The following is a 72,089-nucleotide window of genomic DNA, read 5'->3' on the forward strand; positions in this document are numbered from 1 at the left end:
AATGGTTTAGGTCAGGTGGCTAGGAGACATGTTGTCTTACAACCAAATTCAATGCCTGCATTTGACATGTAGAACTCTTAAATGAGCCTTACAATCCTTCGAGTACCAAATATATATATATAGTACCAAAAAAAAAAAAAAATATATATATATATATATATATATATATATATATATATATATATATATATCATTTGAAATATAAAGATTACTCATAAATTAAAACAAAAAACAAAAGACTATAACAACATAATCATCACCAAAACGAAAACAAGAAAACATTCATTATGCCCTTTTTCCTGGACTTTTGAACAAGCCCAACTACTTTACACATTGAACAGACCATTGTAAGTATCGAAAAAACACTCTGCTAGGGTGTAGTCGGCATCCTACCAGGTGAAGGAACCCCAAAAGATTGTTTTACATTAGCTTAATTCTCCTGCTGCCACTTATTTAAAATTTAGACACACCTATTTTAGACTACCACCTTCGATAGTAGCTCAAGACCTCCAAAAATTTGCAGCATTTTCGCCAACACCCAACCAGCAAATTCAAGTTGACATTAAATAGGCTAAAGTAATTAGCAACACCTAATTTCCTTGGTTATTGGACCCAAATAAGAGGATATTCGAACAATTGGCTACAGTATTTTCTCATAATATGCTAATTGCAGCAACTGCTTCAATCTCTGACAAATCTCTACAATTAAATTTTGAGATTAAAATTTGTAGAATTTCCTTGAAACTTCTGCACTGCTGTAGTGAACAATTCTGAAACTAAATTGTAACACCAAGACAGAATTTCTCTACTCTTTTGCAGCGGAATAGAACAAAATTAAAAACACATATACAATACAATAACACAGAATTTTATAGGGAACCCAACTGGGAAAACCCTCTGTTTGTTTGAGAATTTTATTGATAGAAATTTGAGCAAAAAATCTTTTACAGTACAACTGTTTCAATCAAAAAACAATCTTGTTCTCCCTCTGCTTGTCCTAAGCTTGAAACACTTTGCAAGAACCCTGATCTGCTTCCTAAATCCTTGCGCATAGGGAGCTCCTATTATCTAGGAATTAAATCCTAAATCCTAGTGCAAATCCCAGGGAAGTATCTTCTATCAATCTGTGCACAAGCTTCTCCTTGGTACGCCCTTCCCACACACAAGCTCCTGCACAAAATCGTGCTCTCTAATGTCTTGTCTCACCAGCTCGTGCTCACAAAATAATGAATCAATTATGTGCCTTTGTCCTCCTTATAAGCTTTTCGCTCATGCTAAATCTGGCAATTGTATTTTTGGAACTTGGTCTTGTGATTGACTAGTTAACTGAGTCTAATTGACTCATGTAACTCATCCTAGCCACAAATAACCATTGAGACTTCTAACTCGTGCTAGGAGACAAACAACTGAGCTTCCAAATAAGCGCAAGAGTTAAACTGCTTCATGCACTCATTCTAATTTTTAAGAACTTGTCCTAACTTTTGGGAACTTGTGCATGCTGAGGACAGGACTGCTTGTGGTCTCTTTGACTAAGGTACAAGTCAAATAAGGCCTTCACTCCCTACTTTTCAACAAAATTTGTTAATGGAAATTGCTGAATCCTTCCAATGCCAATAAGATCATTGGATCTTTCTCAAGTGATTTCAATCCTAACAATGTAGACCAAAATAATAATCTGCTAAAAGTTTGTGGCCGCCGCAAAAAAAGCCCAAAATTATTTTAAAAAACCAGCCAAAATGGATCGTCGGCCAAAACTAATGCTGTACGGGGGAGAATGTAGGTGTAACATAAATGGTAGCCCCCTCGAAAGCTTTTATGCTTGATTTTTGGAGAAGCTAAAATATGTACTCTATGCTAATCGATTTTTAAAGAATCTCTAATAAGCCTAAACAATCTCTGAGCTGTAGAGTAAAATAGAACAATTAAATCTCCCCCACTAAAAGAACCAAAAAAAGAGAGAGAGTACATCACGATTTTTCCATGATAGATTTGTTTGTCATATTTATAAACTACAAATAATCTAATACAATCAAAAAATTAACACCCCCTGCGAGACAACCTGTCATGCTGAACAAAGCTCAACAAAGTTTGGCATGTGCTTTAATGAAGAATGTTTTCGAGCAATGAGATCTCTCTATCCAACAGCAAAAAGTTTGATATGACTAGAAAGCACACCAAAACAGTTCAGCTTAGTTGCTAATACATTAGACAGCTTCCAAAGCCTGTAAGACATCACTTTCTATGTCGTCGAAGGCTTCAACTCCACAGCTAAATCGAACTAAGTTGTCCTTGATACCAAGACGAGCTCTCTCTTCAGAGCTCTGATCCCTGTTCAATGAATTTACCAAAATTAGCAATCTAAAGAAAACAACACACAATTAGGTGACAACCTTTAAATGTGACTGGTTAGGCAGCTTCTTTTCGAGAAGACTGGGAAATGTGTGTCAGCCATAACAGAGAATTACATTTTTTCAAGCCAATCAGATAAATAATCCACCATGAGTGAAAAACAGAACAAAGCAGAATAAATATCATAAAGAACATGATAATCCATGTCGCATTATGGTTGTGCAAACAATCTCAAACAGAACAATTGTGTTCACTGTTAAGGCAAACGAACATACCAGTAGGAAATAATGGTAGGCTGCTCAACAAGGCTTTCACAACCTCCTAGAGAGGGGGCAATGTAAGGAATTTTTAATGAATCAATAAAACGGGACGTAGCCTGCAAGTCTCCAGCGATCTGTCAGACAATAATCAACAATAATCAGTGAAAGCCCTCCAAAAGAGCAAGTGAGCATTTACATCGTATATCCAAACATGACAGAAAAAAGTATTTTACCTCAAAACTGACCACACCACCATATCCCCTCATTTGTCGCTGGGCAATGTGATGCTCTGGATGACTTTCAAGGCCAGGATAATGGACACGAGAAACCTAGCAACACAGAAAGCAAATTGCAGTAAACTACATTTTATGCAAGTGCTGATTTGTTTGTCAGAATCCTGAGATTACTAAGCAATCATGCTGAAAATCAATATTGTATATTGCAACACAGAAAGCAAATTGCAGTTAACTACATTTTCTGCAAGTGCTAATTTGTTTGTCAGAATCCTGAGATTACTAAGCAATCATGCTGAAAATCAATATTGTATATTGCAAAACAGAAAGCAAATTGCAGTAAACTACATTTTCTGCAAGTGCTAATTTGTTTGTCAAAATCCTGAGATTACTAAGCAATCATGCTGAAAATCAATATTGTATATTGCATGTTGGGATTCAAAATAAACTTGAAAGTGTATCCATAAGTACTATTGGCCTTGTTAGAGGCAAAACTACTAGTTCATAAGACAATGGGAAAGAATATCAGAAGTTTGTGGTAAAGTGTGCCTGGAACACTCCCTGATTCAGAAAACCTGGTCAGAGGTAACCTTTACAGAAAATACAAGTCTTCAACATACCTAAAGAGGCACCTCAGTAGTCATTTACCACTTGGTCCTTTAACCAAGTAGATAAGATAAGATTTTTTTATTAATTTCCAACGAATGACCACAAAAGTAAGTCAATGGGACTAAAGGATACATCTAGTACGAGTACAATGTTTGAGTGCAAATGCAACTCCTAGAAAATGCCAAAGCGAAATCTAGGAAAAAATGAAGTAAAGAAGGATACAACAATAGGACAGCCTCATAAACATGTATATAACCAGATCAAAGGCCCTAGTGATGTAGAAGACTAAGTGAATAAGTCCAGTGTTGGAGGTCAATGATGTCAAGAATGCCGAGTCTAATAGCCGACAACAAGGGGGGCAATAGTGGCGCAGCCTTGCTATCAGAGTCCTCTAAATCCAACATGGTGTCTGGCTGCATGATGCTGGGGGGATGTAGGAGTGAGGGATACTGCTAGCATCAAAGGCCGAAGGAAAGTAGCTCTGGATAAGTCTTTGGCTGCTCTGTCGGGGTTGGGGAGGAGTCCATCAAGGATTGGTGGGGAGGGGCACCCTGCTCGAGAACCGTCTAGAACTAATCCCTCTGATGCTTTGGGTGTGAATGAGCTGATGTGAAGTTCGGCACCTCCGCAATGGTCTCGAGGATACTAGTTGGCCTGTGAAAGTGATAACGCCCTTAAGATCTCAAACATTGTTCTCATCCCCGCCAGAGAATGCCCTTGCAATCATCAACTTTCCCTTCATCCCCACCAAACAGATAAATATTTAAAAGCAAATACTCCCAAGGACGCTAGGGACACCTTGACCAATCTGTGAGGAGGGTCCACTGTACACAAATCATCCAGTTGAGCTATCAGTTAGGGTGACTAAAGTCTCAAAGATATGCCTAGGTGATCTAGATGTTGAGCATCTCCAAAGATTGATTGACTTCTGATATCAACTGGAAGAAGATGGTGATATTGTCGAGGGCAAAGAGACGGTAATGGCAACCATCATCTGGATGCCACAAGAAGGACCTTCCAACTTTGGTCCATTCATTACCAGTTTGTGCACACAATGACATCTGTGGACCATCTTCAATGACTTCAAAGGATTACTTCTGCAGAAAGAGGGATTAAGGAACTCATGCACCAGCAGAGGAGATTTTTTTGGAGCATATGCAATAAAACATGACAGCAAGGCACCCATGCAAACAAAGTCAAGAGCACAGGATCCAGCAGTAGAATGGACAGCAGAAAAAGAATGTCAAATGCTACAAATATCAGAAGTATATGGCAAGGAGCAATCCAGTAATACTGCCGAAAACATTGAGGAGCATGTGTATGTTGCTGCCCTACTTGCCTCTAATGATCAAGATTCTTCATGTATAAACAGTGCAGCTACTAGGCACATGACTGTATGCAGGAAGCCATTTTCATACTTAAAGAATCAAGTGGCAATCCAGTGATCTTGGCTAACAAAAATGTGTTGCCCATGTTTAGAAACGGTCACATCCCTGTTATTTTTCATGATGGTAAGAGAAGATTGACCGGTCCAGTTCTCTGTACCAACAATGGGTAAGAATTTGCTTTCTATGGATCAAATTTCATTTGTAAATGTAATGTCCCTGACCACTTAGGCAGCATATGACAAAGTCTGCTAGCCTAACATGGTTCTCATAGGTTAAGGCAGGTAAAATTTAATAAGGGGCCAAGTGAAAAGTCACTTTAATTTTATGAAGTGAAAATATTATAAAGTGACTTCATAAAAAAATTAAAAGGGTAAAAATGGCGGCAAAAGTGGCAACAAGTTTAATAAAGTGAGGAGTCTCTCCTCATTCTTTCACTTGCATTTTGAAAAAAAGAGCTCTTGGAAAGATTTGGAGAAGATGCTTAGGATTTGGAAACCCTAGCCACCATAGCTAGCTTCGGTGTTGAAACTAGACACCCTAGTTGGTTCAAGAAAGTGAGATCACTCAAATTTCACCATTGTGCTTCAATTGAGTAAAGGATTTGCAGAAGTTACTGAGGTAAAGAGGTCTTATCAGTTGATTTTATCTATACTGATAATGTGTTTTCTATATATTTTTTCTCACATGTAACAACCGTAGCCAAATTTTGAGATTCATAATGTTGGAAGAGTTCCCATGAACAAGGACGAGTTTCCTCATCTAATTGCTGGTGGGTTCATGTAGCAAATGGGTCCAGTGCATTGTTCTTGAAGTTGGTTGAGTTCCCTATTCATTTGGGACGAGTTTTCTCTTACCAGAAGTTGTTCTTATTGCTGGTCGTGGGTCATCTATTCAACTGGACGTATTCTGTGCACAAAGACAGCATCTTTCCTTGCTGAAGTTGAGTTCCTAAGATACATGCAGGGGTGACAGTATTTATCAGATTGAAGAAAGTGTTTTAGAGAGTCACTCCAGACTTGAGGAGGGCCGAGTTTACAGTTCTTTGGTTGGCCAAGTATCATCCTTTCCCTCGGGCTGAGTTGTCTTCATCCTATTGAATGAGAATGTGGTGGGTGGAGGTCGAGAGCCCTTGGTAGCTAAGCAAATCGAAAGTTGGGATAATGGTCTATAAAGGTTGTGTGTATATGCTTGCAGTGTTAGTTTTTGTAGCATCAGATGTGTTGGTGGAAAAGCTAGAATGCAAAAATCGTTTCTAGAAATTCCACCTAGAAATGACTTAATTAGATTATTAACCTATTTTTTTTATGTTTCCTAAGTCTAAACTGAGGAAAATAGGGTAATTAATCAGAATTAATTAAGTCAAGGTGAGAATAGTCTAGAAACTCACACAGATCGACTTCAAGATGATTCTAGCCCTTGATTCATTGGTCGTTGGTTCTCCAACAAAGGATTATAAGAACAACTCGATGGGCAGTTGAAAAATACGCCAGAGACTCTTGGAGAATTAGATTTTCCAGAGCGGCAGCAGTCAGTTGCCGGAGAGTGTGCATATGCTTGCAGTGTTAGTTTTTGTAGCATCAAATGTGTTGGTGGAGAAGCTAGAATGCATGAGATCTCCAAAACCCAAAAATCGTTTCTAGAAATTCCACCTAGAGATGACATAATTAGATTGTTAACCTATTTTTTTTATGTTTCCTAGGACTAAACTTAAGAAAACAGGCTAATTAATCAGAATTAATTAATTCAAAGTGAGAATAGTCTAGAAACTCACACGGATCGACTTCAAGATGATTCTAGCCCTTGATTAAGTTTTAATCTTGGTCGTTGGTGCTCCAACAGAGGATTATAAGAAGTAGTCGATGGGCACTTGGAGAATACACCAGAGACTCTTGGAGAATTAGATTTTCCAGAGTAGCAGCAGTCAATTGCCGGAGAGTTCAAGCATCAGTGAGGAAGCAGAGTCAGTGAGGGGCAGAGACAGTGATATGGAGGAAGTTTTCCAGATACAAAGAAGCAATAGCAAGAGGCCAAGTTATTCTCAGTGAGGCAACACAGAGGACTACGCAGTTGCTTCAGAAGAGCAATTCGATTTAGTTGAAGGAAAATTCGATTCAGCATACAGAGGCCAGGAAAGTCTTCCAGAGGGTCGGAGAATCAGTTTTTTCAGTAGAAACAAGCAGAACGACTTCATCAGAGGCAGTTTCGTGCTAGACGTCCATGTGTTTGTGCAAGTATTGGGCAAAAACTGACGCAGAAGGTCCAGGAGGATGAGTTTTCCGAGGTAGAGTTGTGTCGGGATTGCTTGTGGAGGAAGGGAAACTCTTAGATAATTTTGGCCAAATTTTCCTGTTTTTTGGATTGCCAATTGGGCATCCATAGGTTGTACTTAGATTTCACTGTTGCATAATAATAAAACCCTCAACTGTTGCACCGATTTTCCCAAGTTGGGTTTTTCCGGGGACATTTGTCCAAAAATAACAATCATATTTTTATGTGTGCTATATATTTTCTCAGTTTCTAGCGTTATTTTCTGTAGCAGACAACAAATAAATTGTTAAATAAATTAATAATTAGAAAAATAATTTTCAATTGTTGTGATAGAATGAAATTTTCACATGGTACCAAAGAGTGAGTGATCAGTCGGGAAGCTCAAAAGCAGAGAAGGGAATTTCATTATTCAGTGGGAACAACAGGCCGAAATTCCTAGAGTCTGCGCAGTTCATTGACGGGCAGGCGAATTGTTGGGGCATAAATTTGATTTTCAATTGCAAGTTGGCAAAAAAGTTGAGTTGCCCGGGATAGTGATTCCAACAATCACTATCCCGGAGTAGCAACAGCTCAGTTTTTCGCTAAGCAAATTCCTTGGTTGGACGCAACAGGTTTTGCAGCAGTAGAATCAACGTCGTGTGGAAGAAAAATTCCACACACAGAGGAAGATTTCTCTCAAAGGGTTTCTAGCTAAGAAAACTGATTTTCCGAGTTGCAGGTGGCAGTAGTAGCTAGCAGATCCTACGCATTCCAGGAAGAAGTGTCAGTAGCAGAGCAGCAGTCGGGCAGAGGAAGAGGGAGTTTACAGCTCAGATTTAGATATGGCCACAACGATGGAGCTTCCAACTACATCATCTGGAAGGATAGAATGTTCTTCCTTCTAGATGAATATGGCCTGAAAGCCTACATAGATAATGTGGTGGCAGTTCCTTAGGATGCGAATCAACTCAAAGAATACGAGAAGAAGATGGCGAGGGCAAAGCGGTTGTGATCTTGGATGGAGTCTGAGATCATATAGTCTCACATGTGGCCGACAAAGGTATAGCCAGAGAGATTTGGGAAACTCTCTCCACACTATATCAGAGTACTTCTGAGCAGAGGAAGGTATTCCTAGAAGAAAAGCTCAAATGCATCAAGATGCAGAAGGGAGAAGGCATAGATCCCTTCCTCACCAAGATTCAAGAGGTTCGAGATCAACTTGCAGTTGTTGGGGCAGCACCTCATAGCTAGTACGGTTGGCACTAAACATTGTTTCGAAGGATTGGCAAGCCTTCGTCCAAATTATATTGGGCAGAGACACGCTACCTAGATGGGATAAGATGTGGGCCAATTTGTAGCAAGAGGAAGTGGGGCAAGCTTTGCTTAAGAGCTCCATCAGTGGAAACAGTGGATTGAAACATGTTAAGGAGGAGAATGTGGCCCTAGCATCTAAGGGTCCCAGTCAAGGGTAGGGGGAGCAGAAGAAGAAGAAGAAAGACCTATCAAAGGTCAAGTGCTTCAAGTGTGGCGAGTCTGGCCACTACAGTACCCAATGTCCTCTCAGAAAGAAGGCCAAGTAGGAGAAGCAGGACCAGCAGGCAGCATCCGCAAAAATAGACAATCTTTCCTCTAGGCTAGACAAAGATTTTGTTATGTTCACAAATATACCTCCTGGAGTGAGGTGGGGTAATTTTTTGTTGTAGCCCCAAAAAGCTAAAGAGAGTGGGCAGGGTCCTTGAGGAGTCCACCTCGTGGATCATTACCTGGCTACGAGGGCCCACAATATTCAGTAGCGGGATGGATCTGTGGTAGTTGATGCAGTCAGTACCAAAGTGATAGTTGCAAACTAGTAGTAGTCAGAGGATGAGAAGCGTAGAGCAGTGTTGATAGCAAAGGAGTTGGCTCAGTGTAGAGTTGGCAGCAGCGCAGAGTCTTTAGTGATATAGTGCAAATGCTAGTAGCAGCCAGGACTCGGAAGACAGATGCATCACACTAAACACAGTTGATGTAGTATTTTGGAAGCTTCTCAGTTGCAGTGGTTGCATTTGCAGCAGTAATAGATGAAAGAGAGTTGTAGTGCAGATGTGTAGAGTTGGTAGCAGTACAATAGTGTCAGCAGCAGCACAAATGCAGCATCAAAGTTGCGCAGTGGTTGGTGGGCAACAGTGGACAGACATCAACAACGTGACAAAGGATGATACAGAGACAAAGTGTTGTAGCAGGTTGTGTAGCACTACAACACAATCCTTGCTAAGAGGGGGTGTTAGTTTTTGTAGCATCGGATGTGTTTTAGCCACGAAATTTGGTGGAGAGGCTAAAATGCATGAGATCTCCAAAACCCAGAAATCCTTTCTAGAAATTTCCCCTGGAGATGACTTAATTAGATTATTAACCTTTTTCTTAATGTTTCCTAAGTCTAAACTTAGGAAAACAGGTTAATTAATCATAATTAATTAAGTCAAGGTGAGAATAGGCTAAAAACTCACACAGATTGATTGCAAGATGATCCTAGCCCTTGATTAAGTTTTAATCTTGGTTGTTGGTGCTCCAACAAAAAATTATAAGAAGAAGTTGATGGGCACTTGGAAAATACACCAGTGAAACTTGGAGAATTCGATTTTTCAAAGTAGCAACAATCAGTGGCCGGTGAGTTTGAGCTTCCGTGAGGCAGCAGAGGCAGTGATCTGGAGGAAGTTCTTAGTTTTCCAGATCCGACAAGGCAGCAGCAAGAGGCCGAGTAGTTCCTAGTGAGGCACCGCAGAGGACTGCGCAGTAGCTTCAGAAGAGCAATTTGATTTCGCTGGAGGAAAATTCAATTCAACTTCCAGAGGGCTGGAGACTCAGTTTCCTTTGTAGAGACAAGCAGAACGACTTCATCAGAGGCAGTCTCGAGCCAGACGTCCAAGGTTTTGTGCAAGCACTTCACAGAAACTGACACAGAGGGTCCAGGAGGACGAGTTTTCTGAAGCAGAGTTATGCCGGGATTGCTTGTGGAGGAAGGGCAATTTTGGTCATATTTTCTTGTTGTTTGGATTGCCAGTTGGGCATCCATAGATTGTACTCAGAATTCACGATGTCATATTTTTATGTGTCTGCTAGATTTTCTCAGTTTCCAGCGCTATTTTCTTCTACAGTTTATTTGTAGAAATCAGTGTGAATTATTTGATATTTTTCATAGCAGACAACAGATAAATTGTTAAATAAATTAACAATTAGAAAAATAATTTCCAGTTGTTGTGATAGAATGAAATTTTCACAAACAGAGGTCAATTTATGAGAGCTGGAGCACACTGAATGCATGCCCATTATACTTGCTAGGTGTAGATGGGGATGAATTTATACATGTTGCTGAGCCAAATCCTGGAGTCTACACTGCTGGAAATGACTGATAAAGACTGATATATATAGCTGTGTTCTCTTGGAAGAAAACTGATACTCAGAGAGTTGTTTTGCAGGAGAAAACATACCAGGTTCCCTTGTTCTTATTACTCAGTGTGTGTATTCCTGTTAAGTGATTTATAAAACTTCCTATGCTCAGATTTATTGTCCCTAATATTTATATCAGCACTGTATATTTTCTTGAGTTCATTGTACAATGTATATCAGTCGAGAGTGTTTTTGAAACTTTCTTATGGCTTGCAATAGTCACTGTCTATGCATTTGAATTAAACTATAAAAATTTACACCTACAGTAGCACTTCTTCAAACTATTTGACAAAAAGACTCCACTGGAAATTTGTACACATTCTGAAAAATACAGTCGTCATTTTCGGAGAATTTCTAAGTGGGAATTTTACATTAAACCACCATATTGTACAATGCAAAGATGGAAAATGTCTCATGAAAAATAAGAATGATGATGTCATTTCAATAGGCAACAGGCATAATGGGCTATACAAACTTCCCCTAATGTCATTCTGCAAATGTATCTGAGATCATTCATAGGTTAAAGATATTGCTTAAATGAATGGGGCATTTGGGTTATGACTGTCTAGAGATGTTCCATAGGTTAGTTGTTAGGCTACCTTATTTTACATCTGATAACTTCACTTGTAAAACATGTGTCTAGACTCTATAGTAAACAACATAAACAGAAATTTGATAAAATCCCAGCACAGTGAGCACAAGGACTTCCAGACATTGTACATTCAGATATACGTAACCCAATGATGGTACAGTGGCTTGGGGCAGCTCAGTACTTTATCACATTCACTAATCATTATACAAGGAAGGTTTGGCTGTACTTCCTAAAATGAGAGTCTCAGGCCTTGGAGACTTTCAAAACATTCAACATTGGAATAGAGATAATGTGGTAGGCAGAGAAAAGCATCAAGGACAGACACTGAAGGATACAGTTGCAATGAGTTTACAGAATTCTGCAAGCAGAATGGATTTTGGAGAGTTATTGCACCTTATACTCCAGAACAGAATTCTGTTGCAGCACGGAAAAACAGAACATGACTGAAAAGGCTAAGCAAAGGATGAACTCAAAGGACTTCCTTGACTTTTTATGCATTGAAGGAGTTCCCACAGTTGATTTTCTTGTCAACAGAAGTCACACTGTGGCAGTGGCAGGAAAGAAACCAAAGAATGTTTGAACAGGGGAGAAGCCCAGCATGGCACAAACCAAAGTGTTTGCTTCGACTTGCTATTCCTTAATCCCTAAATGGAGACAAAATTTTGATGATAAAAGTGCAAGGACAACCTTTCCTAGTTATTTTCTCGAAACCACTGCTTACAAATCTATCATCCAGCCACCAAGAAAGTTGAGGTTACCCAGAATGTAATCTTAAACGATGGTAGGACAATCTTAACTTGGGTAAGATATTGGAGGATGTTGAGCTTTGACTTGAATGCAGATATGGGGACTTCTCAATCCTCTTCCCCACCTTCCCACTCAGATGTGTTATTAAGCCTGTATATACTGACTGATGATGACAATGATGATGGAAAGGAATCATACTTGGGAACTGGTGTACTTAACTAAGGATAAGTTAGCCATTGGGTGTAGATGGGCCTTCAGGATTGAGTTTTGACCTGATAGTACAATGGACAGATACAAGGCCACGTTTGTAGCCAAAGGCTATGTGCAGCAGTATGGGATAAACTATGAGGAGACCTTTTCACCTGTGGCAAACATGAATTCTATCTGGGTGGTGTTTGCATTGGCTATTCAACATATTTGGGACATTAATCAATTGGATATCAAATCAGCATTCCTCAACAGTACATTAGCCAAGGAAGTTTTGCTGAGACTAAAGAGGACTTGGTATGTGGGCTAAGGAAGGCCCTGTGCAATTTGCAGCATGGCTTGTGATATCTCCTTCAGAGAGGAACCTTTATGTAAAGGCCCATGATTCCCAATATGCTATTGTTGTTTCGTATATCGATGGTATAAATGTTACTGGGAGCCATCTACAGAATGTCGACAACTTGAAGGCATACATAAAGAAGACATTCAAGATAACTGGTATGGGTTTTTATTATTTTCTTGGTGTTGAGGTCAAACAGAAACAAGCCAGTGTACTTCCCAAAGTAAGCATGCTGGAGAAATTCTACCGTGCTTTCAAATGCAGGATTGCAAACCATACTCAAGGGGTTTTGAACCAGGTCTCCGTATTAATACAAGCCCCACTCATGTGCTAGTCCAGGGTGATTTTGACAGCACAGATACACCCCTCATAGTGCAATGGCTTGGGCAAAGGGACGGTTGTAAGTTTCTATTAGCAGTATTTCCCAAAAAAGAATATCAGCCTATAGAAACGAGGATCCCATTAATCCTAATTTATACAGGTAGCTGATAAGTAGTCTCACTTATGCAAGGACTACTCCCAGACATTTCCTTTACCATTGGGCTATGTTACAGATTCATCCCTTACCCACAACAGTCACAGCAGAAGAGTGCCATGGGATTGTGAGGTACCTAAAGGAGACCATCTACATGCTATCCTAAGATGACCTTAACCGCTGTCTATTAGCAGCTCATAGAAACCTCGTTGCAATATCCTTAATTGTTGTCATGATGCCACATTGCTGTAGATGACAGCATGGCCTAATTAATGACAGTTTGTGCATATTTGAGTGGGCTTAAGATGACTGTCATCTTCCCCTAACCAGACCTTAAATTGCAGTGCTAGGTCGAAGGTTGAAAGAAGTTTATGCATCCTGTGGGAGCAAGTGAAGACAAGCTACAGTCTTGGGTATAGGATCTAGGTGACTAATGCAGTCATAGATGGAGCAGAGATTCTACAAGTTACAGCTAGCTGCTTTGCTAGGCTGCAAGCCATAGCAAGCAGCTAAGGCTGTTCCATGACAGTGGTGATAGTTGCAGCATATTAGATGCAGTATATTGGGTGCAGCATAATATAAAGAAGTGCAGCACAGTGACAGTGGTGCAGCATAATGATGTGATAGGTGACAGACTACAGCATGATGTGGGCAGCATGGTGCAGTATGGTGCAGTACATATAAAGAAGTGCAGCACAATGGATGCAGCATGATGCAGCACAGTAACAATGGCACAGCATGGTGCACCACAGTGATGATGGGCATGGATGTATAGCAGCAGCATGATGACGATGTATTGCAGTGCAATGATGAAGTACAGCTTAGTGATGAGAGCAGCTCAGTGATTGAGCGCAGCACAGTGATGGGTGCAGAATGGTGATGGAGTTACCTTGTAGGATCAGTTCAAGCAGTATGTCTTCACTGGAATTCAGATCAGCTGCCTCGTGTTATCTTCATAGAAAAGATCTCTGCTCTTATTTTGATAAGTCAAAATGTTGACTTCTGATGTATATGTACTCTCTCTATCTGCTGAACTATTGAAGAACATAAGAATTGATCAAGGGTTTCCCCACATTGGGGTTTGTCCATGGCTGCACCACATCTTGTGTCCTCGTCTTGGCTTGTTTTCTGCAATTTATGTTTATGTTCTATCTGCATTTTACTATCATGCTAAATGCGATTGCTAATCTGGAATTGATATTGAGCTAATATGGAAAATTGAAGTAAATTTGCTCTCAGCATAGAACATACCTAAAATTAACAGACATGCTATGCTTTTTCTATCTTATGTTAATGCTTAGAGGGTGATATTAATGACAAAAATCCCTATATAGATCCAGAGGTAATGACAAAAATACCTCTGGATATTAATGCTTAGAGGGTGATATTAATGACAAAGATCTTGATTTTCCAACAAGACTAAAAAATTAGACATTTCTCGTGGTGGCAAGAGGCCCAAGCATAAGCAATAGATAATAGATTTACTTGTCTTTTCTAGTTTCTAGTAGTTTTTATAACTATTGACTCTTTCATATTTATTATGATATTTCTTTAAACAATATATGACAATTTAAGTTTGAAGTTTGAAGTTGGCAATTATAACTCATTAGTAATGAATTATGAATAAGATGCATCGTGAAAGTTTAAAGTTGTTTCCTTTCATTTCATTTTATAACATTTCATTTCATGTTAGATATTATTTGTTGTAATGGTTATACTTATCTTACAAGTACAACTTCGATGATCAATGATGATAAATGTTATATATTGAATTTTGAAAGCTTGAAACTTTAAGATTGATGAATCATGAGACTCAATATGTTGTATGTTACTAACTTGTGGATGTGGTTGATGTAGATTATAACTTCTTGATGATTGTTGTTATATGGTTCAATCTATGTTTTTTATATCTAATTCATCATTCTACATGTTTTTGTTGATATATATGCATCAAAATATAAAAAAAATATATATATATATATATATTATATAAAAAATGCTCGGGATTCGCTCCCAAACCGGGAGCTTCTGAAATGTCGCTCCCGAGTCCCGCTCCCATTTTCACTCCTGCTCCCAAGTAACCATGGACTAGACAACGACAAGGGTGAAAATGTGCCTTTGTGGGATTAGAAACTTTGGCAGAGGCCTGAGAGTATAAGACGTCCACTCTTTAACAACTAACCAAGACCCCACTGGCAATAAATTTTATTATATTCTGTGGTGTATAGTATTGTGATATATTTATTTAGCGTTATGCTATATAAAATACATTATGTTATTGAATATATTATAAAATATACATTATGTTATTGAATACATTATAAAATATTGATTTTTATTTTTCAAGGGTGAAAACCCAAATTTGAGGGTAAAACTCATGGCCCTGTTGATTTTGTAGCTTTGGAAGGTCTTCTGCTTAGGCTTATGTCTAGCATGCAGGAGAGAAGTCCTCTTTAGGTGGGTTGTTTGAGAAGTCCTCTTTAGGTGGTTGTTTAAGAGGAGCAACTAATACGACCTCCTACCTAAGTTTTAACTTGGGAAAAAATACATTAATTAATAATTTAATTAATGTTGACTTTGGGCTGATGTTTATCTAAGAATAATTAATTAATTAAGTGACTTAGATCTAATCTACACCATTGATCAAAACAAGCTAAAAAATTATCCTAACCCTCAATCACTTCGGAGATCTGGGATTTGGCCCATGGAGAAATTACAAAGAGAGCCTATGGGGGCACGGATGAAAACACATTATATTGCTATTTTTGAGCGAGTGATTGTTCAAGGAGTGACAGACTCCAGGACTAAACAGAAGGGAAAAGGATGGCAGCAACGGAATTTCAGGAACGGAATTTCAGGAACAAATTTTAGGGAGACCAAGTCTAGGAGAGAGAGGCCAAATCACTGAAGAGGAGGACTGATTTCTGAAGGGAGACTGAATTATCCAAGGGCCGATTTTGGTCTAGTGCACTTGGGCTGTATGAAGGGAGAAAGAGGGGCCAAGTTAACTAGCAGAGAAGGCTGATTTTCCAGGGCCTAAATCTTCAAGAGGGCTGAGTTCCAGACGGGCCAAATTCCTTGAGGTCAATTTTCCTGGAGGGGCCGATTTCCAGCTTCCAGCAGTTGTATTTTTTCTTTGTAGTTTCTGTGGGTCTAGGCCCTAATTTCCCCGAGTAATATAAAGTGATGGAAGATTGTTTTGGGAAAAATGTTCTGCTGTAGTGTGATTGACTTTCCTAGTTGATTTCTGCTGCAACTTTAATTTCTGAAAGTTAAAATACCAGTGATTTTATTTTCCAGCAGTTTTCAGATTTTATTTAGTAAATAATTTCAGGGTATAAAATATTTGTTGAGATGTAAATAAATCAAATCTGGTATTAGAGATTTAACAGGCCCCCTCCCCAACACTCATGAAGTATAAATAGCATTGTACTTTTATCTATGATTGTGTTAAAAGAAAAGATGAAGCCATCAAAATAAATTGAAATGGAAATGCAAATGCATTGCCTGCATGCTCTGAAATCTGCATACGCAATCAGAAATAGGCCTTTATCCGAAGGAAATAAATTATGAAAACGACAATACTGGTGAAGTTTTAATATAATGCACCAAAAATAGTACAGTTCCAAAAGAAACAGTTAGCAACAATGAATGATAATAAGCAAAATCTCTGGCAACTGGTTTCATCTATGGAGCATCTGCTGCTTTCAAAAACTTTAAAAAGTAATGATTGCCCAATAAAATCTTAGCGACTAACCATCTAAACAAGAATTCATTAAATGTGAGCCATGTCACTTTCCTGCATAAAGAAGATTCAAGTTGAACAGATCTCAACACTTGCAACAAACAGATTTTCTAATATCCACCGCTTTGTGTTTTTCTTCTTTCATTAGATTATTATATGTCCCCCCCCATACAATCCAGTAATAATGGAAATATCAAGAAGATGATATATTCCAAAGAATAAAAATGCCAATCTCATTGGAAAGACAAGCAAGTAAATAAAATAAAAAATGTCAGGCTGGCCCTACATTAAAGTTTAAACAGCTGAAACCAACACTAGTTTGTTGTGAAACTCTCTCCATGCAAGCCAAAATAATATTTATGGGAACATACTCATACATTGAGCTTCATTGAGCTTTTATGAGAAGGATAGGGATGGAAAGAAGGTAAAGGTAAACATTCACACTGAATCCGGCCCTATTAATACAAACTAAGTTATGCATCTTTAGGAACTGCCATCCTTACATTCACAAGTGAAAGTTTCAAGGATTACTCGTACCTTTGGATGTGCCTCTAAAGTGCGGGCAATCCTTAAAGCTGTTGAATTTTGTTGCTGTACACGAAGGTGCAGGGTCTTTATGCCGCGAAGAATCAAGTACGCTGCATTCTGCTTAAATTTTCAGATTAGCTAACCAAAAGTAGCATGAAAATTTTCCACTTCAAGTAAAACATCTATCCAATTTGATTGTTTCGGAAGAAAGGCAGATTACTCTATCCCTAGATTCACTGAACAATGAATCAAAACATGATGTCATTATAGATACTTCCTACTTAATTAACTTGAATTTTTATGTGTCTAACTATTGCTTGCTTTTTGCATTGGTTTCTTTAACATCACTTTGTCAATATTCTTCAATATGGGAAAAGAACAACCAATGTTTCTTTTTACTGTCATAGTGAGGATTCGATAACTTACTGGACTTAATACACCTCCCAAGACATTGTGCAAAGCACGTACTGTGCCAATAACCTTGTTTGAACCACTCAAACTGCCTGCAAGAACCTGCAACAAAACTGAGGATCAGAGACTTGGAAAGAGGCATTCCATAAAAATAAAAATAAAATGAACATGATAGCTCTAGATCATAACAAACCTCAAAAACTTACATCATTATGACCTGCAATATATTTAGTTACCGAATGCAATACAATATCTGCGCCAAGTGCTAACGCTTTCTGGTTAACAGGCGTTGCAAAAGTACCATCTATACAAACCAATACACCCTTTTTATGACAAATCTTGGAGACCAGCTCAATATCAATACATCGAAGATAAGGGTTTGTGGGAGACTCAGAGAAGAACAGAGAAACCTGCAGGGTAAAACTGGCAGTTAGCTGAAAATGTGAATGGCTTAGATGAAGATAATGGAAAACAAAAAGGCAACGACATTTCGGCGTGTGAAGAATGAAATATTTGGACAACCTTAAGAACCTACATTTTTTTGCTCCAAAACCATTTCAAGAGAATCTATGTCAGCAGGGTCAATCACTGTGGCCTGCATTTCAAAACAGAAAGGAATGTAACTTCTACAAAACCTAAACCTGCTGAGAGGGCAAAATGACATAAATGCATAACAAAAATGTAAGCCAGCAAAGAGCTGTAAGATAATAATGTTAGGAATACCTAGGCTCAGATACATCTGAGCTAATGCTAAAACCTATGCAGTATGTGGGCCAATGAAAACTTTATTTTTTGGTTATAATCTGTGTTACCAGATCCACCACCCCAGTGTGTAGGATCTGTGAATTGAATCCGGATTAGTGAGGGTCTGCCCAGGTTCTGTCGTAGAAGTGGGCCCACTAGAGAAAGAAATGAATCCCACGGAAAATGAATTGGATTATGAAACTTTGAAATAGATACTGAAACTTTCAGTGCTTTTTGATTCAAGAATAGACTGTTTTCATTAGATATATACATTCATACCCGTAAGTTCTAATTAACCCCCTTTCCAGTGTTTTACCAGTCGTCTAATAAACTAAGTTAATATTATGTATTGAACAAACCACGTTGATAATCATACACCATGCTCTGACTTGGAATTTAAATATTGCCAGCAACGACCATGTCTGATATACTTACCACACTTTTCAGTGATTGTGCCAAAAGAAATACATCTCTAACAGCACTTGAATGTTCAAGCAATATATACATGAATAAGGAACCAATAAACATGGGAATAGTAAACAATAAAGGGGGAAACGATATTAGAAATGTGAAATGATAACTTGTCTTGTTAATTTCAAACAGATTTGTAGCAACATGAGAAAGAAAAAGCATTCACATACTGTGATTCCCATTTTTGGCAGTACTGTTTGGATGAACTGCCTGGTTCGCCGATAGCAATCAGTGGTAGTAATTATGTGCCCCCCTGCCGGAACCAATGCCAGCATCATGGTTGTGGTAGCACACATACCTGAGGCCAGTAATAAGGTTGTCTCAGCCCGTTCAAGAGCACTGTACCAAAGCAAATATTAGCTAGTTAATTTTAAAAAGATGTATTGTACATATTTTATATGACCATTTAATGAATCTGTGAACACATTAATCAGTTACGTAAATACAACTTTCAAACAAATATATCAAATAAGTAACCTGCCTGATTTTTTCCTCGGCAACCTGTGTGGTAGGGTTGCCATAGCGTCCATATTCATAACTTGTGTATCTGCCCTCCTAATGATATGCAACAATAGAGAAAATATAAGTGAAATGAGTCAAACGTGATCTTCTGATCCCATAAGCTGTAAAGATGATATTATTCATATCAGGGGTGCAAATACAAAAATTAGCCTTTGCAGGCAGTTACAAGGATGGGAGCACATGAGATGAGCTATAGTAAACAGACAACAGGCAGGACACTGATTGTTAACCACTGTCATTAAATACCTTGGAAGGGATAGAAAATAAGTGACAGATGATTGAAACAGCATACACCAGAAAAGAAAGCAATTTATGAAGGAAATACCTGGAATGCAATTAATTCGGCAGTATTTTTGAAAGTGTAGGTAGATGTCTGAACAATTGGAGTAGCAATTGCATCAGTGACTATAACACGTCCTGTCTTTTCACCTTCATAATCATAAAAAAAATTGTCAGAACAACATTAATAGTTCAAACCAATATTCTCCTTTGCACAAGAAAGCCATCCAGTATCACACACTGTCACTTACTGTTCGTAAGCATCTCATCAACCAACTATTTTTCTCAAACACAGTTCCTCTTATCACAATTGAAGCTGATGTGCCCCTGTGGGGGATCCCTTAGCACACTTAAATTCAGTCACTATTTGGCTAAGCAACCATGAGTTGGGGAAATGTATTTCGACAAAATGACCCAAGACTTGCACCTGGGCCCACCCATTGTTGTGTGTACTAGCACGCATCTAGAAGCACTAGCATGACACTGGCAGCAAAGGAACCCTGGTGGGGAATATGTTAGGTACCCACTTTCACCAACCATGCAAGACACACTTGACCCATCAACCAACTTTAAAGACCACCCTGCATTTATTTTGTGGTATTAATGCATCGTCATGTAGAGTAATTATATATTTCTTTGATATCATCTTTGGGAATATTTAAACCCATAAAAATCAAAATTCCAACCAGTCATTTCCATGCATTGATTAAAACAAGTTACAACACATAATTCTATCCAGGAAGAGGAACGGACTTAAGAAATTACAACTAATTGTTCAAATTTGTAACTAGTGTCGGTCTTCATAATTGTATTTTGGATTATAACATTATTGTAATTGTCAAAAGAAAAAGAAATTTATTTTTATATAAAAGAGGAAATTATTTATTTGAAGCATGGGTTTCATGCCCATCGTCTTTGGTCCTAGGTCCAACACCCACTGAGTGCTCTAGGGGATTTATCTTGAGTCAAAGTCAAAATCATGATGTAAAAGACCCATTGGGCACATGTAACAAGAAAGAAGAAAATTATTTCATGTCTAAAAAGTCTCTAAAGAGTCCCCAAGACCAGGTCGGCTAGTCCCTTCAAGTCGGCCTAGAAGAGGCCTTTCCAGCGTTCGAGAAGCCTATACAAAGGAGTCTTCGACCACCTCTTGTGATACACACACTTGACATGACTTATCTATGGCTAAAATGAAGAGCGAGGGTCTTGTTGCACTCAAATTCTCAAATTGTCAAAGTTTCGGGGAAGCGGAAGTACCAACTTTTTCAACAAGGATCGGATCACATATTAGCAGTCCATGTGTCATGGTCATGACTCATCCCATTCTGCAAGTTATATATTGGAAATGATCTTAGTAAACCTTGAGTCTACGTAACAACCTAGGTAAACCTATAATTTGATGATTACTTCCATCCTAGGAGGTTTTTTAACCGCACAGATTAACTGTGTTTTTCGACACGGCTAATCAGAAGAGTTTTAACGTTTTTCCCTCCAGCTTAAACCCCCAAAGCTGGGTGAAATTTATCGTCGAATTGTTAGATGAGTCCTAGTGTTTTAGTCGAGTCTGATGTAAAAGTAGTTTGGGAATAATTCAAGTTAATTGGCTAAATTATTTAATTACAAATCACTTGGTTTACTAGATCATATTGTGTCGCAAATGGGTTGTGTCTTGAGGGTCTAAGACGAACGTGTATTCCCTCTTTCAGTCTTATAAATGAAAAATAATATGTATTAGAGGGTTGGAAAAATAATTAATACCCTCATGTGTAAATTAATTAATTTTTTGGCGACATAAAATTAAATTCTAAGCCATAAAATTAATTAATTAATTAGACTCAAGTTAAATTGTCTTAGGAAAATAAGTTCTCCAAATGGAAAAATTCGTGTGTCTTGGGTCTTGAAAGAACCAATTTTTAAAGATCCTCCACCAAGGGAATATTGTCTTTTTCAAGAAAATTTGGACCCTTGGACCTTGGTGGTTAAGTCAAAGTCAAATTTTTGAGGAAATTAGCTCTAAATAATTAATTTTGAGCTACTTAAAATGGAATTAAATGATAAATTCGAAATTCTTCAAAAATAAGAAATCAAGGGCCAAGATTAAAAGATCTTGAAGTGTTTATCAAAGGCCAAGATTATTTTGACAAGGATCGAAGAAACTACCGTTATTTTTCCATTTGGAGGATTTATCTATAAATTAGAGTCATTTGAGTCTCTAATCATCTTGATCTCTAGCTAGGATTGTTGCTGAAGCATTTTGTAAACTATTGTCCCGCTAGGAACTATTTTTTCTACTATAATAAAAAACTTTCAGGTGCAACTCGAAGTGTTCTTGTTGGTGATTTATGGTATGTATTGACTACAGGCTTCCTATGTGGCACTTTATATTGTTATTTTGAAATAATACATAGTGTGTGCAGATATAAATCCTTGGTCTCCAAGTTCACAGACGGTGGGCAAGGGTTACTTTGTTTGGATCTCTAGTTTTTATATGGTGGATTGAATCTTCGCTTGGGCTATAGTGAGCATTAATTTTTCTAAAGCGTTTTCGCCATCCTTTCAAGGAAAAAATATCATAAAAATTATTTTCTCAAGATCCATTTGAAACCCATGTATATTTTATTATTTTGTAAATAAATTTGTATATTTAGTTTTATTTTTGTATATATCTATTTTCAATTTTGCACATTAGATCGAGAAACCAAGTGGGAGAAGAGTTAGATCTAGGCCCTTAAGGATAAGATCTAGTCTCTTGGAAATTTTTACAGGTTTCCCACATAAAAAATTTGGAAAAAATCAAAGGAGCTGAAGCATAAATTTTTTTGAGCAAGGGTTTCAACCTTTTCAGAACTTCTAGGCCCGGACTTGCCTTGCCCTAGGCCTCCATACCCTCTTTTTCCCAAACGCAAGCCTCATTAGGCATAATGTTGGCCCTTTAAAGCCATATTCTTCATCCTTGTGCCCCGATCTATCATCCTATCCCATTTGCCTCCCTTAATCCTGTTCTCCAATTTTTTGCCTCTTTCACCCAAAATTTGACCTGAAACCCTAAGCTGAAGTTTCAAAGCTAAATTGTTGAAGTTTACACTTGTATCTCTTAACATGTATCTTGTTTAAGATTGTATCACAACATTGTTAAGTACTCTTGCCTTAAGAAAAATTCTCAATAAGTACTTAAATAACTAACGCAATCTTAACTCAAAATAATCTCACCCATAACCTATTGCATAAGCATATTACATTTAGATTGCATTAATAATTTACCTCCTAGCATAAGTTAGGTTGATAGAGACATAGGACAACCCTTATCTAGCTTGAGGGGCCTTGGCAACTCTTCGGTGGTTAACATGGTGACATTGCTTAGAATTAGATTGCATAAATAATTTACCTCCTAGCATAAGCTAGGTTGATAGAGACATAGGACAACCCTTATCTAGCTTGAGGGGCCTTGGCAACTCTTCGGTGGTTAACATGGTGACATTGCTTAGATTTAGATTGCGTTAATAATTTACCTCCTAGCATAAGCTAGGTTGATAAAGACATAGGACAACCCTTATCTAGCTTGAGGGGCCTCGGCAACTCTTCCGTGGTTAACACAGTGACCTTGCAATCGTCAAAGCCACAATCTCTGCAGCGCCGGAGGCATCGGATGATAGGAGCCTAACAAAAGGTATCATTAATCAAGCCCTAGTCTGTTTCCTATTTACCTCCTTCCCACAACCTACCTTGGAGCCCAACTTCAAAATAGTTAAGGGAAGGTTACACTTAGACTAGGCATCTAACTAAAATTTACCAAGATCGTTGCATCTCACATAGGTTCTAGGATTTGCATATCATATAATTCAGTCAACCATTCAAGCAACGGGTGTCCATCCAGTCATTTGGTTCCAATTTATAAGAAGCAAGAATTTGTGACTCCATTAAGGCACTAGTCTCATAATAGAAAATCTAATCAATAATCTTGCTTAATTTCAACCAAGTGGCTAGGCCACTCATTCGTGTCTCCCAAACAAGTTGGTTTCCAACTTGTTTTCCTTCATCTCATTCCATAGGGACTACCCCCCATAGCCTGTTGTTGCATCTCACATAGGTTCCTAGGATTTGCATATCATATAATTCAGTCAACCATTCAAGCAACGAGTGTCCATCCAGTCATTTGGTTCCAATTTATAAGAAGCAAGAATTTGTGACTCCATTAAGGTACTAGTCTCATAATAGAAAATCTAATCTAATCTAATCAATAGTCTTGCTTAATTTCAACCAAGTGGCTAGGCCACTCATTCGTGTCTCCCAAACAAGTTGGTTTCCAACTTGTTTTCCTTCATCTCATTCCATAGGGACTACCCCCCATAGCCTGTTGTTGGGAGACAACTAGAACGGAGTGGGCGGGGATCAAAGTGACAACCCCCGTCCTGAGCATTGTCGCGGTGCCTATACAATCTGGGCGACAACAGGTCCTAGAAAAGGGCATGAAGGCAACTAAGAAAGAAGGAAGTTGGACTCTATGTTTTCCTGGAATTTCACCTTGAAGAATCCATCTCAAGCAAATTTTATGTGGCATCTAGGGTTTCTACAAGTCCAAGAAAGTGCGGGAGTTTATTGCAGACATTATTTGAAGGGCAGATCTTTTTGTCATTGGCTGACCTGGTTTCAGAGAGTTTGTTTTTGGGTCTTAGGTCTTGGAAGTCTCTTTTGAAGAAAGATTCTATAAGAAGTTCTCTAAGTTTTCCCCTCTATTGGTTTTACCCTGGCTTGGAGCCTATCTCTAGTGTTCTCTTTATTGTTTTTGTGATCTTCTTGTTTGGCATTTGTCTTGATGATGAAAAGAACACAATAATAATTATAAAGAAGTAATGTAATATCACAAGAACTTGTCAAAGAATAGAGAAATCATTTGAAATAAACCCTAACTAAAGTTTCCCTAGATTTCTCAACATGGTACTAGAGCTTGGTTTATTGGCATGAGGGCAGCTGGAAGATCAAGCAATTGATACAAGGCTTCAAAACATTGAGAAGAAGTCAAATCTCTAGGACCGAGCTCCTAGAAGGAAGAAAAAGACAATTCTGGGCATATTTATAAGCCCTTATCGCAGTGACTAAGGTTGTGATCTTTGTGCATGAAGAGCAAAGATTTTTGGAGAGCACTAAAGCTCTATTCACAAGGACTGAGAGGCTAGATCAATAGCCTATAGAAGGTCGAGCATCCTGAAGAAGAAAGCACAATTTTGGGCATAATCTATAAGGTCCGAAATCACCATTAAAGGGGTCCGAACTCTTTGTGCCACCTCAGAGATCTGAAGTATCAGTATCATATCATGTGCACTTTTGTGGATGACCAAATTTATCTCAAAACATCTTGTGAAGCCTTGATAGTCAGAGAAAGGACAGCTTGTTGATAAACCAATTCAAAGTGTGCTTGATGCATTGTAGGCCTAATAAGAAGGCATATCGTGAAGCTACAAGGAGAAGTCGAGACTCCCTCCAATTTCTGAGCATAAGTGTGTTTGGAAGGCTTGAATTGAAGCATCTATCATCTAGAAAAGGAGCCGAAAACTTGTACATAGAAAAGGACCCAAGGCCACATCTACAAGATTGGTCTATCACCTATATACAGTCACCATATTTGGAGTAAATTCGCAGAGTTGTATCTATCCTATACAGTGGTATAGAAGCCGAGAAATCTGAGGCAAATGTTGGCAGTCCTGAAACATATATATACATATATATTGCAAGCTTGAACAATCACGTTTAGAATCCGATTTTGAAGCCTCCTCAATGTTTGACAGTCAAGTTAGAATCCGATTTTGAAGCCTCCTTAATGTTTGACAGACAAGGAGTTTTCTTGAAGAAGCCCTAATTAGAGGGTCATTACAAGTTCTTATAATGGCATATGAAGTTTATCTCTCTTGGCAAATAGACATCATTGGAAAGGCAGTTAATTATCTAGAAAATCTATAGGTATTCTTATAGAAGGAGATCCTCTTGATAAGATCCTCTTGCATCATAAGCAGTAAGAAGACTTGAGTAAAGTCCCTGTCTCAAGGACAAAGCATTGCAGCAACTCGCAGTGATCATGAAGAATTAAGTTATGTGGTCCTTGTCTTCAAGGTACATATAATTGTTTTTATGAATAAATGAATACAGACTTTAGGTTTTTGATACATGTTTTAACTTTTTATGAACCTCGAATTGTTGAAAGATTTTTGAATTATAAACTCTAAATGATACCTAGAAATCCTAATTGGTGACTGAAAACACTAGATCTAATATTTTTAGATTTGGATATGAAAAAACCCTAGGTTACAATAATACTCTTGTACTTGTGTATTCTTTGTAGTACTTATCAAACAAATGTTGCAGTTACATATAGAAAAGTTGACCTTATAAAGGGGTTCCTCAAGAAGAAGCCTTAGTCTTCTCACAAAAGGGAACAGATTCAGAGGGAGTTCTGCATTTGTAAACCCTACAAGGTTTGTTGCAAGAACAACTCAAGGTATGTGTAAAGACTTATAGTAGGTCTTCATAAGAAGGTTCAATCGTTTTATCTTTAGTATTCTACCTTACTAACTCTCTCATGTCTAGGATTTGCTATAGAATCATTAAGATCTTAATGAATATAGAATCCCTTTTCAAGTATAGGATCTTAAAGAATATAGAATCCCTTTCCAAGCATAGGATCTTAATGAACATAGAATCCCTTTGAGATTATCCCTTGTGAAATAAGAAATGGTAGAGTTGCGGGACCACAAAGAAACCCAAGGGGACCCAAACAAGACCTATGGTTTCGGATGAATCTTCAAACAAAGAGCATAGGTCAAGCAAGGGGGAAGAAGGGATCAATAATAGATGAACTCCCTTTGAGTTTTCAAGCATAGGATCTTAATGAATATAGAATCCCTTTGAGATTATCCCTTTGAGTTGAAGCATGATTTTTTTTTGCATGCTAGAGGCCTTGTTGAGCTCGCTTGTTGATGTATTTTCAGTTTAGAGATGGATTTCACTCGGTGGCATTTTGGTTATGTGGGCCCTTGCATGCTATATAAATGATGACATTTACTTATTTGTGTATAAATGGTTTGGATTCATATGGATGCACATGACTATATATGTTTTTCTTTAAAATTTGAATATTTGTTTTTTTTGTTGACCAGGTTTTTGGTCCGGTTTTTTACTGGTTCCAATCTGGTTCTGACCGATTCCTAGTCCCGGGGGCCTAGCAGTTCAATGACTGGTCCAGTTCTGATAACAATGTTACTTACAGATCAGCTCATTATGAACCTCGACTACCCACAAAGTGGGCTGGCACATGGCCAAAAGTGAAAATTAGGCAACATATCTCAATAACCCTCAAGCTAAATAAGAGGCCACAAAGACAATGTTACATCCATAAATTATCATAAAAGATCACCGTATCATTCCCCCATAATGTTTTTTGAGGTCATCAAAGGCCATACGACTCACAAATAAAGCCTTATGATCAATAAGGTAATTGATTGTGCTAAAAAGGGTCTTCAATTGTGCACACTCATCTTTGCTAACCAAAGGAGGGTCGCGCAAAATAAAGGCTTGTGATGAGGGTAACTCTAACAACAAAGAAGGTCAAGCAAAAAAGTCAATGACATCGGTAACAGTGGCAATGACCTACTTAGGTAAAGATGGCAACAATGAAGTAGGAACACCACTATCATCATCATCACCATAAATATAAGAAAATGGAGGGCCTCTACCCATGCAAGCATTTATAAGGAGTCATACCAAAGACAACATCAAGAAGTGTACAGCTAATGATAAATGTTGTACAAATAACCACTTCACCCTAGAAAGAAAGTTTCAATTTCTAAGTGAAGCATATAATAGGACATCTAGATGACAACACTATTCTTCCACTCATCCACACCAGTTTATTGATTATAAGAAGTAATCTACTACAAAAAGATGCCAGGAGAGCAAAGAAACCCACAGAAGGCATTATCAATGTATTATCCTCCTATATCAAATCGAAGACTCTTGATCTTCTTATTACATTAAGCTTCAACAAGGTTTTTGAACTTCCAAAAATTGGCCAACACGTCATTCTTGGATCTAACGGTGTAGACCCATAAAAACAAAAAAAATTCATCAATAAAGGTGAGAAAGTTTGGCTCACCAAGAGAAGAACTTTCCATGTGGCCACAGATATCATTGTGTATTAACTCAAGCGGTTTAGAGGCCCATATTAAATCATCCTTTGAAAAGGACTCTTAGTGATGCTTACCACCACACATCCCTCACAAACACCACTAGGAAGGTTGATTTTGTGGAAATGCTTTGGTGAGTTGAAGACAACTCATGTACCCCAAGGATACATGGTTGGGGTGAAGACATGCCATAACCAACTTACATCATTTCTATTAGCCACCATTGGAATGAACATCATTTGTATTAGCCACCTTTTTATTGGTGTAAGTAATACAACAAATACAGAGAAGATTGGGTCCCAATATAAGAACATGGAGAACATCTTCGTAGTAAGCATTATCAACTTGAATAGTAATGCAACCAGAGACTAGAAGAGTGGAGTTGCCACTAATAATTATTGTTACCACTCAAACTAGAAGGGGTCCTAGAAGGGGATCCTATAGAGCAACTACTAGGTCAAGGGAAACAATGGAGCAATAGCCCACTATCACCTCAGTTAAGGCTCCATGCTCTTTATGGACTTTCACTGATGGGAGGAGTTCTGGTATGAGAGGAATCATAAGGATGGATGGACCAATGATAAGATATAGAGTGATTCCTAAGGCCTATTCACAAGAGAGGCTTAGTTATATAGCTTACTTGCTTAAGAAGCAAGGTGATGGGCTCTCTAAGAAGGGCCAAGGGGATACTTGAGCCTAGGTTTGGGGAATATGCCTTAACAAGGGGCTTCCTAGACTTAAGGATCCTTATAGAGGAATGGATTCTATGTAATCTTCGTGGAATTTGAGTTATGAAGTTGCGGGACTACAAAGAACCCAAGTGGACCCAAACTAGGTCAAGGGTGTGGAGTTGACCAATAATGGAGGGGCTTGACCTTGTTAGGGAGGAGAATATGATTAAAGGACTAATTTTCTTTTAAAATCCAAATGCAATGATCCTAATGAGGACACTAACCCAAAGTGACATAGCGAGGAGAACGGTCCCTGAGCTAAGGCTTGCAATATCTTGGAACCCACCATCGGATTGACCTCAAATTTGGAGGGCTCCTTGAGAAGACCCCAGCGCAGTTGCAGACCAATTTTCAAGGGTTTTGAATGGCTATAAAATATTTCGCTTGATGCCCTAGGTGACCCTCTAAGGCTAGGCCTAGATTTGGAAAAGTGAAGAAAAAATAGGGAAATTTGACCACCAAAGGGATACAAGGATCTGTTCCTTATTGCTTGGGCTTAATGAAGTCAAGATACACATAGATTGAGGATTTTCGTAAGTTGAGCCCTAATTAACCTGTGCTAGCCTATTCAAGGGTAGCAACTAGGTAATTAGAGATTTACACTTCAAAATTGCCAAAGAGATAAAGTTTTGAGGCTTAAAACCTATTAGGTGCCTCTAGGAACATTCACCCACTCTCTTCAAGTACAACACATGCATTAAATCACTTATTCAAGGTTCCCAAAAGAATTTTGCATTTACTTTAACCCATACAAGAATAATGATAACCATAACATGCAGTAAACCAGTAAAATAACAAGAATAGCATCAAAATTCGACTTACGTGAGAGTATATCCATTCATCAACTTTGCATTAGAAAGAAGCTCCAAAGACAATAGCGAAAATCCAAACATCATAGTGCATCAAGAATACTCCAAAAAGTTTACCCAACAAAAAAGTGTGAAAATCTCTCAAGAGATACTAATCCAATCCAAGTGATGATGAGAGAAATGAATCATCCTCTCATCTATTTATACAATCCAATAGGGGATTCGAATAGCCTAATTTGTCTTATTTAACCCCAAATAATAAAATAATGCTCAATAATGACATGACTTGGTGACAAGCCCACCAAGATAGCTCAATAATACACAATAAGGCCTCTCAAGAGGGAAAAATAATGAACATGATGAGTCGTTGGGCCATTGAGAAGGCCTAATGAAGTCCAAAGTGTGCCATGGTGAGAGAATGGACTCCAAACATAATGGACAAGGGGTTGGCCCCTTGTTTTTCCAAGCAAGTCATTGTGGTTCTCCTAAGTGGGTGTGGGGGCACGATGACATCCTCATGGGCCTCCAAGTGGATCGAAAATGCCTGTAAACCATCAGTAAATGCTAGGATGAGACACATAAGCCTTCCCTACGTCTCCTGCAGTGAGACACATCCTCATCTGGACCCTGGAACCTTTGCCAAGTGTGTGGTGCAAGTGTGGAGTCGACTAGGTATGGGGATCTAGGTGCATCATCCTCATCCAAAAGGTGGAACACAAGCAATCTCTAAAGGGCACTAGGGATCCATGAAGTGCTCTCTGCTATGGTGGAGGCCCGTGGCTCTCAACGCTCACCCTACAAGTGCCAATGTGGCCCTCTAGAGGGCTAGGACCCCGTATAGGGAGACCAAACCCCAAATGGAGACTCGCCTGCAATCTTGCATAAGATCCAATGCGTCCCCTTGCCCTCCAATACAACAAATCATCAGAATAATTAAGCAAAAGAGTTTACAAATCATGGATCCAAGTGGGCACTTCATGGTGGCATGCCCTTCCATAGTGGGCTTTGGCATGTACAAGTGTCTCCAAGCTTAATAAGAGGGTTAACCAAGGACCCTATTAGGTGGTTTCAACCTTTAAAGGGGGTAACATGTCCATGGTAGTCCATCAAATGGTTGTGGCATTAGGTGGTTTCAGCCTTCAAAGGGGGTAACATGTCCATGGTAGTCCATCAAATGGTGGTGGCATGTGATATAATGATGAGATGGAGTGGGGATCAAAGGAAAAACTCCAAGCCACATGTTAGGGTACAAGGGTAGCTAAAATAAGGGAAGCCCACACTTGGGTATATGAGTGTAGGAGGGAGCAATCATGGTACATAAGTTACCCCGACCTTTGTTTTTCCACCCTTCTTCATATGCCTTTTGCCTTTTATTGATTTTTCTTCATAACTGCTCGGGCTCCAGGGAATGAGAGCATGATGTGTGGTATATAACAGTAGGTACCCCCTTTTAAGGTGGGGCATATCATTGCCCACTATGGGTTGGGATAATCATGGGTTCCTTAATGTGAGGAAAAACTGCATGCCACATGTTAGGGTACAAGGGTAGCTAAAATAAGGTAAGCCCACACTTGGGTATATGAGTGTAGGAGGGAGCAATCATGGTATATAAGTTACACCGCCCTTTGTTTTTCCACCCTTCTTCATATGTCTTTTGCCTTTTATTGAGTTTTCTTCATAACTGCTCGGGGCTCCAAGGAATGAGAGCATTATGTGTGGTATATAACAGTAGGTACCCCCTTTTAAGGTGGGTCATATCATTGCCCACTATGGGTTGGGATAATCATGGGTTCCCTAATGTGGAGGGGGCTCATTTGGGGCCATAGGAACCAGGGTGATGGCCATAAATAACAGGAAGATCTTATGTTTGGTTTTTGCCCACGTGCTAAATTTGTATGTCCTAACCGTCTTTTGCATTTTATGGTACATTTCTTGTTGTCAGTGGCCAAATGATGCTTTTTCTTTTCTTTTTAGCTGCATCAACCTCTGGGGCATCATTCCAGGCCCAGGACAAGGGGAGGGGGAGGCTAACAATTTGTGGACCTAATGAACACATGTGGACCCCGATGGGAAATATGATGAATGGGGTTGTAATGAGCAAAAGGGGGTGATGTATATGGTGTCGAGAAGCGGGACCACGCAACCAAAATCAGGATTTCCCATGTAGTGTCAGCCCTGAAGCTAATAGCCAATAAAGGAGATCCCACGGGACTAGGATACAAGGCTAACCATCAAATCGGGCAGAGGAGACAAGAGTACAAACCTAGCCCACACTTTTCGTCGAATCCCCCCACCAATCCATGCCCAAAAGTGTCCATGAAATGTAAACAAAAATACTCAATTACACCAATGAAAATACATACATTTAGGGTTAGGAAGCCCACCTTCAAACATATGATCATAACAAATTATCAAGGGACCACATGGTTGGCTTAGGTGGCGAAGATAATGGGCACATCAAGCTATTTGGTGGCTGCAAGGGGCTGCCAGCTGAGGACCATCTAGGAGAAAATTTTCTCCTATGATGCCACCCACGAATGGTGGGTTAACAATTACATCCTCATGTTTATGCTAATCATTGAAATTAGAAAGGCGTCAAAGCCTCTCATCATATCTCTAGCAGCCCCTTAATTTGCAATCCATTCTTGAATGGAGGTGCATAACCATAGAGCAGTGTGCATAGCTAAGTGCGCAAAGTCTACGAACACACTAACCTTATTTTCAAAGAGACCATCAATTTCATTTGTTTGTTGAGCAATATCTTCAACCTTTTGAAGTTGAAGGCGACAACTTTTGAACAAATGACTGTCATGGCAATATGAACATATCAGCCCCTTCTTTTTGGAAAATATGAAAGTGTCCCCTGGAGACTTGTGCATACATGAGGGAGTAGCCTTAGTGTGGGCATGCTCCTACTGAGATAGTTCACTCAAGTTTCTCAAGGTGACTTGATGATGGATAAGATTACAATAAACATCATCCAAAGTAAAAAAGGGCACATGTAGTTGCATGTGTTAGTTTTAGCATATTTATCACTTTTCTAATTGTAGCTTAAATCTAAGTTCAGTTATGCACATGCATGCAAATAAGGGCCCAAATCCCTACAATGATGCATGCTCGCATGCTTCTAATCATCTCTAGTTGAGGCACTAGCCTGCATGTTCCAAATTCACTATACCTACTATTCTTCCTACTCTATAGAGAAGAAAGCAGGGATATAGGATTAATTATTTAGTTCAACATCAAGCAATGAATTAGCGTGATGTATTTTTCCTCCATTCAGAATTGACGAGAATGCAGTAGCAGGTGTTGGAAATCCATCTACTGAGTTATTGTTTTGCTTTTAACAGTTACTTAGCTAGCACCCACAAATAGGGTGAATAAGGAAGCAAACCCCTATCCACCTCTTTACAACAATCACCAACTAGATTTAACATGTGGGAGCTCAAACACCTAGGGCACATGCACGATATGGCAAAGGAGATGGTTAATGATGAAAGGTGGCTAGTACACAAGCCATTTATGGAAACAGTTGTGCATTGTATCCACCGTTAGGCCACTCCAATGTATGAAACCTTCACGACAGCTCCAGCGTTCCTTCAGCCATGTGGAATGGACAAGGGTTTGATTGTTGATGCACCTAGGTTCCTCAACTCGGTGTGGCAGGCACATGATGTTATGACTTATGGGTATGCTATGAATCTTTCTTGTCCTTGCTTTTGTAGTTAGGGGAATCGCTTGCTCTTTCCCTGTTATCCTCTTTTTTCACTTTGGGTTGCTTACTTTATGCCGTCTAAGCTTTGTAAAGGTACTTTTATCATGCCACACTGTGGAACTTCTAGCTCCATTACCAAGGCAGAGGTGGATCCCCGAGTTCCTATGATGAGAATGCAGGCCCCTACATCCGTGAAGAGCACTCTAGTGTTAATTTAGGCATGTTCTATTCTTAGAGCAATTTATTTCAATTTTCAACGTTAGCTCAATATCTTTTCCAAATTAGCAATCACATCAGCATTAAAGTAAATTGTAGATAGAACATAAACATAGATCGCAGAAGACAAGCCAAGACAAGAGGACACAAGATGTGGCGCTAGCCAAGGACAAACCCCAATGTGGGGAAACCCTTGATCAATTCTTCTTATATGTTCTTCAATAGTTCAGCAGAGAGAGAGAGAGAGAGAGAGAGAGAATACATATACAAAAGAGGTCAACATTTTGACTTATCTAAATAAAAGCATAAATCATCTCTAAGTAGATGGTACATGAGGTAGTTGAAGACAAGCTGCTTCAACTGATTCTCCCAGGTGACTCCATCACCATGTTGCACCTATCATTGTGTTGCTCCTCATCATCATGCTGCACCTCACCGTGTTGCACCATGTTGCACTCATCATCACTATGTTGGACCTCATAACCATGTTGCACACATCATATTGTTGCACCTTATGCTGCCACTGTTGTCCCATGTGTCATTGTTGCACCATGTTGCCACAGTTGTCCCATGTGCCATAGTTGCACCATGCTAGCCACTGTTGTCCCATGTGGCATACTGTTGTCCCACTGTTAGTGATATTGCCATTGCATGTTTGGCATATCGTTGTCCCATTTGGCATGTTGTACCTTGTTGTTGTCCTAATGAGTTTGTAGCACTATGCTATTGTTGTTGTCCCATTGTAGCCTTGTTGCACCATGTCATTGATTGTTGTCCTATTGCTTTCTCCACCAAGTGACCTTGTTGTCCCATGTATCTAGCTGCCAACACACCATACAAATGCTACTCCAAATATGTTTGTATACTGTTGTTCGTGGTTGTTCTGGTTAGGGCACTAGGGCAGCCCTAAACTCCTCACACAGCCCTTGAATTTATCTTGGATAATTTGGCTAAAAACTCTATTCCAATGCTACTAGTCTGGATTCCCTAGTGGCATGCCAACAGCATTGATCATTATATACAGTTTTGCTATTTAGAAATCAATGACAAGTTAGGTTACCCAAAAAAAAAAGTTACTTAACAAGTATGTTGTAATTATGTTTTCCTGCTTAATAATAGTGATGTGAATTAGGATTAACTTGTGAGTTTTAATTCTATATTTTCTACAATATTAGCAAATTCTAGCATTCCTAGAACAATATTTTTGAGTGGCTTTAAAGGTTCATCTATCTAGTAGGGTATGGATTCTTTGAGTACAAAGCCCCTTTAACATGGTTTAAGAAAATTCAATGTGGCATCACAACGAAGTTGTTAAAATCTTCCAGATTCCATGCATTTTTGGGGTGGAGAGTTGTTAGTGGGTTTTGTTGAAAAGTGTAACTAGGTTCGGTCTTCATAATGACATGTGTAATTGTGATTTTATGTAATTGATGAAAAGAAGAAAAATAAAATTATTATTGTAATGTTTGTCTCATGGGTTTCATGAGCAAGGAATTTTATTTTTAGTGATGGCTCCCATTGAGAGCCTTTAGGATTTGTCATAAAAGTCAATTTGAGTCTATGTCATGTATGAAGGACCCTTCTTGGGCATACTACATTTTATATGAGTCATTAGATAAGTATAAATAGCCCTCCAAGACCAAGCAAAGTATCCTCCTCATGTTGGCTTCAAAAAGAATAATGTAAATTCCCCAAAGGACATGTCGGCTCACATACACTCATGTTGGCTCATATACAGAGGCAAACAACTATTTATAGGCAGCTTAGCCTCATTTCAGAAGGTAGATTTCAGTGAAGTTTTTTGTGATGGTCTGCAGTGGACAAAAGTGTGAGAAAGGGAGATAGAAGCCTCTCATAACTAGCGAAGTAAAGGACAGGAAGAGCGAGGTTCTTACGTAATTCTATGGGACTATTTTAAGGGCAGAAAAATACCTATACGTGTTAGAAGTCTGTTACAACAGTAAGGGATGAAAAGAAATCTATTGTAGCAATGAAGTCTGAGGAGAGGAGAAGTTTGTTTCAACAGTGGTGCAGTCCTCCTAGGGAAGTCTAAGTGGAAGAAGGTCGAAGGTCCAAAGTAGAAGAAAGCCAAGGTTGAAGAAATCAAGAAGGAGGAAGGAGCAGAAGGTTGACTATCATTGACTAAGGTCTTGTGTCTTGGTAGCGAAGTAAAGGACAGGAAGAGCGAGGTTCTTACGTAACTCTATGGGACTATTTTAAGGGCAGAAAAATACCTATACGTGTTAGAAGTCTGTTACAACAGTAAGGGATGAAAAGAAATCTATTGTAGCAATGAAGTCCGAGGAGAGGAGAAGTTTGTTTCAACAGTGGTGCAGTCCTCCTAGGGAAGTCTAAGTGGAAGAAGGTCTAAGGTCCAAAGTAGAAGAAAGCCAAGGTTGAAGAAATCGAGGAGGAAGGAGCAGAAGGTTGACTATCATTGACTAAGGTCTTGTGTCTTGGTCTTGGAGTGGACAATAGGTCAAGGATCTTGGTCTTGGTTTTCGTCAATTAGAATCTCTATAAGAAGAATTTATTCAGGTTTTCCTCTCAAAGAGTGAGGTTTTGGCTCTAGCTAATAGCCTATATTTTGTGTCTCTTGTCTCTTTATAGTTTATGCATTGGTAGGTGTTTGATGAAGAAGAACACTAAGAACCTAAGTAAAAGAAGATCCTAATCTAAAGAAGTAAAAAACACTCACAAGCAGTTACTAATCGAAGCGAAATCACATAATTACTACGCCCTAGATTTCTCAACAAGTTTAAGTGGGCAGCATGTCCAAGATTCAATGATTGAAGTAGAATTGTAACAGTGATCAATACATGGACCTGCAAAGGGTTGTGGGGTGAGAAGACCTTTTCGATCTAATGATCGCAGATTGTAGCTTGTTTAAAGGAGTTGCAAGAATGACAATTCCCAATATACAAGAGGGTCACTTGTTCAAGGGTGCCTCCAATTTTGTTCCATGGAAGTTGAGATTGCAAAACCTCCTAGAAATGGCAAACTTTCAATACTTTAGAAGAAGGTGGTTGCACTGCCTACAAATCTCACAAAACATGACAAGAAGGCAATGGCAACAAAGTGAATCCAATTTGATTAGGTGAGGAATCAACAAATCCCTAATATCCCTGAGAAAAAGACTACCAAATAGATGTGTGATACCTTAGAAACCTTCTACCAAAGTGTGAATGCATCCAAGAAGATGCTCTTAAAGAACAAGCTTAATACTACCTACGTGAGCAAGACAAACACAATAAAAAGTTATCTCGTGAAAATGGCAAAGCTGAGAGATCAAATTGTAGCAATTGGGGACATAGTTGAGGATAATGAGTTTGATTTCTTTGAATTACTTTAATCCATCATGGCACAACTTGGTCCATAGCATTTATGGATGAGAGAAATTACCTAGCTTCAAACAGGTGTGGGGCGTGTTCATTGGAGAGGAGATGAGACTACAACATGTCTCAACAAGTTATGAAAATATCCAAACCTATCCCTCATCAAGAAGGTGAGGAAGCGAGGCAAGAAAGGATCTGGTAAGGGTCACAAAAAAAAGACTTGAGATCTTCTAACCAACAGAAGAAGGATTAAGTCATGTCAAATGCTTCAATTGCAGCAAGCATGAACATTATGCTTCTCAATGTCTTCAAAACAAGGAGGGGAATGATAAGCAACAACAAAATCAGTTGCAAGAAGCATTGAAGCTTCAAGAGTGGATCAGCTCACAATCTCAAGTGTTGAGTGGTATGTTGACAATAAGGCCTCAAGACCCATAACTCTGAACAGATCAACCTTCAAGTTGGAGTTATAGGATATTGACATGCAACTGGAGACTGTTGATAACGGCAAGTACACAGTGGTTGGGTTGAGGTCTATCTTGTTCCACATGTCAACCAAACATTTTTGGATCTATATGAGTCGTTGTATGTTCTTGGTACAACTAAAAATCTCCTTTCAATTTTGTCTAACAGATTGAAGTGTAGGGCTAAGTTTGATGATCAAGAAGTGATCATTAGAAGTCAAAACCCTCACCCTAGTCAAGTGTTGGCCACAAGAGTCAAAAAGGGTAGCCTTTATAAACTACTAGCATATCCAATGAAGCAGATAATTTTGTTAACTAACCATGACAATTTATGAAAGCTTTGGCACAAAAGACTTGATCAGTTGGCTTATGGTTCCTCACCTTTTGTAAAATACATGGTGGTTGGATTCCCAAACTTCAAGGTGGAGAACAAAGAAGTGTGTAAAAAATGAGCACTCAATAAGCATGCAAAGGCTGCTTTCCCAAGTAACAAGCACAGATCAAGAGGAATTCTCAATCTGATTCATTAAGATATGTAAGGATCCATGTCATTAACTTCATTAACTTCATTGACAATTCTTCCAAAAAGACTTCAATATATTTTACGAAGACCAAGTGTGTGGTTTTTCACAGGTTTCAAGAGTTCAGAGCTCTTGTTGAGAACCAAATAGATAGTTAATCGAGGCGTTGAGATGGATGGGAGTATACCTCAAATGAGTCAATGACATTGCTTCGTTTTGCTGAAAAGCAAGAATCAAAAGGGAGTTGACAATATCCTACAACCAACAATTGAATGGAGTTGCTAAAAGGGAACAGGTCCATAGTAGAGACTATTAAGTCTACGGTTCACAACCTAGATCTACAAATCTTCCTTTGGGTAGAAGCATGAGCATGTTCCATTGCAATCTACATAATAAACAAGTGTCCTCATCGGGTGTCCAAGGAGATGATGCCAAAGGAAATCTTCACAACAGAGAAACCAAATGTTTCTCATTTCAAATTATTGAATTTTCCTTAGACCCTAGATATGATTTGAGGCATAGTTTTAAAATTCATCCGAATCGAATCCGAAACGGCCGAGTTGATCCGAGTCATTGAAGAATTTTATGACCCAGCAGAAAACCCAGTTCGGGAGGCCGAGTCATTACTGACTCGGCCGAGTTATTGCATGACTCGGCCGAGTCAGTCATGACTCGGTCAACCCGGCCGTTTCCACATCTACTTGGCCGAGTCATTAAATCTAGCCAGTCCCCCCAAAAAACAGCGATTTTTCTAATTTTTTTTGAACTTTTTAACATTTAGCTGATTGTTGGGGACTCCAAGGTGTTTTCTAAATTGGTTAAGTGCTATTTGGGGTCCATTCACCTCTCCTAGTATTGATATGCTACTCAAATTTCATGGTAATGTTAAATTCTTAAAGTAAAAGTGACATTCTCCTTAATCTTCATTTTCATCCTTTTACTTAAATTTTTAACATTACCATGAAATGACTCAGGATGTTTGAGAGTGGTTCCGGCCTCATTGAGAGTGGTTCCGGCCTCATTGGATTTCATATGGAGAAAGTAGAATTTTAGATTTCATTCAAAATTCAGCAGACTTATCAGTTTTTCAGGATTTCAGGATTGGAGGATTGCAATGTTTCCATTGAATTTTGTCCTGTATTAGGGTATGGAACTCGTATTTAACCAAGAGCACCAATCCCTCTTTGTACCTTGATGTTAGTGACATTGGTTGTCGAACTTCTCCAGGATTCGCTCCCAAACCAGGAGCTTCTGAAAATGTCGCTCCCGCTCCCGTTTTCGCTCTTGCTCCCCACTTTCGCTTCCGCTCCCAAGTAACACTGAGCCAGATGATGTTAGCAACTCTAGCAGTAGCCAGTAGTACTGGTCACATAGTTTTGTTGTAGAGGCCATTTATAGCCTCCTTGGTTATTTGTTTTTGTTTTGATCTCTATATCATCATCGTGTATGTATTGGACAATGCACTGGGTGCCATTTTGATATAATGGATATATTCATGAGCCTACTTTGATAATATGTTGTCTTCTATCTATATTCTAATGCTGTGTGTTTGGAAACATGAATGAAAATCTTTAAAATTATGTGTTTTTATAAAAAATAAATATTTAATGTATTTTTTACAACGACCGAGTCATTGAAATCAAGCCGGCCGAGTTGATACCGAGTCGGAGTCGGAGTCGGAGTCAACCCTCGGCCGAGTCGGAGTCGGAGTCGGAGTCGGAGTTTTAAAACATTGATTTGAGGCTAATCACGCACACAAACACACTAGGAACTCTCAACTTGTTCAAAATTTAGTTTGTGAACAAACTTCTTCCTACGCTCAACACATCAACCTTACCCTCCTTCGCTAGCTTCCCACAGACTCTAAGGCACCTCGGGCTAATTCTACAAGCCCTTGAAGCCTCTCGGCTTTCGTTCCTCCTTGCAATCTAACCTGAACCAGTTGCGGCCCTCCTCTGTCGAATCAGCTGCAACCACTTAGTCTCTTTTCTTGCCTGCGGCCCACTTCAAGTGATCTTGGTTTGCCTACAGCCCTTCACTTATGCTCCAGCGCAGAAATCCAAGGACTGAGGCCTTCTTTTAAAGCTTCAAGCCTCCCTCTCTTGGGGCAGAACAACCTTGACCACAAGTCCCTTTCAATCTGCAAACAAGGATATCAACGATCACCCCTTTGTAGCATAGAACCTTTGCTTGGATAGAGACTCGTCCTTCTAGGACATAAATTCGACCTCCAACAGATCATTTTCTTGCTCATCCTTGCTTCTAAGGTTATGGTTCTCCTTGGGGTTTGTATGTGCTCACAAGATGAGTGCTATGATATTAGCTCTGCCCTCATCCCTCCACGGATCTCTATTCACTTGACCTCCTTCAACAGCTTGGACATATCTTGTTCCTTGGCCTAGATCAGGCCCTAACCCTACTCAGTATAATCTCCAACCCCCTCAAGATTTTAGTCCTCTAGTTGATCTTTGACTTGACATCCTCAAAACAACAGATCGTGCCTTCTATCAAGGGTATTCGACCTCCATGAGCAGAACTTGGCCCTCTTAGGGCACTCCATACACAAGAGAGGTCACATCTCTCTTGCACACAATGAGCATCTCCTTGGCTCTCCTCTATTTATCCTTTTCACTTGGGTCACTTAGAAAACCTCTAGACACAGGGTTTTTGCCTCTCAACCCTTTAGAATAAATAGTTATTTCTTTTGAGGTCTTAAACGCACACTTTAGGTCCAAAACCCCAATTTTGGGTAAATTACCCAACCAACCACTACTTTTGAAGGGTATCCTTCTCAGAAATACCTTTCAAGCTACCCAAAATCTAACATAAATTGTTGGGGAATTCCATTTACATTCATGTTTCATAAGAGAAAAAGGACAAAGCTTGAACCGTCCAAAGTGAAGGGTATTCTAAGTGGCTACAATGAGTACTCTAAGGCTTACAAGATCTATATTCCTTCATAAAGTAAGGTAGTAGTAGTGAAAATGTGAAGGTAAAAGAGGACACATGATTTTCCATGTCCTAGAAGCCCCCAGTATCGGTTGAGGAGGGGACAACACTTGTTGCCCCAAGTGTCGATCCAAGGGTTTCAAAAATTCAAGTTCAAGCCAAATAGGTTCCAATACAGGTATTATTGCCACAAAATTTAGCAAGATTGGTGCAAAGACTCACCGGGCAAGGGGCCCAATCTTATGGCAACAATGAGGAAGTTTTGCCACTATCACCACAACAATCATCCTCTTGCTCTTTAGAGTGATTTCAACCACAAAGGAGGCTTCCCTAAATCACCTATAAGGGTATGGTATTCTAATACTAGGTCTCAAGGTGATTTGTTTTTTGCGGTCGAAATATGGAATCTAAATAAATGGTTTGACAAGGCAAAAGATGATCAAGGTATTCAACACTAAGGTTCAAGCACTCTAAAGTTAGACCAATAAATGGGTTGTTATAAGTTAGGGTTTGAATGATCATCAATAATAAAACATGCAATGGCATATAGCAACAAAAGAAAAGACCTCCAGATGATCTTTACTAAGAAAGGAGCAAGGGCTTCAAATATAGACTAGGGTTGAACTACGATACACAGCTTTAGGGCATGCATAAACAACGAAAATAAAGGTGATGTCGGCCCTTCTAGGGCATCTAAGGCTAGCCAATATGCTAGATTTTGCTTGTATATGATTTATAGAGACTAACCTCCAATTTAAGGCCACCCTTGAGCAATAAAACAACAACTTTTATACATAAATCATCTCCTAAACCCTATCAGTTGTCCTAGCCATTTAGGAGAGAGAAAAAGAAAAGGATTTTCTTTAGGTTTTAAGGTGATCAATACACTTTTGGACGAGCATCTTATTTTACAAATGCTAATGGGGTCTTTATGGCACAAAATTCCAAGGAAGGATAATGAAGGAGTAAGGTGGAATGCTCTAGGGCATTCACTTCTAGAACCCTAATTATTTTCTTGTTATGAGAGAAATTAAGTATAATGTCTGCACATATAGAGTTTCCTTATAGGCTTTGAAGAAGACAATTTTACATGCAATTATGAAGCAAAATTTCAGCAATGATAAGCATTTAGTCATGGAACAAGTGAAACCCTACTTTGAACAAGAAAGCATGCAAAATATCAATGATAGACAACAAACTTATAACAATCTTCCTCAACAACACTTCTTTCAATCCCAAAATAATGTCTCCAAGCAAAAATCACTTCCAATAAAAAGTTGCATCCACAAATATCACATTTTTCCAAATGTAGCAAAAAAGAGTCAAGTTGCACTCTCTTGGGGAGAGGCCAAATTACATGTGTGATGATGAAAAGACAAAGGAGAGGGTGCTCTATTTATATGAGCCTTCTCCCAGTCATTATACAAATAACCTAAGGAGCCTTATTGACGAGTTTACTTTAATTGTTCCACAAGAAAGAGGTTACAAACCAACCTCATAACTCAAAAACATAACACAAGTGTTATAAAATCCCACACTTGCGGAAATAAATGCTCCTAAAGCATCATGTTATCCTCCAAATGAACTCAACAAGCCACCAATACGTGAGATAAGGACTAATAAGTGCTTCATACTCCAAGATGTATCTCAAGGATCATCTGCAAGCTATCCAAAGTCACTCCATTGCAACACATCATGTCCAAGGTGCCCTATGTCACACTCAAAGGAGGAAAGGGGATGACATGAGAGTCAATAACTCAAGCATTGGGGTTCCAAGGTGATGTACAAGCCCTCCCTTGTCATCTCAAGGATGACCATCATCATCTAGGCTTTGAAACAAGTGATGCAAATCAAACAGTGTCACAAAGCCACCTTGGGGGCATTGCACATCATCAATATCTCCAACACTAAGCTTCATGGGCTTATTGTTTCAGCATCAAGGGGTCGCTCGAGGTGTCAAGAATCATGCAGGGTCATCAAATAGCCCAACGCTCCGCTCTAGGTAAGCAGCGTTGCATCATCAAAGTCAATCTCTCTTTCTGCAATGGATAGTATGTCCTGTGTTGCTCTGTTGAGGAGGTGGAGCAATCACCTCAAGAAGCCATATGTTGATGTGATGAGAACCACCTAACAAAGCCTCTTCAAGGTCAAGTGTAAATCAACAATCATCGGGTAACAAAAAGAATAGATGCATCATAGTAGACCATAATTAATGTTAGGGGCACAACCAATACTTCACACAAAGATCACCTTCAAATATCTAACTAGACCAAGTCCTGCATGAGTGTTCCCTCTCTTATGTTAGGGATGGCTAGATGGATAACCCTATTACGTGTTTCAAGCAACCATGGGAAAGTAACAGGTCCCAAGTTATAACCCATCAATCCATATGTGCAAGTGAAGATGGTGGCAATGAAGTGGGCATGACTTCAGGGCAATGTGCCATAGCCAAGTGACCAAATAATGGTAGTCCAACATTTTAAGTATATAGATGAAAGGAGGGAGCAACCATGGAGGCATGAGTTAACCCTTTCCTTGACCTCCTTTTTCCATCCCTCTAGTGCAACTTTTAGTTCTTTATGATAATGCTTTGATTTGAGTGCATAACTCAAGAGCCCAAGCTTGCATTTGAGAGATTATGCATTTATTACCCCTTAATGATGAGACAATTTATCGCTCATTAGTGTTGGGACAATTCAAGGGTTCCTTTTTATGGATAAAACATCATGTGCTTAAAAAACTGGGTGATGGTTAATGAGGGGAGTAGAGCTCATGCTAGGCTTTTGCCCACGCACTAATTTTTGTCCTAGCCATCTTTTGCATTTTATCTTTTTCTTTCAATGTAGCATTCTTTTGCTTTTACCTTTCTTTTAGTTGCATCAACCTCCACGGCAAAGTTTTCCCGCCCAAACTCAAGGATGAAGATGAGAAGGTACCAATCTCCACGACTAATGACCACTAGCCTAAAGAATGGAGGGAAAAATGGAAGTGGTAAGTATGGAATAGCATGGGTATACTACTTCAAACATAGCCTCGCCGATAGTGTCCTTCCTATAACCCTAAGGCCTCAAAGGAGGTCCCACTAGACTAGAGTCAAATACTAACCTCCCAGGTGAAGTGAGGGAACAAGAATAGAGTCAAGATAGGTCCATAATCCAAATCACCCCTTGATTCATATTAGTATGCCCAAAAATATTAAGTAAAAGCACATGATTACAAAATGGTTAAAGTAGCTACCAATGGATGTGACCCACCTTAAAGAAGGAATGCCAAATGGGAGAAAGAAATATGACCAGGGCAATATTAAGAGAATCTATGGCATCATGTCTTGTGTTGATCAATATGGTTGCTGGTTGGCTGGCTGTCCACAGAAGAGAAAAATTTATCATGTGGGTTTACCCACTTTTTGGTGGGTGATAGGTACAAAAACATCCTTGACACCCCATATAGCTTGGAGGCAAAGGTTAGTTACACATACATTGCAAAAGGTAACTGAGCATGCAAAAGCATGTACTACAGTCCTAGTAGGGTGTTCAAAGAGAAGACGCCACATGAAACCTTCACGACAGAGAAACCAGATGTTTCTCATTTCAGGGTGTTTGAAAGTTCAATTTACATTCATGTTCCATAGGAGAAAAGACGAAACTTGAACCCTCCAAAGTGAAAGGTATTCTAGTTGGCTACAAAGAGTCCTCTAAGGCTTACAAGATCTATATTCCTTCACAAAGTAAGGTAGTAGTAAGCAAAGAGGTGAAGTTAGAAGAGGACGGACGATTTTTCCGAGAGCCCCCAATATTGATTGAGAGGACAACACTCACTGCTCCAAGTGTCAATCTACAAGTTTCAAGTAGTTCAAGCCAAACAAGGTCCAATATAGGTACAAAGACAACTTTACCACCCAATATTGGAGGCAAAGGTGACTTACACAAACATTGCAAAACGCAACAAATCATTCTAGTGCTCCAACAACTTCTTCATGTAAGCCATCCTCCTAAGAAACTTTCCAGTTATGTTGCCTTGAAGTCTTCCATCGTTGATATAAAGCCTTCCAATTATAAGGATATAATAAGTGAGTAAGTATGGCATGATGCCATTATGGACAGTACAACTCCATCATGAAGAATGATGTGTGGGAGATAGTGATGAGACCAAAGCAAAGCATGCAGTTGGTGCCAACATCAAACGCACAAGGCTTAGATCATGATGATTCTCTCTAAAAGAGGGAGTTGACTATAATAAAACCTTTGCCCTAGTGGCAAGGTGTACTTCTGTTATGACCATTATGTCCCTAGCATCTATTTTTGGTTGGCAGTTATATTAGATGGATGCTAAGACAGTGCTCCTTAATCACCTGATCTAGGAAGAAGTTTACATAACTCAACCAAGGGGATTTAAGGTGCATGAGACCCAAGTTTGCATGAAGAAATCCCTTTTCGGGCTTAATGCAACCTGTGGCATGATACTTGCAAGGAGTTTAAAGAAGCTCATTGGAAGGTGCAAGGTTGTGTTGCCACAAGAGTTTGGCATGAAGGGCACTGAATTGATGCACTATTTCTTGGGTGTAGAGGTGTGGTGGGATACAAGGGAAGTTTTTGCTTATGCACGGAAAATATCCACTACTGATTGTAAACCCATGACCACTCCTATGATGTTGTATCTAAAGTTACATGGTGACTTAGATTTAGATTTGGTAGATTTTCAACATATAGACAGTTGACACCAGGCCTAATATATGTTTTGCAGTGAACACCTTAAGCCAATTCATGGTTGAGCACAGGCAGATTCACTGGATAGATGCAAAACATGTGCCCTGATATTTAAGAGGCACGATACAAAACATGTGCAAAACATGAACACTCCTATAATGTCATCTCTAAAGTTACATGGCAACTTAGATTTAGATTTGGTAGATTTTTCAATGTACAGACAGTTGACACCAGGCCTAATATATGTTTTGCTGTGAACACCTTGAGCCAATACATGGTTGAGCTCAGGAAGGTTCACTGGATAGATGCAAAACATGTGCTCTGATATTTAAGGGGCAGGATAACATTATGGTCTGAAATATGCAAGAGATGGTGACTGATGCTGCATGGATTCCTTGATTCTAAATGGGCAGGAGATGAAAGTGACAGGAAAAGTACTTTGGGATGTTGCTTCAGTTTGAACTTTGGCCTCATAAGTGACTACTTAGTTCAACAAGCAGTAGCCTTTAGAAGCACTGAGTTCACCAAAGGCCAAGTATATAGCAGGTAGCACTATTAGTTGTGAAGATATATGCCTTTCCATGCTGATTGTAAAGCTGATAGGTGAGATCTGGGGGCCTACTGTGATCTACTAATGATAATCAAAGTTGTATCAAACTCTAAGAATCCAATATTTCATGACCACTCCAAGCACATTGACATCAAATACCATTTTCTCACGGATAGAATCCAAAAGCAGGAAGTTTCTCTAGAATATACATAGACAAATTGGTTGAAAATATTTTGACAAAGTCCCTAGCAAAGGGGAAATTCCAGATGATCATGGACAGACACGGATTTGTGGAGAACACTTCCCTCAGTAAGGAGGAGTGTTTGAGAGTGTACCTCAAATAGTATTCTACCACACGCGCACACACACACGTGAGTCTGATTGGGCACTTTTGTGTTACAGCAGTATCACACACACAGCATATCTGTACAGCATTGATTTCTGTGTTGTGTGGTGGTTTGTAGACAAGGATGTGGCATTTAAGAAGGCTAAAGGGCACGTCACTGTATCTAGGATTCCATTATTTCAAGCACATCCATGCATGCATGCGCTAGCTATAGTCTATAGATAGGATAGGATAACGTTATCATTTGATTCCATTTCTAGGAGATTTCATGTTGTTTATAATTAAAAGAGGGCACATGGAAATGCATGTGTTAGTTTCAATTCACTTAGTAGTTCTTTAATTGTAGTTTGCATCCTATGTAACAAGGTTCATCGAACTTCAACCTTGAGATTCAAAATTTGGCCAACATACCCAAACAAAAAAAAAATTGAGGTTCAGTGAACCTCATCAAACCTTGTAGCCATTGACCAAGTCCATAACTCAAAACTCATAGCCTCTTGTCACAACTCAAACTTGTAATCTATCATTGCAGTTTCCAAGTCCATGATAGCATTTTTTAGGTTTATTGATGTTGACTTCTTATTATTCAAACTCGAACTCGAACCGAAGCTATTCATTGCCGAACTCAAACCCAAACCATGTGACTTAGCTTGTGTCTAAATTCAGTTAGTTGTAAGGGTATAGGTTTAATTATTCAGTTCAGCAGCAAGCAGTGAATTACTTTACTGTAGCAGATTTCATTTCAGAACTAATGGAAAAGCAGTAATAGGTTTTGGCAGTCAATCTACTATGTTTATGTTTTGTATTTGACAGACATTAAGCAATTATGCTGTAATTCTATTTCCTGCTTTAAAACAGTGATGTGAGTTAGGCCAAACCTGAGAGTTTTAGTTATATATTTTCTACAATATCTGTTAGCAGATTTTAGAATTATTAGAAATTTAGAACAGTAGTTTTTTGTGGCTCTTAAGGCTCGCCTATCTAGTAGCTTAGGGATTCTTTGAGTGCAAAGTTTGCTTACCCTGGGGTTTAAGAAAATCTAACAATGTATGTAGTAGGATCCATATTCCAGCTTGGTTGTTGCCAATTCTATCTTTAACTGAGCATATTTCATTCTACAACCTAGCAGCATAAGGCAACCACGACACTCTGGCATGAAACATTGTTCACAACTGCATGATAATTTTATAAGCCAACATAGCCAGGAAACCACAATATTGTGATACGCTATTGTAAGAGTAGGGCTACACATGATTGGAAGAGATTAAAGCTCATGAAAATGCATCATGTCCAATTCCCTATGTTATCTCCGTTGCATCTGGACCAAAGGATCATCAAAGAACAAATCATAGGACAGTTTTTTTACTTCAAGAACCTCTTCAAAATATATGTCATAGCCTGGAAAATTACTTTACAGACCAACAGATAGTTCATTCCCTTGTGAGTGACAATCTTGTGTAACAACCTCTACCGGCCAATTTCAATCAACTTTCTCTTGGTAGTTGAGGCTAGAAGACCAATATAGATACCAAATGCCCTCACTCACAAGAAATTTTTTATGACTTTGAACAAAATTGTCGGTTGGTATATGGAGATCGCGCGACGCAAGTATATTGATTATCTAATCAACTATTCACAAAGGTTAACAATGCTAATTGAACATTATGGAATTGACAACTTTTGCTTTAACTTGATCTCCACATTGTTTTGATCGCACACGACTATCCTCAGCATGTCAGGGATGCTGCCCACAGACCAGGTATAAAACAGATGTAAGCAAAATATCTAGCTCCCTAATATCTTCTCAAGAGATTTTATCTGAGTGAGCCCATAGAATCTAAGATCCAGGCCCTTTTGTAATGAAGTTAGGCATGCTCCCACTCTCATTCCATGAAAGTTTTTTTTACCAGTGTTGTAGGTAAATATATTAATCAGCAGAATATTCCATAAGTGATATCTAATATAACGGGAGATGTAAATGGTGGTCGTGGCAGTGGTAGTAGTAATGATAAGATATTATCATTATTATAAGACCTAAGTCAATATAATACACTTACAAAAAGTAATTGTATTATTGACAGCATTTCATGAATTATAAAGGGCAGTTAAATTGTTGCATGAATATTCCAATTTTTTATGTCAAGCCGTTAATGACTCTCCACAAAAGAACAGAAGCATATGTCTTGTGTTTCCTCGTCACAGATTAATGATATTTTACCATCAATATGAATTAGTGCACCACGCATGTGCACTGGAATTTTATTAGAGATAACTCTCATTCAGTTGATTAGTCTTGCACCTTTTTGCTTTCAAGGAACCTACAAGCGAGATGCCAGCACAATATTAGAACACTAGCGTGAGTCTTGACAAGGCTAAATGTGAAAATTTCTGAATCTAACACATCAGAAACCCTACTGCAATCTCTGATTTACTATCTCCTACTTGTTCTTTACATTGACAAGTTATTTAATAACATAAACATCGAAGTAAATACAATTGCAGCCTTCACAAATATACAGATCACCAACTGAAATAAACTGAGACAACACAAGCGACACATTATTTTTGGACAATCGTCCTCGGAAAAACCCAATTCGGGAAAATCGGTGCAGCTTATATGAGGGTTTTATTATTAAGCAAATTTATGAATACAACTAGGGTGCCAAAAATGGCTCACCCTTCAGAGAATATCCTTGGTAGTAGTACCTCTCTCCAGAGACAGATATTCTGACAAATCAGCAACCGGATGATCAAAACCACAGTGACTGACTATTCCTTGTACTGGACAGTGAACGTCGCTCCAAGCACTCCTCTGGAATTGCATCACCCTCTCCCAACTGATCTACTCTCGGTCTGCCCCACAGAACCTCCTCAGTGCAGCCTCTTCAACCCAACGTCAGCCTCTAGAGCCCTTTGTGTTGTCTATGTCAGCCTTTGCAGCTTTTTGCGTCAACCTTTGCGTTCTCTGTGTCTGCCCCTTCAGCTTTTGCGTCCTCTGCGCTAGCCTCCTTAGCCTCTGTGTCAACCCTCCTAGGCTCTACGCTGCCTCTTCCGGCACTTTGATGCCTCTCTGATATGTATTCTTCAGCCTTGGATTGAAATCCCTTGTTGAATTGCCCCTCGTTGCAACTGATCACTAACTCGATTTCCTCAACAAACCTCGCCCCAAAAAATCGAATTCTTGATTTCTCTTGGTGTATCTCCAACTAACCCTCAAGCCTCCTCTTATACTTTTCCTATTGATGATTCAACGATCAAGATTAAGTCCCTAATCAGCAACTAAGATTAGATCTGGCTTGATCCTCGTTATTTAGAACTTTCTCACCCATATTATATTAATACACATTAATATTTTAATTTTCCTAAGTTTAGCCTTAAGAACTCATTAAAAATATTTAATTATGTTAATATCTCTTCATCCAGGTGGAATTTCTCCAAACGATTTATGGGTCTTGGAGATCTCATGTGCCTTAGCCTCTCCATCAGTTTTCATGGCTAGAGCACATCTGATGCTACCAAAAATCAACACTCCCTCTTAGCGAGGAATGTGCTCTAGTAATGCTTCGCCATAGAAACATCACACTGATCCTCTGCATCGGTACCTGTGCTAATGCTTGGCCTGCTGCTTCATCGACTACACTGTTGCTTCCTGTCCTGTTGCCCATGACACTGCCACTACCATTGCTACATCTGTACTGCAGTTCCCTCTCAAAATGTTGCCTCATGCTACCTATATCATTGCCACTGCTAACTGTTGCACTACAACTCAGTTACCAAGAAGTAACTGACTTCACCCAAATACTGACATCCCGATCAGTCTAGAAACCTCGTGGTGTTGAAGCCACCTCTGTTGTTATCATGTGCTCCCTCTGCTGCCACTGCGTTGCACCTCTTCTGTGCCTCTCGCACTACTGCAACCTCCACTATGCTCCTCCAGACTTTTGCACTCTAGCACTACCTTGTCGCTCCATCACACCTTGCTCCACCCGACACCTACCATCACGCTATTGTCATTAAGGGCTCCCGTAGCCAGATGTGATCCAAGAGTTTGGGCACCTCAAGGATCCTGCCCTCCATGAGTCCTCTTGACTACAACTTGATGTCTCCCCACCTCTTCTCTAGACGTGCATGAGCACTCATGGCACAATCGTCATCAATCTCGACATCCTTCTCCACCTTTGCTGGAGTTTCCTTTCAATCGGAAGCTTCTCCCTTGCCTTTCTTCCTGGGGCACTGAGAGGCATAGTGTCCCAGCTCCCCACAGTTGAAGCACTTGACCTTGGAGATGTCCTTCTTCTTCCTCTTTTGAACCCCCTGTAGTCCCGCAGATGCTAGAGTCGCATCCTCCTCCTCCTTTCTTCACTCAAACTCCCTTACCGCTACTCCCCCCTTGGTCAACCTCCTGATCTCTTCCTGTCAAAGAGCTACCCACATCTCCTCCTCACTGGGGAGAGTTGCTCTACCAAAAATGCTTTGGACAAACATCTCCCAATCCTTGGAGACGGAATTCAGAGCAATCCTAACCATAAACTTTGGATCGGTGTAGACCCCACGGAAGTAAGTTGGTTGTGAATTCCTTGCAACCTGAGAAGGAAGTGATCTATCTCCTCTCCTTTATGCATCTGATATGAGCTCAGTTGATTTTCCAATAACATCTTCTGCTGCACAGAAGAGCCCTGGTATAAGGTGGTTAGGGTCTCTGACATCTCCCTTACTGTTGACTTCTCAGCAACATGTGGTATTACATGATCCTTGACCCCGTCTAAAATCATGCATTTCGCCATGCCCCCCTCATACTTCTCATTTGCATCAGGGTCAACTAGGACAGCTACAGTTTTCAAGGCATAGTCCTTGATGCGATGCTTATCCAGGAAAGCCAGGATCCTGGCCTTCCAGATGACAAAATTGGAAGCCCCGTCCAATTTGTCATGATCCCTCAATCCGTTCACTGCCATCTCTGCTCCTCTTCTAGACTCCCTCTGAGTCTCGACTTCCCTCCTGGTAATCCTCCAGCCAACTATTGAATCACTCCTCTCCAATCCTCCTTTGTCGCTGCAACTCCGATCTAGATTTCTTGGCTAGAAATCTGTCAAGGTAGTGCTTCCCTCTACCTTGGTTCCGTCTCCTTAAACACTATTTTGCACAGACAGAAACAACGTCCCACTAGCTCCTCAAATAACAATCTGCACAGCTCCCTTAGCTCTGTCAATTAAAGAATCTGAGCCCTTCAAGCTCTGCGCAATCACGGCTTGGTCTAAAACTGCTCCTCCCGACCAACTGCGTCAATCCTTCCTAGCTAAGAAAGATGTCGTGGCTCTATGTGAGCCTGTTCCGCCCCTCTCTACCTTTGTGCTTGCCCTTCTCTTGGCTCAAAATGCTGACACAGGTTCTGCGTGAGCCTCTGTGTCACCCTCTTTGCACTGCGTCACTCCCCTTGCCTCTTCAGCTCTGAAACAACATTGTCTCTCAGAACAACAGCTTCTCTACTGCAAATTCTCAAATTTATTCAGCTGGTGTCTTCAATCCTCTTTGATCTGCAATCACTCAGATACCATGTGAAAATTTCTAAATCTAACACATCGGAAACCCCCACTGCAATATCTAGTTTACTATCTCCTATTTGTTTTTTACATTAACAAGTTATTTAATAACATAAACATCGAAGTAAACACAATTGCAGTCTTCACAGATATACAGATCAGCAACTGAAATAAACTAGGACAATGCAAGTGACACCGTTATTTTTGGGCAATTGTCCCCAGAAAATCCCACTTCGGGCAAACCAATGCAACATATATGAGGGTTTTATTATTAAGCAGATTTCTGAATACAACTAGGGTGCCAAAAATGGCTCACCCTTCAGAGAAAATCCTTGGCATACCTCTGTCCAGAGACAGATATTCCGACAAATCAACAACCAGATGATCAACCCCACAGTGACACTGATTGTTCCTTGTGCTGGACAGCAAAAGCTGCTCCAAGCACTCCTCTGGAACTGCATCATCGTCTCTAGAACTACGTCACCCTCTCCCGACTGATTTGCTCTCAATCTGCCCCACAAAACCTCCTCAGCGCAGCCTCTTCAGCTCAGCGCAGCCTCTTTAGCCCAGCGTCAGCCTCTGCAGCCCTCTGTGATGTCTGCGTCAGCCTCTGCGGCTTTTTGCGTCCTCTGTGTCTGCCCCTTTGGCTTCTGTGCCTACCTCCTTTGCCTCTACGTCAACCCTCCTAAGCTTTGTGTTGCCTCTCTTGTATGTATTCTTCAGCCTTGGATCAAAATCCCTTGTTGAACTACCCCTCGCTACAACTGATCACTAACTCAATTTCCTCAGTAAACCTCGCCCCCAAAAATCGAATTTTTGATCTCTCTTGGTGTATTCTCCAACTGACCCTCAAGCCTCCTCTTATACTTTTCCTGTTGACAATTCAACGACCGAGATTAAGTCCCTAATCAACAGCTAAGATTAGATTTGGTTTGATCCTCGTTATTTAAAACTTTTTCACCCATATTATATTAATACACATTAATATTTTAATTTTCCTAGGTTTAGACATAGGAACTCATTAAAAATATTAATTATTTTAATATCTCTTCATCCGGGTGGAATTTCTCCAAACGATTTCTGGGTTTTGGAGATTTCATGTGTCTTGGCCTCTCCACCAGTTTTCATGGCTAAAGCACATCTGATGCTACATCTCATGTGCCTTAGCCTCTCCACCAGTTTTCATGGCTAAGGCACATCCGATGCTACCAAAAATCAACACTAAATGCACTGAGTGCCAATGAACTTGTGGTTGGTTAAAAGGGGAGTTTTACTTGCCACAGTTTCTGGGAGATTTACTTACCCTCACTAGCAAATGTAGCTAGGATACTATCCTTTGACCACAAGAATAGTCAACACTTGATATCATAGATTAAGAGGTTAAAAAGTGAAAAGAAGTCACAAAAAGAAATGATGGAGCAACAAACCAACAAAGAATCAGATATTGATTAAAAAAACAATGACACATCCCATTGAAATAGAGAACTTGTCAGGTTTTGACGTACAAATAATGGAAATTCCAAGTATCTCTATCAATAAATTTTTAAGGATTAACAAAGCCACGAAAATATACAAAAAAGACATACTACAAAAACTGAATCAAGAAAACACTACAAGTATGAGAGAACAAAAGACTTTGAAATATTGAAATTACCTCAGATGTCATGCAAGACTACAAATTCCGGGCAACGCATTATGGATCTAGTAGTTCTTGACAAAATACAGTCACGGTTAAATGCCTTTCAAGTTGATTAGTCTTGCACCTGTTTGTTTTCATGGAACCTACAAGCGAGATGCCAGCACAATACTAGAACAATTACGTGACAGGGCTAAATGCACAGAGTGCCAATGAACTTGTGGTAGGTTAACAGGGGAGCTTTACTTGTCACAGTTTCTGGGAGATCTAGTTACCTCACTAGCAAATGTAGTTAGGATACTATCCTTTGACCTCAAGAATAGTCAAGACTTGATGTCACAGATTAAGAAGTTAAAAAAAAAGAAAAGAAGTCACAAAAAGAAATGATGGAGCAACAAACCAACAAAGAATCAGATATTGATAAAAAACAATAACAGGTCCCATTGAAATAGAGAACTTGTCAGGGATTGAAGTACAAATAATAGAAATTCCAAGAATCTCTATCAATAATTTTTCAAGGATCAACAAATCCACGAAAATATTAAAAAAAAAAAAAACAAACAAACAAATACTACAAAAACTGAATCAAGAAAACGCTACAAGTATGAGAAAACAAAAGACTTTGAATTATTGAAATTACCTCAGATGTGATGCAAAACTACAAATTCTGGGCAACGCATTGTGGATCTAGTGGTTCTTGACGGAATACAGTCACGGCTAAAATGACTTTCAGAAATAAACTCTACCCTACGTCACACCTAAGACCACTTCAAAAGACAAACATGAAATGAACCATTATGCAATGGTCCAAAATGGAGAAGGAATGAAAGAAGATGGTTCATTGCGAAGTATATTTTGCAGACAAAGAGATTGCACTTATTCAGAGCACTCTATAGAATTTTGTTTGCCTATCAATCAAAAATCAAACAAAGACATGAAAGGCTTGTATCATAATACATAGCTCCGGTTATCTTTGCTTCACTTAGTACAATAACACATGTTTACTTTTTAAATACTTTGAATTTGCTTCACATGAGTTCAAAAAAGCTCACAGCAAGCCCATTTGATTTCGATCTGTACCTGATCTGAAAACAGGGATCACATCTTCGATCGCCCGCTATGGCTATAAAAATTAGTGAAATATATAAATTACGTTTTGGTAGGTCAATTACATTATCACTATTAAAGCTCAGAATTATTAACCCGCTTCCTCTTTTAAAGTGATATATTTTTTATGGCCAAGTCAGAATTGCAAAATCATATGGTTCAAGAGAATATGTCAAAACTAGCACTTCGTTGACAGGCTACAGTACAAAGATTCGTATTAACTTTTACAAATACACTGCAAATATTCATGCTAATTTTTCAGACACTAGAGCGCAAAGAACCATCGCATTTTATCTACACCAAAATGCAGCCGCAAAAGGGCCTTAAAATATTAGACAAAAGATTCGTGCATAGAATGCAAATACAGATGTTTGACGATATAGATGTTAGCTGCTCATTATTCCAACCCTCGCCCTCTTCAAGAGCATGAAACCCAGCCTTCTACCGACCTTGGAAATAACTATAGTTCGGCCTAATTTTACTCTAAGTGGAGGGATGGACACGTGAATATCCCAAATGCAAACAAAGATGCCGAGGAATGAGCTAAAACGAGAAAAGATTACAGAGTGAAGGCAAAATATTTTACCGGAATGGACGGCGAGGGTTCCATCGGGGGTAATAAAGTCCTTCTCTAGCAGAGCGCCATCGGCCTGTACACTATTATTGCAGTTGAGCACGAAGGGCTTCCCGACGTTCGCAGGGGCCGAAGACAACGGAATATTTGTGACAGAAGCCGCCACCACCTGCGCACGCCGATGTTGCTACAGTTTCGGCGAGCCTTGATGCTCAGCTGCCTCACGAAATTGGGAGGGAACCTCAAAATCAGGGGCGCCGAAGCTCCTGAGAAGGCAGCCCCGTTCAAGAATCCCTTCCGCGGGGAGCTCCGGGAGTCTGACCGCTCGTATTTCGCAGAGCCCGAGGGATCCGCCCGGCACTCGAAGAGCGGCGGCGCTCTCGCCTGGCCTGCAACCTGTGCTCCCATTATCATGCACACATTTGCCACGGCCATGGCTGGTACAATTTGGCCCTCTGACAATTTCCAGCGCCGGATCTGTGGGAGAAAAGAAAACCTGACGCCGGCCTTGTCTTGCTGTTGGATATTTATAAACCACTAGCGAAAAGTCCGGCCTCGTCTGCCGACTGGATTCAACCACTTTTCCCGTTTTACTTCTGCTTCACCGCCGTAGAAATATAGAATGCTTCTTTCTGCGTTCCATCCCACCACCTTCCAACCTTATCACTACGTCAGATATTATTTTCACATACTTTAATTATTTATTTATGTGATTGTGGTTAAACTGGGGTTTAATTATTTAGTTTTTATTTATGTCATTGTGGTTAAACTGGGGTTTAGTTAAAATTATTCACCTAATTTTCAAAATAATAGGTTGGCTTTCTAAATTATAACTAGCATTTGCACCAGATGTTGCAAAGGAAACGCCGTAAGGCATAAAGTGCAGAAATCCATTATCCATGTAGTGTGTGCATTATTCAACAAGGTGGATCTCTCTAAATTTGTTGCAAACATTTATGTTGTTGCATTGCTAATTTATTTAGAATCTACTACTACCTCCTCTTCTTGGAATATTAAATTTCTTATCACAATCCCTCTGATTATTGGCATCACAAATTTTTCCACTTTAGTGGCTTTACCTTCAACCTAAAGAAACATGAATTTGAGTCACTCAATTAAAAAGAAATTGCTAAATTGCTATTTATCAGGTTTTGCATAAAAACAATTAATAACTCATATTTACAACCCTTTAAGTCTTGTATTTATAACTCATATTTATAACCCTTTAAAATGAAACTATCTATATTTTTATTAATAATAAAAAGAATCTTCTTTATAAAACTGACACTCATATGCTACTCCTATATATTTATCTTATATTTAATATTCAGTGTCCATCAATTGAATGACAAGTTGAAAGCTCAACTTAATTTCACCTTTTTGAACTCCTTTGTGGGAATTCATGTCCCATTAATTTAATGGCAAATTGAAGTTTCAAATACAGTACACGTTTTATACCAGATTCGGAGAGTTCATGAACAAACTTTCAAGGTTTTGATGGATTTGGGTCATTTGTATTTTCTCTGATATTCCGGGTCGTTTGTATTTTCTCTAATGTTGACTATATTACAAAAGCCAAAATCTCTTGGATTGTGGTGAAACCTTGGCTAAACCATAATCCAAGTGGAACCATGAACATTCTAGGATTAGCGAGTATATTACGAAACCCAAAATGGTGTAACCTTGGCTAAACCATAAATCCAATTGGAACCATGAACAGTCAAGGATTATCGTCGCCAAAAACATAAAAAGGTACACTATTTATATTAGTATACGTCCAATAAAACTTGTTGTACCATATTGTGGATTCCTGTGGCCAACCAATGAGAACCAAATACTATACAATAGTCTGACGAATAAAGGCCTGAAGCCATAGACAGTTTCTTTGCACCTGATACACTGATTGTATATACCTATTGCTATACACAGAATATAGCAAGCTGCTACTGTTCATTCCATGCACAAATTATGACAATTTTCATGTATACCGTAGAAACTATTATACAGATCAGTTGTAGAAAGAACAATCTATTTTGAGTTAGTATCCAGAAATTTTTGACGTATACCAATCTTAGTTCTGTTGAAAAGAATTCAAAATCTCTGTGATGAGCAGTTGCTTAGGTGGTCCAATGCATGTTCTGAATGTAGGGAAGTCTGAAATTCTGTTGACTGTCATTCAATGTGCTTAGGAAGTTCTGTTGTTGGAAAGTTTGATTGGGTTGCATTGAATTAAGCAAGGCTGAAACATTATTTTTGACGTTGTAGTTGTAGTTGTTCTGCATGTTGTTGAATCTCTTTGCAGGGTTGGTTTCATCGTCCCCATATGCTAAGGAGAGGGTCCTCTTGAGAGAATTGAATTTGTTGTCATTCTCCACTGCTAACTCTTCTTGTTTTGGGGCAACTTCATATCGGAAATCGCTATTGTTGTCATTGTTATTGCTGAAATTGTTGTGAGAGAGGATGGAGGACTGGACTTGAGGTAGTCTATTGCTGTTTCCATTGCCATGCATGGCTTCATCGTTTAAAAAACCATCTATGAAAGGATCGTCACTCTCCAACAACCCACTAAAAGAGGCAATTTTGGGCAGTTGCAGTTTGTTTCGCTGATCAATATCAGGGAAAGAAGCCATCACTTCATCTGCACTTGGTGATTCATCTTGTTCTACCCCTTGTACTCTCTGAGAATGACCATTTTTCTTGTAAATTCGGCACAGCACCCAATCATCAAGCTGGAGGACAGAAGTACCATCAAAATCAACAATACCAATTTTAGTTGAATGAATCAATTCCTATTCATAAAGAATCAAAACACAAGAACTGTGAAAGGAAAATCATACATATTGATCAATAGTCAAGAAGACATCACTTTGTAGGGTGTGTTATTTGTATTTACACAATTGTTTTTTTTATTCAATAGAATACTTCTTCCAGTCTACCTCCTCTCCTCTGATCCAGGTAGTTTTCCAGGGCATCAGAAGCCATGACTATGGCTCCTCTGTCTTCCTGATCTTTAGACTTGAAAGATCTCATCAGCAGGTTTGTCCAGTCATCAGTGGTTGCAGGATGCAGTGGAATGCAGATACAAATAGGGATTTCTTGGATGGGTGGCTTAAATTCAAAATCAAGCATTTCACAGACTGCAGGGAATTCCACGCTGGAAACGTCCCCCACATGATTGAACAAATGGCAGCCACTTCTTATGCATTGCAGAGATGGCAGTATGCACAGGGTATCCGGCACTTGTTGTAGTGTTCCAGGCATCCTCTTACCAAGTAAGATTGTGATATCTCTGACTGTCCTGAATACAACGCAATTACAATTGCATCCAGGGATGTTATGTGAACAAATCTCTTGAATGGCACCTGCACATTCGGATGGAATTTGGATTGAAGGAGATGTTAATGCATCTTTTAAAGGAGCACATTGGAGCAGTATGGAGGCCACATCATGGGCATTGCATATATATTTCATGAATTGCTGGATGGAAGAATTGATGTATCCATTGACAACATTACAACAGAAGCTTCACTAAATTCATGTGTGGTGGTCAGTCCAAAATTATCTTTCTTTGATTTTGGGACCTGTGAGGGTGGCCATGAGATCCCTGGTACCCATTTCCAAATAAAGTCTTCCTCTTAACAAGCTTGTAATAAAGAGTGCCAGATTGCCTAAACAGGCCAGTCCCACATCACTTAAATTAACTGATCCTGTCACAGTGTCACTTAATTCGAGCTGTGCTACGACAATAGCAGATAACCACACTAATTAAACAACAAACTTTACCACTAACAACTGGATCATCATATATATGCTTCCCAGCCCATCTTTGAACACCTCCATTTCAGTCTAACTGAAAGTTTTTCTGTACTTACCTTTACAGAAGCTCCTATTAATTCACTGGATCGAGGTTGTGCTTAATCATAAACAAGAATTTATCTAATCAACTAATTATACTCAAGAACAAAGTTGATCAAGTAATCATAAACAAGAATTTATCTTCCTCTGCTCAATCTATATTGTGCCTTAATTTTTTTCATAGCAAAGTGGGGCAAATGATATGTTTGTTGATGGCTTTTCTTATGATATCAGAGTTTTAAATCTTGTAATTGGCTTACTATAAAAATTTTGCTTCAATATCTATTTTCATTCAGATATGAAAGTGTTAAATTTTTATACTAAAGTGATTCATTCCTTGACACCTAATTTCATTTTAACATAAAAGTGCTAAATTATTGTACTAAAGTAGTCCAGATAAGATGATTTCCTTGGACGGAAACCCAATGTTAGTAATAAAAATAGTATGCTCTATAATTTCCAATATGAAGATCAACCTCTCTGCATTTTCCAGGGCATCAGAAGCCATGACTATGGCTCCTCTGTCTTCCTGATCTTTAGACTTGAAAGATCTCATTAGCAGGCTTGTTCAGTCATCAGTGGTTGCAGGATGCAGTGGCATGCAGATACAAATAGGGATTTCTTGGATGGGTGGCTTAAATTCAAAATCAAGCATTTCAGAGACTGCAGGGAATTCCACGCTGGAAATGTCCCCCACATGATTGAACAAATGGCAGCCACTTCTTATGCATTGCAGAGATGGCAATATGCACAGGGTATCTGACACTTGTTGTAGTGTTCCAGGCTATTTGAGCTTGTCTTATTATTGTTATTTTTTTGCATTGCTCCATTTTATTGATATAATATTACTTCATTTTGGTATTAGAGCACGGTGTGATATGACCATTATATGAGAGATAGAACTAGACTGTGTGAAAACCTATATAAATTTCTAAGGTCTGCATTGAAAATAAGTTGCGTCCAAAGTGTTGTGGGTTTTGTGGTGCGTAAGATTGAAGTGCGTGACTACGTGGAAGTGTGAGTATCTATGTGGACGAGAGACTCAAAGGATGGGAAAAAAAGATGATACTGATTGAGCGAGTGGATTTATCTGTGAAAGCATGGAGGATGTGCAACTAATGGAGCTTGAATAACACACTTCATTGTATTCTCTATTTAATAAAAAAGCTCTTTTTGGTGGTGGTTGAGTCGCATTTTTTTTTTGATAGTTGTTCATGTCCTCAGTTGGAGTGGGACAATATATGTGTTCTCTTTGCTTTTTTTTTCTTCTTCATTCTTTTTTATGGTGACAAATAATATAGTTCTTCAAAGCTCACAAGTTTTAAGTACTTTTACTAGAGAAAAAGAATGTACTTTTACTAGAGAAAAAGAATGGAACCAATGCTTATCAACAAACATCTATGGGAATTAGTAGTTGATGGTTATTATTGATGAATTAAGTGGATATTTATTAGTTCTTGAAGAGATTTCTTCAAACGAGAACATGGAAAATGCATTCTCCAAAAAGAATAGGGGACGAGGAAGAAGTACAGGATAAGTTCATAATCAATTGATTCAGAATTAGAATACAAATAAGAAAAATTCACAAGAATATGAATTCATTTCAAGAGGTAGAGGAAGAAGTTCAAGTCAATTTAGAGGAGGAAGCAAAGAAGGATCTCATGTAAAAAGAAGAGAAAGAGATGGGAGCACAAATGGATATCAAGAAAGACAAGGACCATAGTATTATTATTATCACAAATTTAGTGAGCTTGATGAAGATTTCTATGAATAACTGAGAGATAATGAACATAAAGGTGTTAACATAGTTGTTGAGTAAATTAAAAATGATAAGTTATTCATATAAAGTTTGATGGCACACAATCAAGAAACTTATGCATGATATATTGATTCGAGACCCTCAACTCATTTGACATCTAAGGATGAGTTGTTTAATATAATTAATGACACTTATTATGGTAGAATCATATTTGGTGATGATAGTGTCTTAAAAGTGAAAGGGAAAGGTATAGTTGCAATTGTAGCATTGCATGTGGAAAATAAGCTTATCCATGGCAAATTGCCAACATCAACATTGAGGAAGAATATACTTTATATGGGATAGATGTTGGAGAAAAACTAAAAGTTAATATTTGATAATAAAGAATGTGCAGTCATGCATAACTTGACTAAAAATGAAATTATAGCAAGAGAATAAATTACTGAAGACATAATTTTCAAGCCCTTTTTTATTCAAGCAACTCACATAGTTTGAATGCGACAAAGGAAGTAAATAGTGTTCTTTGGAATTTATGGTTAGGACACTTGAATTTTCAAATTTTGATTTTTTTAAGGAATAATAACAGGGCGTATGGTATTATGTCAAAGTGGATGTAGTTCTGTAGAATACTTCTTCCAGTCTACCTCCTCTCCTATGATCTAGGTAGTTTTCCAGGGCATCAGAAGCCATGACTATGGCTCCTCTGCCTTCCTGATCTTTAGACTTGAAAGATCTCATCAGCAGGTTTGTCCAGTCATCAGTGGTTGCAGGATGCAGTGGAATGCAAATACAAATAGGGATTTCTTGGATGGGTGGCTTAAATTCAAAATCAAGCATTTCACAGGCTGCAGGGAATTCCACGCTGGAAATGTCCCTCACATGATTGAACAAATGGCAGCCACTTCTTATGCATTGCAGAGATGGCAGTATGCACAGGGTATCCGACACTTGTTGTAGTGTTCCAGGCATCCTCTTACCAAGTAAGATTGTGATATTTCTGACTGTCCTGAATACAATGCAATTACAATTGCATCCAGGGATGTTATGTGAACAAATCTCTTGAATGGCACCTGCACATTCGGATGGAATTTGGATTGAAGGAGATGTTAATGCATCTTTTAAAGGAGCACATTGAAGCAGTATGGAGGCCACATCATGGGCATTGCATATATATTTAATGAATTGCTGGATGGAATAATTGATGTATCCATTGACAACATTACAACAGAAGCTTCACTAAATTCATGTGTGGTGGTCAGCCCAAACTTATCTATGTCTTTGATTTTGGGACCTGTGAGGGTGGCCATGAGATCCCTGGTACCCATTTCCAAATAAAGTCTTCCTCTTAACAAGCTTGTAATAAAGAGTGCCAGATTGCCTAAACAGGCCAGTCCCACATCACTTAAATTAACTGATCTTGTCACAGTGTCACTTAATTCGAGCTGTGCTACAACAATAGCAGATAACCACACTAATTAAACAACAAACTTTACCACTAACAACTGGATCATCATATATATGATTCCCAGCCCATATTTGAACACGCCCATTTCAGTCTAACTGAAAGTTTTTCTGTACTTACCTTTACAGAAGCTCCTATTAATTCACTGGATCGAGGTTGTGCCTAATCATAAACAAGAATTTATCTAATCAACTAATCATACTCAAGAACAAAGTTGATCAAGTAATCATAAACAAGAATTTATCTTCCTCTGCTCAATCTATATTGTGCCTTAATTTTTTTCATAGCAAAGTGGGACAATTGATATGTTTGTTGATGGCTTTTCTTATGATATCAGAGTTTTAAATCTTGTAATTGGCTTACTATAAAAATTTTGCTTCAATATCTAATTTCATTCTGATATGAAAGTGTTAAATTTTTATACTAAAGTGATTCATTCCTTGACACCTAATTTCATTTTAACATAAAAGTGCTAAATTATTGTACTAAAGTAGTCTAGATAAGATGATTTCCTTGGACGGCAACCCAATGTTAGTAATAAAAATAGTATGCTCTACAATTTCCAATATGAAGATCAACCTCTCTGCATTTTCCAGGGCATCAAAAGCCATGATTATGGCTCCTCTGGCTTCCTGATCTTTAGACTTGAAAGATCTCATCAGCAGGCTTGTCCAGTCATCAGTGGTTGCAGGATGCAGTGGAATGCAGATACAAATAGGGATTTATTGGATGGGTGGCTTAAATTCAAAATTAAGCATTTCACAGACTGCAGGGAATTCCACGCTGGAAATGTCCCCCATATGATTGAACAAATGGCAGCCACTTCTTATGCATTGCAGAGATGGCAGTATGCACAGGGTATCCGACACTTGGTGTAGTGTTCCAGGCATCCTCTTACCAAGTAAGATTGTGATATTTCTGACTGTCTTGAATACAATGCAATTACAATTGCATCCAGGGATGTTATGTGAACAAATCTCTTGAATGGCACCTGCACATTCGGATGGAATTTGGATTGAAGGAGATGTTAATGCATCTTTTAAAGGAGCACATTGGAGCAGTATGGAGGCCACATCATGGGCATTGCATATATATTTCATGAATTGCTGGATGGAAGAATTGATGTATCCATTGACAACATTACAACAGAAGCTTCACTAAATTCATGTGTGATGGTCAGTCCAAACTTATCTATGTCTTTGATTTTGGGACCTGTGAGGGTGGCCATGAGATCCCTGGTACCCATTTCCAAATAAAGTCTTCCTCTTAACAAGCTTGTAATAAAGAGTGCCAGATTGCCTAAACAGGCCAGTCCCACATCACTTAAATTAACTAATCCTGTCACAGTGTCACTTAATTCGAGCTGTGGTACGGCAATAGCAGATAACCACACTAATGAAACAACAAACTTTACTACTAACAACTGGATCATCATATATATGCTTCCCAGCCCATCTTTGAACACACCCATTTCAATCTAACTGAAAGTTTTTCTGTACTTACCTTTACAGAAGCTCCTATTAATTCACTGGATCGAGGTTGTGCCTAATCATAAACAAGAATTTATCTAATCAACTAATCATACTCAAGAACAAAGTTGATCAAGTAATCATAAACAAGAATTTATCTTCCTCTGCTCAATCTATATTGTGCCTTCATTTTTTTCATAGCAAAGTGGGACAAATGATATGTTTGTTGATGGCCTTTCTTATGATATCAGAGTTTTAAATCTTGTAATTGGCTTACTATAAAAATTTTGCTTCAATATCTAATTTCATTCTGATATAAAAGTGTTAAATTTTTATACTAAAGTGATTCATTCCTTGACACCTAATTTCATTTTAACATAAAAGTGCTAAATTATTGTACTAAAGTAGTCCAGATAAGATGATTTCCTTGGACGGAAACCCAATGTTAGTAATAAAAATAGTATGCTCTATAATTTCCAATATGAAGATCAACCTCTCTGCATTATCCCAGCCTCAGAAAGACAACAGAGAGGTTGTTTTAATGCCTAGTGAATGTGGTATTGCCCTAAACAGTGATAAAGGCTCCCACAATATCAAACATTGCTCAATTAGTAAACAAAAAGAATGGACAAATTACTGAAACAGTAAACAAATTTTCTGGCACAATAAGAAAAGGTAGAAAAAGAATGGATACACTACTGAATCAGAAAAAAAAGTTCAAAGTTGAGAGGCTAAGAAGTGAATGAAAAAGGATGGATACATTGCACAATCTGGAATGGAAATTTGAAAAAAAATAGATATCTCTTGTTGGCGTGACTGATGTTGATAGATCTGAGGTGGAGGTGGAGGTGAAGTTTGATTAACAAATTCCTGCTGTTGATATTGCTGAGTTGGATTCACAGACCGGTTCAAGCTCTGCAAATGGCCAATGGAATATCCAATAGGCTCTGCCCCATAATTCATAATATTCAAAGTGGGTTCTCTGTCAGTAATGGGTTGTTGTTGATATTGCTGAGTTGGATTCACAGACCGGTTCAAGCTCTGCAAATGGCCAATGGAATATCCAATAGGCTCTGCCTCATAATTCATAATATTCAAAGTGGGTTCTCTGTCAGTAATGGGTTGTCTGTAGGGATCCCTAATCATCGTGTCTCTGAGGTCATTGGTACCAATCGAGGAGAAAGGGTAGGCGGCATTGCCCTGCCTCCCATGTGAATGGGGACAGATTGGCGGAGAGCAAACACCGAGGAAGGCAACGATGTTGATGAGAATGGTAAGGGGAAAGAGTTGTAAAGCCCTGCAGAGATTCCAGTGTGTAATAAGTGTGTCCTGAAGATAACCTTGATAAAGGATCCCTTGCACCGCCATGATTCTCTGTGTAATCCATTTGGGACACTCCATTGGGCACATGAATCTATATAGAAGAGAATTTACCACGAGAAGTGGAAACATCTTGCTCTATTGGTTGATCCTCGGGGTTGTTCCTCTTTCGGTCATTTGTTCCTGAATTACATCAAAATTGAAACAAAAGAAGTTAGTCCACATTAATAAACTGAACTTTTCTGAAGCCAACACGTGAATCTACCCGTCTAGGCATTTGCAAAAAATGTTGCATGGGAGACTGTAATGTAAACTGAACACTGAGTACCTGGAGAAGCGATATTTCCATCAAGTTTAGAAAGATGAATTTTCTCAGAAGACAATTTACCAGCACAAATGGAAACATCATGCTCTGTTCGTTGATCCCCGTTCAGTTTTACAGAGGCCCCTTGCTACAGAGAACCTTCTCTAAAAACCTTTCAACATTGAAAGGATAAACGAATTAACTTGTAAAGAGGTTAATCAATTTCTTTCGTAATCACAGCCACCTTAAGAACTGTTTACATATGGAAAGTTTAGAATCACATCAAAATTTTCTAAATCCTACCCTACGCAATATTTAATTCCAGCATGTTCAAAAACATTTTTTATGAATCACATCAAAATTTCCGAAATTCAACCCTAAGTAATATTTAATTCTAGCGTGTTCAAAAACATTTCTTATGAATCTCTAGGGATTTCTGTTCTGCAATCCTGAAGTGTCTCAACTGTCACAAAACCTTAAAGAAAATTTTGAATCTAATGTGCACAAAACCTAAAACACAGACCATTTTACGCTCAACAGGTTGAAAGCTTGGAACATTTAGTTTGCCCCTTCATCTTGAGCTTTGACAAAAGCTTCTTCCTCAACTTTGCGACCAGCAACACTTTCTCTCTCACCATACGACCAGCAACACTTTCTCTCTCACCATAGATCGGTAAATGGGCTTCAGAATTTCCATCCTCTGTAAGCTGGGCATGGGCAGCATCTCCTTTATGTAACTTGTGGCGTTTCTTGGATGGCATATCTCTTTCTTCCTTTACTGAATCATCTTTTCTGTTTCCAAGAACATTGTCTTTGCCAATGCCTACTGTGTCCTGCTCCTTTGTCTTTGCCATTCCTAACATGGACAGGTCTTTTTCCCTAACATATGCAGCTCATGAAGATAGCCAGGGAGGAACAGTAACGGATCACATGGGAACATATTGGCGGAGAGCAAACGCCGAGGAAGGCAACGATGTTGATGAGAATGGTAAGGGGAAAGACATTCCTAACATGGACAGGTCTTTTTTCCCTGACATATGCAGCTCATGAAGATAGCCAGGGAGGAACAGTAACAGATCACATGGGAACAGATTGGCGGAGAGCAAACGCCGAGGAAGGCAACGATGTTGATGAGAATGGTAAGGAGAAGAGTTGTAACGCTTTGCTGCCTTCCCTTGATCAAACGATTAAAAATCATCTAATCGTCTAACACATAATCTAACGACATATAGGGATGACACGTAGATTTTAGGAAAGTTCATTTCAGAGGGAACGCCTTACGGCGTAAATATTTTAAGAAAAAAAAAGACAGTTGAAAATTATAATAATACCAATTCATTTACCAATTCTTCTAACTTACAAATGTATATATATAATTTATGATAATAACTATGATTTTGCTAAAGATAAACTCTCCACCATAGATTTTACTTGGTTAACAAACCCTAAATTTAAGTAAGAAAAAATTTCTGCTAAGTTGCGGCTATATGATTGAATCTCTTTTAACATGTTCTTAAAGACATGAAATCAAGCTATCAATCAGCCTCATAACTATGGTTCTGCCAGTGTTGAACTCTCACCATTATTTTTACTTCTTTAGCAAACCGTAAATTTAGCTAAGCTAAAATTTTGGCTAACTTGCCTCCAAATGATTGAATCGCTTTCAACAACATATTCTTAAAGACATGAAATCAATCTACCAATCACCCTCAACATTCATTTTCACTTTTCTGAAAGCTAAAAGCTAACCAAACGTACGCTTGGCCTACTCTCCAAGTCATTGAATTCAATTCACGACATACCATATACAATTATGAAATCAATCAATCACCCGCTTTTCCTTTTATCGGCCCAATGAATTTAAGGCTTGGGAGCATCTGCAACTACTACCACTCATTGGATTTATCCTTCCTTTCGCTCCTCTCCACACGAATCCCGGGATTTTTCCACCATTACCTCCCTTTCGCCCCCACAGGAGAGCTGGTTCTGTCTTCCGTAAACAGATATTTGATCGTTGTCTAAAACATATATATGAAGAATATGCTGTGTTTCTCTATAGTTTCAGTATCCAAATTACGTTTTTTCTGACGCAGTTGACTAAGTTTTAATAAAGACACCAGTGGGGCGGCGCCGACCGTAGTTAAAATGTATTTTCGAATATATAATTGAATTTAAAAACATTAAATCTTTACAACTTAAATATTCTATTTCAATAATTCTTACTCAATTTTTTAAATAAAACTTATTAAAAACAACAAACAAAAACTATAAAATCAGAAAACTATCTTTACTTATGTAATCATTTTTATTAGAATTGGGTGAAACAAACAATCCACAGAGTCTGTAAATTGTTTTAGGATTTTCAATGGTTCTAAAAATATTCAAAATTTATGAAACTATATCTTGAGAAGTTTAACCTATAAAGTCATATCGATCGAAAATATTACTTAAAAGTAATCCATTCTAGACAAATTTATCTCACTCTCAGTTAGAATAGTCACGCTTCTCGGCCGAGGTAAAATTTCAGAAAAATATTTTGCTGGAGTTGAACATATTCCATGTGAGGCTTCTCAGTTTGACTTGGTAAGTTAATGAGGTACAGGTTAGCATGGTTTTTGAGTAAATTTATTTTTGATTTTATTGATATTTATATTAAAATTTATTGCTGTTCCTCTTTCGGTCATTTGTTCCTGAATTACATCAAAATTGAAACAAAAGAAGTTAGTCCACATTAATAAACTGAACTTTTCTGAAGCCAACACGTGAATCTACCCGTCTAGGCATTTGCAAAAAATGTTGCATGGGAGACTGTAATGTAAACTGAACACTGAGTACCTGGAGAAGCGATATTTCCATCAAGTTTAGACAGATGAATTTTCTCAGAAGACAATTTACCAGCACAAATGGAAACATCCCGCTCTGTTCGTTGATCCCCGTTCAGTTTTACAGAGGCCCCTTGCTACAGAGAACCTTCTCTAAAAACCTTTCAACGTTGAAAGGATAAACGAATTAACTTGCAAAGAGGTTAATCAATTTCTTTCGTAATCACAGCCACCTTAAGAACTGTTTACATATGGAAAGTTCAGAATCACATCAAAATTTTCTAAATCCTACCCTACGCAATATTTAATTCCAGCATGTTCAAAAACATTTTTTATGAATCACATCAAAATTTCCGAAATTCAACCCTAAGTAATATTTAATTCCAGCGTGTTCAAAAACATTTCTTATGAATCTCTAGGGATTTCTGTTCTGCAATCCTGAAGTGTCTCAACTGTCACAAAACCTTAAAGAAAATTTTGAATCTAATGTGCACAAAACCTAAAACACAGACCATTTTACGCTCAACAGGTTGAAAGCTTGGAACATTTAGTTTGCCCCTTCATCTTGAGCTTTGACAAAAGCTTCTTCCTCAACTTTGCGACCAGCAACACTTTCTCTCTCACCATACGACCAGCAACACTTTCTCTCTCACCATAGATCGGTAAATGGGCTTCGGAATTTCCATCCTCTGTAAGCTGGGCATGGGCAGCATCTCTGTAAGCTGGGCATGGGCAGCATCTCTTTTATGTAACTTGTGGCGTTTCTTGGATGGCATATCTCTTTCTTCCTTTACTGAATCATCTTTTCTGTTTCCAAGAACATTGTCTTTGCCAATGCCTGCTGTGTCCTGCTCCTTTGTCTTTGCCATTCCTAACATGGACAGGTCTTTTTCCTTAACATATGCAGCTCATGAAGATAGCCAGGGAGGAACAGTAACGGATCACATGAGAACAGATTGGCGGAGAGCAAACGCCGAGGAAGGCAACGATGTTGATGAGAATGGTAAGGGGAAAGACATTCCTAACATGGACAGGTCTTTTTTCCCTGACATATGCAGCTCATGAAGATAGCCAGGGAGGAACAGTAACGGATCACATCGGAACAGATTGGCGGAGAGCAAACGCCGAGGAAGGCAACGATGTTGATGAGATTGGCGGAGAGCAAACGCCGAGGAAGGCAACGATGTTGATGAGAATGGTAAGAGGAAGAGTTGTAACGCTTTGCTGCTTTCCCTTGATCGAACGATTAAAAATCATTTAATCGTCTAACACATAATCTAACGGAATATAGGCATGACACATCGAGATGAAATGTTGTAGTCAGTCCCCGGTCCACTAATAATTGAATTTTTATACAACATAAGAGAAAAGTTGTAATCATTCACAAATGAATGAGTAATTATTCATTTAAATATTAATATAATTGGTTAAGTTTTTAAAATACAATGAAAAGAAAATTATAAAACAAAAATATTTATTATAAAATTAAATTTAAAATAACATAAATGCACATATAAATAATAAATAAATTATTATTTTTAAAAACAAAAGTCAATGGTAACATGAATTCAAGTTTAAGTGATCCATAGTTTTTAAATTTTTATTTTTAAAAACAAAAGTCAAGTGGTAGCATGAATTCAAGTTTAAGTGACCTATAGTGTTTTTATGTAGAAATTATAGAGGAAATTTTTGTTTATTGCAAAAATTATTTTATATGATTTTTATGGAAAAATTTTGCTTTTAAGTGATAACATGTTAATGTTTATTTGCATATATGAATTATGTGATTTTAGTTTATTTAGTTGAAATAATATATAAGAAAATAAAATTATTTGAAATAAAACGATTTTTTATTAATATAATTTATTAACAATATATTTATTAAAATATATATATTATTTTAAAGTTTTTAATAAAAGTTATTTATTTCAAGTTTTTAATAAATGTTTTTTATTTTCTTTTAATTATTTGTTAAGAAAGAAAGAGATTATTTTAATGTCCATAAGGCTAAAGATAGTTTATGGGACAGATTGTTTCTTCATCTGCTTGATGTATTCGGCCATTTTTCTGTGAAGCTTCAAAATAAATGCTCCCAGCTTTTTGACAAACCCCTCACTAAATAGATTATCCCAAGAGATAGCTGCATAACTTTCCCTGTTGTCTTTGAAGGCCTCACATTCTAAAACGAAATGTTTTTTTCTGTTTCCACTTTTCCGGAAGAACAAAAAAATGCATACTCTTTCCTCCCACACTTCTTTTGGCCTTTTGCAGTGCCCTGTTTCACAACGGAGTTGATGAGAATTAGTCCTTAATTGAGCAATGAGAATTTTGGCTCTCCAAGATATATTGGTCTCTATGTATGCTTTTGGTTAATGACTATGAGTGGAAATAAACACTTCAATATGGTACTTTTTCTTTCTTCCTAGCTCCTTATCTCAAGTACGCTTGTGGAACTTTTCCATAACAAAAGCTTTTATCTCTTTGTTGTTTATGGGACATCCGTTCAAGCAAATACCCCATTTACTAAAACATTTGTTATTTTGTTGCATCCAAGTTTTTTTTCTCTTACACAATGTCTCATTAAAGACAACCTTAGGCCATATACCCTCTTCCATTTGCTCAATTTTTTTAAATACCTTATGACTCGCACCATAGCAATTGCTTCAATAGGAGCAGTCCCTGTTTCACTTAACAAGATAGCATAAGGAACTGCACTTTTAATCTTGAATTTGTTTGTAATCAAACACTTATGAATTTTCTCAATTTGTCTCCACTGCATGTTGGATGTATTGTTGGCCCATAGTTCACGACCAAGTCCACTAATTTTATTATCGAACAAAATGTAGAGAAAAAATATTTATAAAAAAAAATATTGAAGAGGTAATAATTGAATTTTTATAAAACATAAGACAAAAATTGTAATCATTCACAAATGAATGAGTAATTATTTATTTAAATATTAATATAATTGGTTAAGTTTTTAAAATACAATGAAAAGAAAATTATAAAACAAAAACATTTATTATAAAAATAAATTTAAAACAAAAATATTTATTATAAAATTAAATTTAAAATAATATAAAAACCATAAGAAAAATGCACATCTAAATGACGTAGTCTTTAACGCGACTTTTTGAAAGCCTTTCCGGCGATTTTTTCCGGTGAAAATCCGGCAGTGATTTATTGGAATCCAAGTTTGATAGCTAATTTCTGCACAATGAAGCCGTCCCAGGGGTTTTTCAGGGTGCTGAATCCGAATATGCAGTTAAAAAACCATTTTAACTGCAACAAATCATGATTTCATCTCAATTTCTTCCGCCGGATTCCGTCACCGGAATCTCAAAAAGTCGCATTATAGACAACTCCCATCTAAATAATAAATAAATTATCATTTTTAAAAACAAAAGTCAAGTGCTAACATGAATTCAAGTTTAAGTGATTCATAGTTTTTAAATTTTTATTTTTAGAAACAAAAGTCAAGTGGTAACATGAATTCAAGTTTAAGTGATCCATAGTTTTTTTAAGAAATTATAGAGGAGATTTTTTGTTAATTGCAAATATTATTTTATATGATTTTTATGGAAAAATTTTGCTTTTAAGTAATAACATGTTAATGCTTATTTGCATATATGAATTCTCTGATTTTAGTTTATTTAGTTGAAATATTATATGCGAAAATAAAATTATTTGAAATAAAATGATTTTTTATTAATATAATTTATTAACCATATATTTATTAAAATATATATATTATTTTAAAGTTTTTAATAAAAGTTATTTATTTCAAGTTTTTTAATAAATGTTTTTTTATTTTCTTTTAATTATTTGTTAAGAAAGAAAGAGATTACTTTAACGTCCACAGGGCTAATGATAGCCTATGGGACAGATTGTTTCTTCATCTGCTTGATGTATTCGGCAATTTTTCTGTGAAGCTTCAAAATAAATGCTCCCAGCTTTTTGACAAACCCCTTGCTAAATAGATTATCCCAAGAGATAGTTGCCAGCATATCTGCGTAACTTTCCCTGTTGTCTTTGAAGGCCTCACATTCTAAAATGAAATGTTTTTTCTGTTTCCACTTTTCCGGAAGAACAAAAAAAATGCATACTCTTTCCTCCCACACTTCTTTTGGCCTTTTCCAGTGCCCTGTTTCA

The 72,089-nt window shown here is 38.4% G+C and overlaps 1 protein-coding gene across 1 annotated transcript; it reads right to left on the bottom strand.

The window, feature by feature from the left end:
• Positions 1-1,904: 1,904 nt before the first annotated feature.
• LOC149229453 (cystathionine gamma-synthase 1, chloroplastic-like) lies at positions 1,905-55,591 on the bottom strand. The gene is given in 12 exon segments (XM_089378656.1): positions 1,905-2,328; positions 2,625-2,743; positions 2,843-2,938; positions 17,156-17,263; positions 17,573-17,659; positions 17,764-17,967; positions 18,093-18,152; positions 18,943-19,111; positions 19,254-19,327; positions 19,620-19,723; positions 54,959-55,123; positions 55,126-55,591. Coding segments are annotated over 12 exon segments (1,566 nt in total). The 5' UTR covers positions 55,382-55,591; the 3' UTR covers positions 1,905-2,204.
• Between the last annotated feature and the right edge of the window lie 16,498 nt (positions 55,592-72,089).

This window comes from Pinus tabuliformis, chromosome J (assembly GCF_031772625.1).
Source record: "Pinus tabuliformis cultivar Carrire ecotype Pingquan chromosome J, CPIR1, whole genome shotgun sequence".
In the NCBI taxonomy this organism is placed as follows: domain Eukaryota; kingdom Viridiplantae; phylum Streptophyta; class Pinopsida; order Pinales; family Pinaceae; genus Pinus; species Pinus tabuliformis.